General features: G+C 45.8%; 3 protein-coding genes and 1 long non-coding RNA gene across 7 annotated transcripts in view; 2 read left to right on the top strand and 2 right to left on the bottom strand.

Annotated features, from left to right (window-relative positions):
• The window catches only part of epas1b (endothelial PAS domain protein 1b), a 29,314-nt gene extending 200 nt beyond the window's left edge, over positions 1-29,114 (top strand). Inside the window, exons 1-16 of the mRNA XM_084709471.1 lie at positions 1-246; positions 11,305-11,495; positions 14,532-14,677; positions 14,906-14,993; positions 16,056-16,174; positions 16,294-16,496; positions 17,863-17,969; positions 20,356-20,503; positions 20,754-20,959; positions 21,206-21,384; positions 22,724-22,837; positions 23,110-23,588; positions 23,815-23,911; positions 24,098-24,200; positions 24,425-24,586; positions 24,928-29,114. The exon at positions 1-246 is cut by the window's left edge and continues 200 nt beyond it. Of these exons, the coding sequence (XP_084565597.1) occupies positions 221-246; positions 11,305-11,495; positions 14,532-14,677; positions 14,906-14,993; positions 16,056-16,174; positions 16,294-16,496; positions 17,863-17,969; positions 20,356-20,503; positions 20,754-20,959; positions 21,206-21,384; positions 22,724-22,837; positions 23,110-23,588; positions 23,815-23,911; positions 24,098-24,200; positions 24,425-24,586; positions 24,928-25,076 (2,517 nt within the window). The 5' untranslated portion in view covers positions 1-220 and the 3' untranslated portion in view covers positions 25,077-29,114. The remainder of the gene's footprint in view (positions 247-11,304; positions 11,496-14,531; positions 14,678-14,905; positions 14,994-16,055; positions 16,175-16,293; positions 16,497-17,862; positions 17,970-20,355; positions 20,504-20,753; positions 20,960-21,205; positions 21,385-22,723; positions 22,838-23,109; positions 23,589-23,814; positions 23,912-24,097; positions 24,201-24,424; positions 24,587-24,927) is intronic.
• Positions 29,115-34,802: 5,688 nt separating this feature from the next.
• LOC146268549 (uncharacterized) lies at positions 34,803-37,511 on the bottom strand. The gene is made up of 3 exons (XR_014768777.1): positions 37,119-37,511; positions 36,373-36,477; positions 34,803-34,946 (listed from the first exon to the last, which is right to left on the bottom strand). It is a non-coding gene; the product is annotated as an uncharacterized LOC146268549 (long non-coding RNA).
• A 370-nt stretch (positions 37,512-37,881) lies between these two features.
• tspan14 (tetraspanin 14) lies at positions 37,882-45,175 on the top strand. 2 transcript variants are annotated; one of them, XM_084667067.1, is made up of 9 exons: positions 37,882-38,028; positions 38,570-38,659; positions 40,102-40,152; positions 40,460-40,606; positions 42,113-42,283; positions 42,626-42,751; positions 43,351-43,401; positions 44,552-44,665; positions 44,927-45,175. In XM_084667067.1, the coding sequence occupies exons 2-9, from the start codon at positions 38,570-38,572 to the stop codon at positions 44,990-44,992; spliced, it is 816 nt and encodes a 271-aa protein (XP_084523193.1). In that variant the 5' UTR covers positions 37,882-38,028; the 3' UTR covers positions 44,993-45,175. The 2 variants fall into 2 exon arrangements, with proteins under 2 accessions (XP_084523193.1, XP_084523194.1); XM_084667068.1 differs by lacking the exon at positions 37,882-38,028 and adding an exon at positions 38,144-38,214.
• A 3,450-nt stretch (positions 45,176-48,625) lies between these two features.
• Positions 48,626-56,669, bottom strand: LOC146268547 (SH2 domain-containing protein 4B-like). 3 transcript variants are annotated; one of them, XM_084710072.1, is made up of 8 exons: positions 55,987-56,666; positions 55,537-55,696; positions 55,195-55,342; positions 52,037-52,175; positions 51,417-51,747; positions 50,892-51,019; positions 50,060-50,280; positions 48,626-49,454 (listed from the first exon to the last, which is right to left on the bottom strand). In XM_084710072.1, the coding sequence occupies exons 1-8, from the start codon at positions 56,192-56,194 to the stop codon at positions 49,362-49,364; spliced, it is 1,428 nt and encodes a 475-aa protein (XP_084566198.1). In that variant the 5' UTR covers positions 56,195-56,666; the 3' UTR covers positions 48,626-49,361. The 3 variants fall into 3 exon arrangements, with proteins under 3 accessions (XP_084566198.1, XP_084566199.1, XP_084566200.1); XM_084710073.1 differs by having other exon boundaries at positions 55,537-55,693; XM_084710074.1 differs by lacking the exon at positions 48,626-49,454 and having other exon boundaries at positions 50,083-50,341; positions 55,987-56,669.
• Between the last annotated feature and the right edge of the window lie 13,654 nt (positions 56,670-70,323).

Below are 70,323 nucleotides of genomic sequence, written 5' to 3'. Positions count from 1 at the left end.
CATTTATAAGTGGAACACAACCCGCTTCTGAAATGGACTGAACCCGACAATATTTAAATACATATTTTGGCTTTTTATTATAGTCAAATACAAATTGGACTTTAGTTCCTTTGCATTTAAATTGAACGTAGTTTGGCTTGTTTGGAACTTCTTCCTCGAGTGGACTTGGACTTTCGGGAATTTACGACGCTCAGTCAGATTGAACTTTGCATAAGAAAACATGACGGCCGATAAGGACAAGAAAAGGTAGGCTACTGTACCTTTCGATATTTCCGATCGCTTGATTATTTAATATAGACACGTTTTATAACGTTAATTCAAAAGTTAAATAACTTTATTCTTAACTAACCTATTTTAAGACCACATGTAGAATAAATTGTCCAACTGCCTGAGTATCAGTCCACAAAATGATTTGCATTAAATTGCAAATCCATTAACCTGTTGCGCTGCTTTGACGCCAGCTTCAGTTAAGCTACATTGCGGAGATTTTCCCAGTTTTTTGGATGTTTACCACATGAGCAAAGCGGCACGTTGTTATTTTATTAATATTGGTTAAATGTTTAACGTTTTCCCAATGTCTGTGTTCTGAATTAACCTGAACTTTGCATAATTCATTTGACGTGCTTGAGTTTTTCAGTAGACTTTTTGTGTCTTTTGGGAACTGATCTATATCAATAAATTATAACAACATGAATTGCCTAATTTTATAATAATGAATTGTGCGGTAGCCTACTTTTGAGTACCCATTAGAGATATAGGCCTACTCCACTAATCAGGGGAGCTTAGGCCTACGATATGTGCGGAATCAAATCAATAACCGACACCAACGTCCTAAAAAATAAGAAACAAAAAACATGTCATGCTTGTTGAATTCTTGTGAATTAATGTGTGTCAAGCACAGACTCAGAAACCCGTGAAGATCTGATTTAAAGAGACATTTGATGAATTAACTTGTTCGTAAAACAGATGCATCATTGTTAAGCGCCAGTATACCAAAACTCTATTCAAATAGTTAGACTGCAGGTTGAAGAAGGACGCGACAAGAAGGTAGAGAATGCTTTGAGGTCGCTGTGCCTGTAGCAGTCGGCCTACTACCCTCAAGTGTGGGTGTGGTGGTACTTTAAAGATTCAGAAAGAAACGAAAACAATTAAAATCAAATGCCAATCACAATTAGGAATGTTAATAAGATCATGTATATGTAAATGTGTAAATGGCCTAATTGAATTTGCAAGTCAACAGTACGGTGTACATTCAATGGGGTTTCTTGGACATGTTCTCATGGACGATGGGTCTCTTAGAGGTATGTAGGCCTACTGTACTGGTGCCAAAAATCTCCCCCCTCAAATCTTAGCACATAAACCCACAAAACGCAACATAAATGTATATCCTCGTTAACTTTTATATGTTTATTATAAATTAATAACATTTTGTAAAGACTACATGACCAATACATTGACTGACGTAGATTGGGGTACTTTCAAACTAACTTTGAACTCTTTCCTCTTACAAAAACTAGTGTAACATCTGTGTGTGTGTGTGTGTGTGAGGGTGTGCGTGTGTGTGTGTGTGTGTGTGTGTGTGTGTGTGTGAGGGTGTGCGTGTGTGTCTGTATGAGAGAGACAGAGGGTGTGAGGGTTAAAGGATGCCCTAGGAGGATCTCTCAGAGTGTGTGTGTGTGTGTGTGTGTGTGTGAGAGTGTAAGGGTCTTGTTGTAGCGTCTCCCTGTCTGGTCCTTCAGACCTCGTGACTGCAGTCCCGCTCCCTTCCTAACGAGGCTACGCTAACACTATCAGATTTTTTTGCCCTATAGCACTCTGCAATAAACAAGGTTAGGTATTGAACCTGGATGGTCACAGCTGGTCATGAAAACATCTTGGACAGTAGGGGACGACAGTGGAGACATTTGATCTGAAGGGTCTTTTCAGCTTATGCAACAGACACGTTGAAATGTTAAATGTTAAATCGAGCTGAGTGATGTAGGCTCATGGTTTATATGGGAAAGCCCTCAGGGGTGTGTGTGTGTGTGTGTGTGTATGCTTGTGTGAGCCTGTGTGTGTGTCCACTGGAGTGTGTGCATGTGATTATTCCTGTAAGGAAGAAAATGATGTAATTTTATGAGAAACAAATGTAGTTCACCTCGTATGTGTGCTTGACTATGTTGGCGTGTCTCTTATTGGTTGGGACTTGACTGGTCCTATGAGCAGGCAGTAAGGTGAGTCCCTGTCTCGACCCTGTCTACTGGAGCTCTGTTTATTTGAGAAGTGAAACTTCACACCAGTTTTATAGAGCATGTGTTATTCTAAAAGGTTCCTCTTACAGGAGATTGTAATGAGTTTATTTTCTTGCCTGCTCTCATATGGCTTTGTGATCACTGTGAGAACACTGTCCGAGGATTACTGTGGCCCTGGATGTCCACGAGCTCACTCATCCTTCCTGTTCGTCTGGTCACATGTCAGACGGGGGGGATGTCAGGTTTCCATCATGCATGTGGTTCCTTGTCATCTTGACCGCTGGCCTTTGGCAGCATTGGATACAGTTATGGATCTCCAACAGACCGTGTAGAAGTATATGTTATCTTGGTGTTGGTGTTGATCAGTTACGTAATATTGTAATAGTGGGATCTGTTGTGTTCTTATTTCATTGCTTGGCCTCTCATAGTCAATGGGTGTGATAGAGAGTTATTGATGGATAGAGAGAGGGAGAAAGAGACAGAGAGGGAGAAAGAGAGAGAGAGGGAGAAAAAGAGAGGCAGAAAGAGAGAGAGATAGAGAAATAGAGATAGAGAGAGAAGAGCCCCAGCTCTCAGCCAGGCGTTGTGAACTCAGGCGTTGTGAACTCAGGCGTTGTGAACCCGGGGGTTCACACCAGTGGCCTGTAGAGGCCCAGCTGGCTCCATGCCCACCGGCCTCACCACGCCAACCCTGTCAGGCTGCTGGCCAGACATTACCCCAACACCCCGCGGCCCTCGCATGACACCTCCACCTAGAAGAAGACTGGGCGGACGACCTGGGCCGGGACAGAGAGATCAACGTTGGACCATTTGAGAACTTTCTCTTCCTACACTCCAACACTTTTGATGGGTCTTTGGTGGTACGCTTGAAGTGAGCTTCCACAAAAAAAGTGTTTTGGTTTTGGATGTGTCAAGATGACAGATGACTTGATGAAGGGTTGAGCAGCTCAGTTAATTTTGCATTGACACCCACACACTCTCTCACACATACCAACCCCCCCCCCCCCCCCACACACACACACACGGCCATGATCAGCCCAGGCCTTATACACTCCCAGATAATGAGCCACTTCAGTCAGGCTTGAGTCTCTGTTGTGTTTCTCTTTCCCAGCCAGTTTGACTGGCCCTTGTAAAAGGTTGGTTAGTGCCATTGAAAGCACAGCCTTTGTGCTGGAACTCTGGGCTGGATTGTGTGACGAGGTTATGGACTCCGCTGGGGTTTGGCTGTGTGGTTAAAGAGACAGGAAAGGATATGAGAAGAGGTGGAGAGGATAAGAGGTGGTGAGGAGAGATGGAGAGGAGGGGATAGGAGGTGAGGAGAGGTGTAGAGGGCAGTATAGGAGGAGAGGAGATGTGGAGAGGATGAGATGGTATAGGAGGAGAGGAAATGTGAAGAGGACGGGCTAGTGTAGGAGGAGGAGAAGAGAGGAGACTTTCCCAGCTGTATGGTTCCTCTGGTATAGGGTTTATTGTGACTAGCCCTCTGGAGGGGTGTAGAACGTAGGCTTCTAAACTCCCGGCCTCCACCCCCGACAGCCACACAGCAGGTGGCAGAGGCAGGGGTCCGAGCCTCAGAGCCAGTGGTCCAAGCCTGCTCTGGGAACCAGCCTCTCCTTTCTCCTTCCTCCCTTTACATCTGCCTCTCTCCTCCCCTCTTCTAGTCTCCATAGAGCTTCCTTAGCCAATCTCTCTTTCTCCGCCTCTCACGCTCTCTCTGTCTCTCTCACTCTTTCCTTCTCTCTTTTCTCTTTCTCTCATATAGTCTGTAGAGCTTCCATCGTCAATTTCTCTCTTTCTCTCTCTTTCTCCCTCTCTCCCTCTGTCTCTCTCTTAGCATCTTTCTATCTTTAGTATTTATTTTAATATTCTCTATTCTTCCTTTCCTCAGGATTCCGACTCTCTCTCTCCCTCCCTCCTTCACTCCCTCTTTTAGTTACTTGACTTCTCTCTCTCTCTCTCTCTCTCTCTCTCTCTCTCTCTCTCTCTCTCTCTCGCTCTCTTTCTATGGTTAAAGGGGATGTTGTTGCCGACTTAAGGTCTTCCTCACCTCCTTCAGAACTCTGTCTCCTGGTCCTTCCTGTCGAGCGGTCCCCAGCTTCCTGTTGCTCTGGTGAGGTCGAGCAGCGATGCCCTTCCTCAAGGTACCTGGACGCGCTCCAAGGTTGTCTGACACACTGTAGTCATTAGAATGTATGGATTCAAATAACCCCCATGTTCAAAGATATCGAGTGGATGTTCGTTAGCTGCTTAAATACCCCATCCTCCTATTCCTCTGCCTGTTATTGACAGATCTCATGTTTTTCTTGTTGAGACTAACATCGTGGGTGAGTTAGAGATTCAAGTTTCCAGATACACTAGCTATTCCGCATGCCCATTCTGCAGACCTTGCACACACAACCACAACCTGACCTTTCATAACCACCTTTCTTTTGGGCATTACCTACTTTGTAAAGGTAATGTTTAATATTATTTATAATGCCATTACAATGTTGATTACAACAACACATTATAGAATATTCGGACACAATCTAGAATGTCACATCGTGGCTGAGATAATGATGCCTGCGGGGGCATAACAGGAGACACGCCCACGGGGTCGGCTCCTCCCACAGTGTACTGGATCCACTGACAGTTCATCAACTAGAGCACGATCAGAATGTGTAGAAGCTGGAGATTATAACAGTCTGAAGTCACACTCTCTTATCTGAAAGACACGGGGTATCTGACTGCCAGCTCCCTTCCACCTCATTCACCCTCCTCTGGAACATTCTTTTTTTCTTTTCATGCTGGGTTTTCTATCGTCTCCGTGTCTCAGTGTCCCTGTGTGTCTCTCTCTCTCTCTCTCTCTCTCTCTCTCTCTCTCTCTCTCTCTCTCTCTCTCTCTCTCTCTCTCTCTCTCTCTCTCTCTCTCTCTCTCTCTCCAGCTGTATACTATATCATCCCCTCGCTCTTTCCTCCAACCTCTCTCTCCCTTTTCCTTTACTTCTCTTTCTCTCTCCAACTCTCGCTCCCCCCCTCAATCTCTGTTTCTCTCCGTGTCTGCCCCCATCTCTCTCTTTCTCTCCCTCTCTCTCTCTCTCTCCCTCTCTCTCTCTCTCTCTCTCCTCTCTCTCTCTCTCTCTCTCTCTCTCTCTCCCTCTCTCTCCCTCTCTCTCTCTCTCTCTCTCTCTCTCTCCCTCTCTCTCCCTCTCTCTCTCTCTCTCCTAAATCATGCTTCTGCCAAGTGGTGCCTGTTTTGTATGCCACGATGCTGGAGCATCGAGCCACCACCTGTGGCTTCACATCCACAGTTCTACACAATGCGTCCCTTCTTCATGCGTCTGCTTATCAATGGGATTTACAGTTGTTTGCTCATGTATCTTTATTTGTGTCGGTGTTTGTGTTTGTGGCATGATGAAATAGAAAGGTGGTTTAGGAGAGGGTGGGGGGAGGGTGGGTTTGGAGGAATGGGTGTGATCCCATCATGCTTTTCACCAGGCGTGTCAGGAATATCAGCCATCTCCTCCATCTCTCTCTGGGCAGGCAGTCTGCGCAGCGCTGTGCTGGCGGTTGTTTGTTTGGCAATGTTCTAGAACTTTCAGTTCCTCTCAATCACAGAGTGGCCAGGAGATGGTATTGTTCCCTGCTTGTGTTTAACTGGCTCGCCAAAACGACAGGAAGACCGACTGTAAGCAAGGGAAAGGTGTGTGTGCGTCCGTGTGTGTGTGCGTCCGTGTGTGTATGAAGCCCTACACCAGGAACCATGGTAAAGCCGGGGCCGGGCTGGACTGAACCAGACTGGATTAAGCTGAAATCTCAATCTCAATAGCTCTTAAAGGCACTCGTACTGTACATCATTACACCGTTTGATTCTCTGAACCACTCAATGGCAATTAGTAAATTCCTGGAGGCACGTCAATACCATTTTACATCTCTGCCTGCGACTTAAGTCCACGGAACACAATTTTAATCGTAGCTGATGGTGTTCAGTACTTTTTATTAGTTTTCAGTCTTGCTTCACAATGCGCTTCGGGCCTTGGGACATGCGTTAGCGGGCCTTAGAGTTTAAGCAGCACAATGTCAGGTGATGTACTGAATTCCAGATATGCATTCCCTGCCAACGTGCCCTAAACCCATCAGAATGCCGACCTGACGGCTCACTCTCCTCTCTCCGCACGCACCTAGCCCTGCCTGTCTGTCTGCCTGTCTGTCTACCCTTCGACCGTCTACCTGACTGCCTGCCTGTCTGTCTGCCTGTCTGTCTACCCTTTGACCGTCTACCTGACTGCCTGCCTGTCTGTCTGCCTGTCTGTCTACCCTTCGACCGTCTACCTGACTGTCTGCCTGTCTGTCTGCCTGTCTGTCTACCCTTCGACCGTCTACCTGACTGACTGCCTGCCTGTCTGTCTGCCTGTCTGTCTACCCTTCGACCGTCTACCTAACAACCTGTCTGTCTGACTGCCTGACTGTCTGCCCTTCGCCCGTCTACCTAACTACCTGTCTGTCTGTCTGACTGTCTGTCTACCCTTCGACCGTCTACCTCACTGCCTGTCTGTCTGACGATTGGTTGGCCTGTCTGTCTGAGGGCTCCTGTCAGCTTGAGTGTCATCGAATGCCACACCTCCATGGGTCTGTCTCTGTCCGCACTGTCCGCACTGTCTGCTGTATGCTGTCCGCTGTCTGCTGTCTGCTGTCTGCTGTCTGCTCGTCAGATTCATGACAGCTCATGAATGTCCCTGATTAGCAAACACACAAACGGCTTTCCTCATATATCTAGAGGCCTACCTCGTAAAAATAGAGGTTTTTCTTACTTAGATATAGATGATGTCAATATAAGTGATTAAGCAATGAGCAAATGAGCTGATATGTACCCTAAGGAGAAGAAGCTGATTTTGTGTGTTTGTGTGTATGTGTAAAGTGTGTGTGTGTGTATATAAATGTGTGTGTGTGTGTGTGTGTGGGAAGTGTCTGCCTGGAAAGTTCCTCGTTCTCCTCAACTGAGTTCCTTGAAGCATCGTCTCCTTCCACCTTCAATGGTCCCTTTGTTTTTGACTGGATCTTAAAGAAGCTCAGACCTGCATACTGCAAATAGATTTGTGTTTTCCATAGATCTAATCTTCACGTGTCATTTGGAGGCCAACATGTGTGCAGATTGTGTCTGTTAAAAGCAACCTGTCTTATTGGTGTTTCCCATGAAGGATGACCAACACTAATATCAGGCTTCGAGTGCTGAATATGGACAGCATGTCTCACAACTGGTGACAGGAGATTTTTTTTACAATTTCAACAAAATGGGCGTGTAAACAAATCCGACCAGGTGTATGTCGTCTTTGGTCGTTGTGTTCTGGTCAAGGACAGGCCTGCTCCAGGGGGGATGCCTGCCAGGTCTGCTCTCAGATTGTAGTTGGGCCATGCTGGTCATGCTGGTTATTTTGGTGAGCTTCATGCCGCAAGCCCACCCTGGCCTTTCTGCTAATCACAAGGTGTTGTTGTTTGTCAGAGTCCGCACGCAAACACCCAAGCATGCACCGCTGTGCGCGTACACACACACACACACACATTCACACACACACACACACACACACACACAGTTATCACACACCACTCTTGCATTCAGCTGAACTGCTGAGTCAGAAACCTGTCAGCCTCATGTCTGTGTGTGTGTGTGTGTGTGTGTGTCTGTGCGTGTGTGTGTGTGTGCCATCAAAATCCACAGAGGTGACATTTCAACCTGCCTCACTTCTTTGTGGTATGCTGGTTATGACCTAGATAGTTCTTCAGGATTGTGATCCAGGTCATGGGGCTCACTACAAGCCTGCAGATCCTCTGCCTGTCTGAGCGTCCTATCTGGGCGTTCTGTCTGGGCACCAGGAGTTGAGTAACACAGACTGATCAATAACACTGGACCAAGGTTCGACCACACACTCTTTAGACACCTCTGGTAACTCCCAACTCCAAACCAGGGCTGCCCTTCTGACCTGCACAAACACATTGCATGCTCGATCTCCAATAATCATCTCTGAGATTAGGGAGTCTTTGGGACGTCTGCTAGTAAGCTCCTTCTGAGACAGCGTGGTGGACTGAGCAGTGCAGGCAGGGCACCATGTGTTCTCTGAGATACTATGGGGAACTTTTCAGGGACTCTGGCTGGCTGCAGTGCAGTGGAGCCTTGTGACAGCTGACAGATACTGACTTCTTGAACATGTTGGCTGGACGATAGCGCCTACTGACTCCTGTCACGCCTTTGTGCGTGTGTGTGTGTGTGTGTGTGCGCGATTGTGTGTTTGTCTGGGAGAGAGGGGTCGATGAGTACATTCAGAGGCTTTGTGCCATCATGAAGACCTGCAACTCCATTGTTAAATATCCTGAAACTTCCACTGGGAAATAAACTTGGAACAATGAGGCCGACTATCAAAGTGAGACACACACACACACACACAGTGATAGATAGAACATATATGTGTGCACTCTGAGCGGCTGGCACACAAACAAACCCCAGATTGACTTAAGAGATAATGGATTTAGCACACCAGGTGGGCTGATTGAGTGGAAATAACGGCATGCAGTGCGGTAGCTACACAAACGTGTAAAAGGTTTGCAGGGGTGATATCAAGGGTGTTGAATGCAACATACCCAAACCAACTACACCAACGAGGGGGACATTGGCGTCAAGATGACAGAACGTCTAGGGACACCGAACTATTCTAGAACAGTGTCTTCCAAACCTGATCCAGGCTGCGGTGGTCTCCAGGGAAACCAGCCCTAATGGCTTCTGTGAAATAGAACAAGAGGAAGGAATGAGGGGGAGGAGGGGCTGGGGTTTTGGGAAAAGGGCCAGGGGGGGGGGACCACTTGAATGTCCGCGCTGGTACACTGGCACCACTGGCACCAAACCAAAACCACTCAATATAACTGGACCTCCTCCCCGAACACAACACGGTCATTTAGGGATGGTGGCCTTCTAGCGGGACCTACAGCACACACACACACACACACAATACCTACTGTACACACACCCACGCAATACCTACTGTACACACACACACGCAATACCTACTGTACACACACACATATATAATAACTTTTGTACTCAAACACTCACACACACACTTTCCTTACCTTATGAAAGTAGTTGTTGGTAAAATCAACTCTGTCTGAAAAGCAAATCCTTTTTTACCAGGTAACTTCTGAAGGACAAACGAAATAAAGGACTTTTAATGGTTTTGTGCTGCTTTCGCTTTGCTGCTGGCTCTTTCCCTCTCTGTTTGCTTTGGCCCTCTTTGCTTTCTCTTATCTCTGTGACTTCGAGCAAGCAAAGAGAGCGACACACAAATGATCTCTCTTTTTTGCGTGCAGCCATGCGTGTGTGTGTAAAATACACCCGTATGAGTGGTTGAAAGTGGGACTGACTTACCACCCTGAAAGGGCATGGAGAGTTCACCAAATCTAGGCTGGTGAGCCACGCGCCGCAACACCATCATTGCCCACAAACCACTATCCTAAGCACACACACCAAGATTCTGCCTTGACGATAGGGTTAGAAACACAGAAATCGTTGTTGCCCTATCAACATCAATCACACAGGCCTTGAAGTTGTTGGTGACTTTCCAACAGTTGCATTCCCATTTGGGACCTGTCAGTGTCACAGTGTGTCTAAATCAAAATACTTCCGAACGATTTATGATTCCAGTGGTATTCCCAGGGCCTGTGAAGTAAAGGACGCGTGATGCTTCATTAAGTGTAACAAGTCCCAGTGGGTTTGATACTAAAACCTCCTGTGTTCCAGGAACCCCCAGAACTAGCACAAATACGACCCAGGGAAAGGTCAGGGGTCAGGGTCGACCATGTTGTTTTTTATGAACGGAGGAAGGAGGTGCGGTCTCTTATACCTCGTAATTACCCCGCTGGATGGGTTTTTTTGCTGAGGATATAATAAGCCTGTTGTGGTTCTGTCTGGACGCAGAACAACCTTCTCTGAAGCCTTTTAATCTCCAGTTTAAAAGCTTATGGTGATGACCTAGTATATCTGACTGAAAGTTTGCTCAGCAGAATAGGATGTGTGTGTGTGTGTGTGTGTGTGAGAGAGAGAGAGAGAGAGAGAGAGAGAGAGAGAGAGAGAGAGAGAGAGAGAGAGAGAGAGAGAGAGAGAGAGAGAGAGAGAGAGAGAGAGAGAGAGAGAGAGAGAGAGAGAGAGAGAGAGAGAGAGAGAGAGAGAGAGAGAGAGAAGGGAGAGAGTGAGAGAAGGGGAAATGTTATCACAATCTGCAGGATTGCAGTTATGTCTCTACCTTAACTAGTTACGTTTTCTCTCTGTGTCTCTCACTATCTCTCTCTCTCTGTATCTTTCCCTCTGTTTTACATTTTTTCTCTCTTTCGCTCTCTCTCAGTGCCTGTGAGAGTTCTGTTCTAAGGGACACTAATCCACCATGTGACAGACTGTGTAAAGTCCCTTTACTCCCTTAACCTCTCCAAAACGTTTGTACGATGCGAGCGTACGATTCCTTTTGTGTGCGTACCGAGAAGTGCACACGAATGGGCAATGACCTGCTTTCAGAGAAGGAAACTTGTGAGACGCACAGGAAGTGGGTTCAGTGATAGGACTCATTTGTAGCACACGATGGTTACCCAGGTCTGCTTTCTGTCTGTTTTCAACCTTTTTTTTCATTTCTCATTTTCTTGCCGTGTTTCATGTTGACTCACAGCAGTAGTGTCAACTTAAGAACTTTTCTCACCAGAGAAAAACTGGAGTGTTGGGATCTATACCTGCATACACAAGCCTGTTCCTACCCCCAGGCCATTGCACCGCTACCCTAACACAAACAAGTTTCTTTACTTTTTTCTTTATTTACAAATGACTGGAGATTATCAATTTAATATTGATCTTACCATTATTATCATAATATTATTTTACATACAGCACCAGTCAAAAGTTTGGGAAAATGTGTTCAAACTTTTGACTGGTACTGTATTTATAGACTGAATGCATTCTCCCTTATATGACAGTAAACTAACTGACTCATGAACCTTGCTCTGTGTGTGTGTGTGTGTGTGTGCGTGCGTGTGCGTGTGTGTGTGTGTGTGTGTGTGTGTGTAGAAGCAGTTCGGACCGTCGGAAGGAGAAGTCCCGTGACGCGGCACGCTGCAGACGCAGCAAGGAGACGGAGGTGTTCTATGAGCTGGCTCACCAGCTGCCTCTCCCACACAGCGTGACCTCTCACCTGGACAAGGCCTCCATCATGAGGCTGGCCATCAGCTTCCTCCGCACACGCAAGCTCCTCGCTGCAGGTCCGCACACACACACACACACACACACATGCACACACACACACCCATGCACACACACACACACCCACACACACACACTGTAAACTGATAAAGTACACACAGACACAGATATAGACACAGGTCATTTGATTTTCCTCCCAATTAGCAGCTATGGTTTGGTCTAATGTGTTATTGCATTGGCTAACACAAAACAAGAACATCAGAACAAGTATTTGACAGTATTTCTTAAATGAAATTACACAACCACCCTACATCCCCCCACACACAGTCGCACATAGTTGAAGTAGATCTAATTTCCCGAGAGAAGGGGAGAAGAATCTGGCAAGCATTATACTGGAATCATTCTTAGATGCAAAGCGGATGTGTGTTTGAGTGTGTGTCTATGGGTGTGTACGTATGCACACATTTAGGGAGGAGGGGGTGTAGAAGACTGACCAGATCTTACTCTGATCCACCTTCCTGTTCTTTTATAAAATTAGAATCTCCGGAAGACTCTATTGTTCTCAAATATTCCACTGTGTCTGCAGTCTGCTTTCGTTCTGGACTTACAGTCCACTCAGCCTTCACGATCAGTGCCGAATTCCTCCTCAGTGGACTGGTAGCAATTCATGATTCTGTCTTGAGTCTTGCAGCAGGACCATTTTTGTTCTGCAGAGGATGTCAACATGACACCGCAGGCAACCATAGGAAGCTGCTGGACTTTTAGATATCGTCCCGTTCGGAGGGAGGAGAGACGACAGCTACGGCCTGTACAAGTTCTGGGTTTTAAAACAGTTGGAGAGACGGGAGAGGCAGGATTCAAATTACGGGGGTGACTGGGGGGGTTTGACCCCCCTAATTAAGACTCCCCCCCCCCACCCCAAAAAGAGTTAAAAACAACAGGTCGGGGGGGTCGACACATTCATATATCATTCTTATCTGTAATCGTAACTCCCGCGATTGTCATTGTATAATTCGCCCTCTGGGGAGAGGAATAGAGGATGAGGAGTGGTAGAGAAAGAAGGAGAAAAAGGAAAGAAAGAAAGAACGAGAAGAAGAAGGGGGGAGGGAGAGGAGGGTAGGAAACAGGAGGAAAGAGGGGGCGAGGGGGCGGATCTTTCGGCGGAGGAGAGATGGTCCAGGTGATTGCCTTATCAGCCCTGCTGTGATTTGACTGTGATGGGGAGAGTGACGAGGAGGAGTGCAGGAGAAGACCCCGCAGCTGCTCTCCCGTTCCCTGCCCTCCAGCCAGCCATAACACAAGCCGTCTTGGCGCCATGCGCACACACACACAGGCACACACGCACAGCCTCATCCACACACATACACACATACAATATGGAAGGGGAAACACCTATAGTTATACAAGAGAGACTCCTGAGGAAGGCCTATTGACTCACTGACCCTGCACATGTATGATAGAGTTCAACCAACAAGACTGAACAGCCACCTTAAAGTTTGTTCAATTCAATTGTTTGAAATTGGCGGGAAATCGTGGTCATTGTAAACCCTTGCGTTGATCTCTACTTTTCACCCGTGAGACGGTTCACATACAATGGACTGGATCTTTCTGCTCATGTATGTGTTTTGGTACTTTTCCCTGAAAGGGTTTTTATCTACAACTCTATAGACTGGAATCAGGGCTCACTGAACGTTAGAAGTTGGAGCTATAAGGTCGTTGTTGTTGTTGAGTACCCTTTTTAAAGCACACTGTCGTTTTTAGACTTGATAGATCGAGTCGTCCTGTTCTCCTTCTCCATCTGTGCTTTCCTCCTGTCTAACTGTCAGTAATGTGACGATCAGTGACTCAGATGTAGGATACCAGACATAAAAGAACACCAGCTCCCTTCTTGGGATCAAGAGTTTACACCACAACAGGATATGATGCAACTTCCTTTGACCCTCTGAAAGTCTACTCCTTTGTCGCGGCTTTTTGAGGTTCCAGGGACCTGGCGCACCATTTTCCCACTGAAACCCCTTTTCTCCCAAAGCCGTTTTATGGCCAGTCCGGAGCCAGTACCCAATCTCAAACCGGTTCTTTGCGTTTTGATAGCAAAAGAACCAGCTCCCAGCCAGGAAAACTGGTTCCAGAGCAACATCAACAGTTGGCTGGTAAAGAACCGTTTCACTTAGGTCACAGAACAGAGATTCTGAGTTGTATTCGGCGGGGAATCGATCCGGCAACCTTCTGATTACTAGCCCGACTCCCTCACCGCTCAGCCATCTGACTCCCCTTGAGAAGGGCTCTTATCAAGCGGAAGCACGCTGGAGGAATGGCAGGCGTCTTGCACCCTGGAGAGGCTTTGTTGGGTCAGTGGTGTCCCTTGGCCTGCCTCTGCCTCCCTTTTGAACCTCTGCCAGATCAACTCTCTCTCTGTTGCCTCGACGGTGCGTCAATTAGCTCCGGGAAAAGGCTGGGGATTGGAACCCGCCTTCCGTATTTTTCAACATCTCGGACAAACTGTTCTGTGAGGCCGGGTTGCTCAATAACTCTTAATGTTCTCTACACAACGGGAGTTTTTCTTGAAGGTTGAACTCGTTAGTGTGAGAGGACTCCTTTGACGGCCGTCTTAAAGAGCAATAGAGAGCGCAAGAGAGAGAGAGAGAGAGCGCGAGAGAGAGAGAGAGAGAGAGAGAGAGAGAGAGAGAGAGAGAGAGAGAGAGAGAGAGAGAGAGAGAGAGAGAGAGAGAGAGAGAGAGAGAGAGAGAGAGAGAGAGAGAGAGAGGCAACCGAGGCACATTAAGAAGTATTTGGGAGTGTTCAGAGATGCAGGATGAAGTGGTTCTGGTTTGCTTTGGATCCTTGCCAAGTCTTCAAGAGGGGAAACAAGCTTGGATGCACACACACACACACGTGCACATACACACAAATGTGCGATACAAAACAGTATACACATGTATTGCAATGACTTCAATAAAGAAGCAGATACAGTGTTTCCAAGAACCATGTTTTCTCAGAATACATAGATAAACATGATTCAAGTGCTAATCTGAATTATACATCATTATAACAAAAAATGGTGAGACATTAACATGTGTGTGTGTGTGCGCCCCCAGGCGCCAACAGCAGGGAGACACTGGAGGACAGACAAATGGACAGCATGTATCAGAAAACACTGGAGGGCTTTGTTACTGTTGTGACATCGGACGGTGACATCATCTTCCTGTCAGAGAACATCAACAAGTTCATGGGCTTGACGCAGGTGAGCACCACCAACCAATCACGGTCGCTCAGCAGTGTCCAGTCTGTCTCAGTGGGGTTGAGGCAGACCATGTCTCCCCACCACTGGTGTCCAGGTCTGCTGAAGACTTCCTGTTGAACTGTTCCTTCCTGTTCCTGTGTTTGACAGCAGGTGAGTCGAGTGATGATCTAAGCTTCCTCTCTGTGTGTGTGTGTGTGTGTGTGTGTGTTTGTGTGTGTGTGTGTGTAGGTGGAGCTGACAGGACACAGCATCTTTGACTTCACCCATCCTTGCGACCATGAGGAGATCAGAGAGAACCTCAGTCTGAAGACTTCTGGTAAGACCGTATTCAGAGGGATATAAAAAAGTGATTGTGGCAAGTGTACAGTACCTGACAGGGATGTATAGAATGGAAGAGAAGAGAAAGTGGAAGAAGAACAGAACCTTATCTGTGATAAATAAGCTGGATGGCTCACTGTAACACTCTGGATTCACGCACACAGACACACACACACACACACTCACACACTCCTCCGCACTCTGAACATTTTTGCTGTAAACCCCTGGCTAATATTGAGCAGTATGCTAAAATAACAGCTATCTTGGCAGAGACTTGTGTGCTGTGCAGAGAGAAAATAATGATAGTAAGAATAACAGTCTCTGCGTTCACATGCCCTGCTCTCACTCTCTCTCTCTCTGTTCTCTCTCCCTATGCTCTCTCCCCTCGCTCGCCCCTAATCTCTCCCCTGCATATGTTCTGGTGTTTTGTTCCTGTCCAAAGTTTAATCAGTCTTCTCTTTGCTCTCTCTCCATCTCTCTTTCTCCCCCTGTTCCTTCTCTCCTCCCCTCCCAGTCCTTATCCTGAACCTATAGAGGGGTGGTCAACGTGCGGTTAATGCTATTGTGTTCATAGATCAGTATAGCCCAGTGCACCACTTCCCCACCCTCACCTCGACACACAAGTCCCACACACACACACTGAATTCCCTCTTTCCTTCCAGATACTCAGTCATTACCTATACCGACAGCCCTATTATCAGTGTCTGAGAAACCATGATTGGTGCCTTGCTGCGTGGTAGTGACTGAACTCTGACTTTGTGATGATGTCACTCCTTCGCGTTGGCTGCCAAGGCGTTACATTGTAGTAATGATGTCACCCCCAACCTTCGTTCCTGAGTTCATGCACCAGAGCATTCCAGAGCAATGGGGACAGGGTCACATTGCTGCGTGTGTGTGCGCGCGTGTGTGTGTGTATGCTATCCTTTAAAGAGAGTTTAAAATGAATGAAAGATACCTGCATCCACAGAACACAACCGTTATTTTGGTTTAGTGGAGTGCATCATGCTAATGTGCCGTACAGCACAGTACTAAGTGTGTGTATTTGCATGTGTGTTTGCAGGCACCGGCTTTGGCAGGAAGGGCAAAGAGCTGAGCACGGAGAGAGATTTCTTCATGAGGATGAAATGCACAGTGACCAACCGTGGAAGAACAGTCAACCTCAAGTCAGCCAGCTGGAAGGTGAGAGTGAGACTCCCTCTTCAGCCTGAGAAATCTCCTCCCGCCTGGCTACAAGTGACCCTCCAGGCAGAATATCTTTGAATAGTCAGTGTTAATAGTTCATCTTGTCATTCCTCCAGGTTCTGCACTGTACAGGCCACCTGAAGGTGTACAACAGCAGCCCGCCTCGCGTGGTGTGCGGCTTCAAGGAGGCCCCCCTCACCTGCCTGGTGATGATGTGTGAGCCCATCCCCCACCCCTCCAACATAGACACGCCCCTGGACAGCAAGACCTTCCTCAGCCGACACAGCATGGACATGAAGTTCACCTACTGCGATGACAGGTACCACACGCTCTGACGGCCGGGGGTAGGAAACGCCTTAGGGAGTCAGATGGCTGAGCGGTGAGGGAGTAATCAGAAAGTTGCCGGATTGATTCCCCGCCATGCCAAATGACGTTGTGTCCTTGGGCAAGGCACTTCACCCTACTTGCCTCGGGGGGAATGTCCCTGTACTCACTGTAAGTCGCTTTGGATAAGAGCGTCTGCTAAATGACTAAATGTAGGGGGTGCAAGTGGATGTTGCCACGGTGCAGCTGCGGGCTGTGTCGCCGAAACAAGATTAATCTGAACATCCACCCAACCTCTGTTACTACCCAACCTCCACCACACCAAGTTTCATTTATGTTTTAACTGACTGTCACACACACACTTGCACGCAAAGAAGGCAGGTCTTATCTGTGCCCCTCTCTATCTGACGCCACACTTCTGGGACTCGTTGTACTGTAAATGATAGTAAAGTGTCACGGTTAAAGTCCACATCTTCGGTCCTCCTCCTAGGAGCCTGCCCAGGGTGCCATTGTCCAGTGGGCCAGATGTGCCGCCATATTCTGTCTTTCACACACACACTCAAACACATGCACAGTATACACACACAAAACACACACAGTTTCAAAACTCCAGTCATTTGACAGGCATCGCCTTATGATAAGGTACCTGCTAGGATTACTTTATCATGATCTAAACCGAAAAGCATTCATAGGAAATACCGCAAATTACAAGAAGTCAGAGTGGATCAACTTTATGACTTCCTCAAGGGATCACTGACGGTCAAATATCTAAATGTGTATTCCCTGTGGGTTTCACTCAATTTTCCAGAGAGAGAGAGAGAGAGGGAGAGGGAGAGGGAGAGGGAGAGGGAGAGGGAGAGGGAGGGAGGGAGAGAGAGAGAGAGAGAGAGAGAGAGAGAGGGAGAGAGAGAGAGAGAGGGAGAGGGAGAGGGAGAGGGAGAGGGAGAGGGAAAGAAACCGACAGTATATGGGCTAAGGGTGATATGGTCTTCTTTCTACAGGGATAAAAGTACAGCCATATCTATGGTTACGGTCTTGTCATTAATATTATACTAGGACTGGTGATGAGAGGTAAATGCTTCCCAGAGAAATTGGGAAATAAGAGTAGGGAGAGGAACATGTTCCGACCATTACACTGAAATCAAGACCTACATGTCTTATTTGACAAACAACACTGAAAGAGTAGAACTATGTCTTGGCCCACCCTCGGTAAAAGATATAGCTATAGCTTACGTAATTCACACACCATCCAAAGTTTGTTGTGGTCCGAAAACAACTGTTTCCACATCTGGGTTTTGTGAATATAACTGTATTTTTTCAGAAAGTGTGCATGAACAGCAGTCGCTTCCTGTGTGTTGTAGAGTCTCTGAGCTGTTGGGCTATAGTCCGGAGAACCTAATAGGCCGTTCTGTCTACGAGTTCTACCATGCCCTGGATTCGGACAGTGTCACCAAGAGCCACCAGAACTGTGAGTACACACGCACACACACACCACACACACACCACACACACCACACACACACCACACACACCACACACACACACACCACACACACGCACACAAACAGTCATTTAACAGTGAACAAACAGGCTCTTAGCTGTCACAGACTCAGCTCTCTACTCAATTAATGACCCCCACACTGGCCTCTAATGGGCTCTCTCAAGAACATGTGAGCATGCTCTGTACAGAGAAGCAACAGAGAAAGAGAGATGGAGAGAAGGAGAAGAGAACAAAGTAGGGAAAGAGAGAGAGAGGAAAAAAGTACAAGAGAGAGAAAAAAACGTTGTGATCCGATTAGAGGCACGGACCAGACGATCTGTTTCTCAAGTTCTCCAGTGTCAACCCTGGTGGCACCCAGGACAAGGAACAAGGCCCGGAGCCGGAGCCAGAACCTGGGTCCAGAACCCAGATCAGCCTTCTGACTCAGGCCTCCGGACAGTAGGCTGCCTCTGAAGGGTTCAAGCCCTCGTGAAAGAGAAGCAATCCTTTTCTCTCCATTCCTGTCATTCTCCACCGTTGCCCACCTCAGGCATTTCTTCCTCATGAGTTGGTATAAGTGGAGCATTCCCCCTGTGAGACTAACTGTGGATGACAGGTGGAGTGGAGCTTGATAATCGGTGCTTGTATTAGCAAGTCCTGTTCAGACACCTGGTGGGTAATCCCCCCTGTTTGTCTATTCCTGTACTTTTTCCTCTCTGTCTATGTTTTCCCTGTGGGTGTGTGTTCATATTTCTGACATGGCAAACCTGCCGCTGACCTAAGCACTCTTTCTTTCTATCCCTCGCTTTCTCTCACTCTCACTCTCACTCTTTCTCTTTTTCTGTTCTCTCTCTCTCTCTCTCTCTTTCTCTCTCTTTCTCTCTCTCTCTTTCTCTCTCTCTCTCTCTCTCTCTCTCTCTCTCTATCTCTCTCTATCTCTCTCTATCTCTCTCTGTCTCTGTGTCTTCTTTCCCTCTCTCTCCCTCTCTCTCTCTTTTCTCTCTGTCTTTCTTTCCCTCTCTCTTTCAGCTTTCCACTCTCGCTTTCAAATGACATTATAGATGCATTGCATGAGTTATGGTGGTAATTGAGAACAGACCCTATTAGATGAGGGTGGGTGTTTGTGTGTGTGTGTGATGCAGACCGGGGCCAGGCGAGTATTAAGATGTCTTCAATCCCATTAAGAGCGACCGGTGATGGTAGAGATAGCAGAACAACATCTGCCAGCCAATATGTGGGGAAAGGGGACCAGGTGTTCTAGATTACACTCTAATGAGTGTGTGTGTGTGTGGGGGGGGGGTGGGGGGGTGGGTGAGTGTTTGTAATATTCCCACATCCTTTTAGGTTGTCTGTAAGACAGTAGAAGGGGATAGAGAGAGAAAAAGCAGATTTTCTGGAGTATAGGGAATCCTGTGTGTGTGTTTTCCTTTGAATGCGTGTCTGTGTTTACATAATTATATTCAGCGTATGGTCGGCACCTCTGTGTATCACCGGCCGTCTCTGCTGGAGGGGGTCCCTTTCTGATTGGCTCGTCTCTGCTGGAGGGGGTCCCTTTCTGATTGGCTCGTCTCTGCTGGATGGGGTCCCTTTCTGATTGGCTCGTCTCTGCTGGATGGGGTCCCTCTCTGATTGGCTCCTCACATCTCTCAGAAGACCGGAGACACTCAAACACAGCATGTGCAGCCAGATCCTCAGTGAAAGACCTCTCTATTGGACACACACACACACACACAGTCTCTGGGGCGACGTGACCAGCATGTAAAGCAGCACATGCAGCGGCATTTACTCTTGCACTGAACCAACCTTTGAAGACACACTCCCTAACACCACCATACACACACCCCCCACACACACACACTTTTACACACAAACACACACACACATTCCCACATACTCAGACACTTACACACTCCCACAAACATATATACACACACACACACATATAGTCCTCATACTGGCCTTTTGGATCCCAGTTAATGTGGTTTCCCATGGTGGCCTGGCTCCAACACTGAAACTACATCCAAGAACTATGTATCCTCCTTCCCTTCGCCTCGCCTTCAGCACTCCTTTTCTCAGTCTGTGAAATCTGACCAAGCTGCTGGCATCTAGACTCTCTCTTCCCCCTCCTTGTTTCCAGACTCATCTAATAGGGCCTATCTCTCTCTCTCTCTCTGTCCCCCTCTCTCTCTCTCTCTCTCTCTCTCTCTCTCTCTCTCTCTCTCTCTCTCTCTCTCTCTCTCTCTCTCTCTCTCTCTCTCTCTCTCTCTCTCTCTCTCTCTCTCTCTCTCTCTCTCTCTCTCTCTCTCTCTCTCTCTCTCTCTCTCTCTCTCTCTCTCTCTCTCTCTCTCTCTCTCTCTCTCTCTCTGCCCTCCAGTGTGTACCAAGGGACAGGCGGTGAGCGGCCGCTATCGTATGCTTGCCAAACATGGAGGGTATGTGTGGGTGGAGACCCAAGGCACCGTCATCTACAACAGCCGCAACTCACAGCCTCAGTGCATTGTCTGCATCAACTACGTCCTCAGGTAGGTCACAGGGTCAATGGGGTCAGGGCTCAAGGGGTAAATGGTTAACACGTAGTCTTTAAAAGAAACACATCCAAAATCAACTATTATTGAACCTGGCAATCTGCCCTGCAATGTCTTACCTCTGTTTTCATCACACTCTCCCTCCTACCCTTTACTTCTCTTTCTCTCTCTTTTTTTTCATCTCTCCATCTCTCCCTCTCTCTCTCCCCCTCCACCACCATCTTCCCACCGCTCCCTCCCTCTGCAGTGACATTGAAGAGAAGTCCACAGTGTTCTCCATGGAGCAGACAGAGTCTCTGTTCAAGCCCCACCACATGTCCGGCCTCATCCAGCCGGGGGCAGGGCTGGGGCCCGACCCAGAGGAGAGCCTCTTCAGCAAGCTCAAGGAGGAACCCGAAGACCTCAATCTCCTGGCGCCTACCCCCGGAGACGCCATCATCGCCCTTGACTTTGGTCAGTACCAGACTTGGGTCCTGAACGGTTTTACCCAGTCAGACAAGAACAATCTACCACAGATGGATACTTGTGATGGATACGGGTGTTTCAGGGTCATATTTCTCGCTCCATAGGTAGAGGTGTCATGCAAACTGTTTGCGTATTTCCGTTAGTTACGTCTTAAATCGTTCTCACTTTGTATGAGCCGTCTCTGTGATGTCGGTCATGCTGACGTTGCTCTCTGTGTGGCGGCGCACCTGACAGGACGTCCCAAGTTTGAGGAGCCCAAGCTGCCCCTCATCTACCCTAAGATGGCCCCCATGGCCCCCCCGGGCCCCCAGGCCCACAAGCCGCCCCCCCCAGCGGAGATGGCTGCCACCTTCGCCGTGGCACAGAAACCTCCGCCGGGAAGTGCCACCCCCAGCCTGAGTAGCTGCTCCACGGTAGGGGGGTGGAGGGTTGGAGGGTTGGAGGGGGTGGAGGGATAGAGGGGTGGAGGGGTGGAGGGGATGGAAGGGTGGAGGGATAGAGGGTTGAAGGGGTGGATGGAGGGATGGAGCATGGGAGAGATGTATATCTTTGTGATTCTGTAGATGTACCTGTTGGTGTGTGTGTGAATGCGTTTGTGTGTGTGTCCTTCTTGAGGCCTCGTTGGGTGGTTTCAAGCGGCTGCTGATGAGGTGATCTCAGAGATTGTTGTTCCTTTTGTAGGCAGAGATTATTTCATAGTCTGGCAGTTGTCTGCGTGTTGCGTAAGGTCTCCTGAAATATATGGTAGAATGATCTATTTGCTACTGCACTACAGCTACAGGAGATAGTAATTGGAGGAATGATATGTCTGTTGTCCTTTTTGTTTCTCTTACTGAAAAGTAATTTTCATTAAAAACGAGCAGGGGTATCCTTAGGTTCTTAAAGCCTTAAATCATGTTTTAGATGCTATATTAAACTAAAAAGTTGTTTGCAAGTCCTATATAAGTGACAGAGTAGGGACTTTTTAACTGTCTTTTTGAAGGATTCTCTTTAAAGAAATCTTTGATGTCAGGTTTTGGCCTTTGTATGTGGTTGACTTCTAGAAAATGAATATGTGTTTTATGTGTTAATTGTAGGGTTGGGGTAAGGGTTGAGGTTAGGGTTACGGAAAACAGGATTTTGAATGGGATTGAATTGTGAGTCCCAAGAAGAATAGCAATACAAACTTGTGTGTGTGTGTGTTGTGGGCACCAATCCTGGGTGTTGGGCACAGTGGGCAGTGTGTTGTGAGAATGGAGGGGGTGGATAGTTGGAATAAGCAGTTATTCAGGACTGAATAGAGTCTTTGTCAACTCTCATCTCTCTTCTGCCCTCCCTCCCTCTGCATACCCCTCTCTCTCTCCCTTCATTTCTCCCTCCTTGTCTCTCTCTCCTTCCCTCCTTCTCACTCTTTCCTTTCCTTTCCTTCCCATGCCTCCCTCCCTCCCTCCCTCCCTCCCTCCCTCCCTCCCTCCCTCCCTCCCTACCTCCCTCCCTCCCTCCCTACCTACCTACCTACCTACCTCCCTCCCTCCCTCCCTCCCTACCTCCCTCCCTCCCTCCCTCCCTCCCTCCCTCCCTCCCTCCCTCCCTCCCTCCCTCCCTCCCTACCTCCCTCCCTCCCTCCCTACCTACCTCCCTCCCTCCCTCCCTCCCTCCCTCCCTCCCTACCTCCCTCCCTCCCTCCCTCCCTCCCTCCCTCCCTCCCTCCCTCCCTCCCTACCTACCTCCCTCCCTCCCTCCCTCCCTCCCTCTCCCCCTACCTACCTACAGCCCAGCAGCCCTGGGGACTACTACACCTCAGTGGAGAGTGATCTGAAGGTGGAGCTGACAGAGAAGCTGTTTGCGCTGGACACCGAGGGCACCAAGAGCCCTGACAGCACAGAGGTCAGTCAGTCCGTCCCCCCCCCCCAGCCACCACTGTCGCCTGGACGTCACTCTGTTGACTCGCAAAAGTAGCCCACCAAAAGCAGGGCCTTCTTTCTGCTCCTCAGCCATGCAAAAACATACTGGGACCTACCCCCAGGAACGCTCGTGTCTCTTTTGACCGGTCGACTGTACCGGCCCTGTACCGTCCATCCCTGTCTTTGTCGTTCACAAGTGTTTATGTATCCCTCCCCACCCCTCCACCACCACTCCCTCACCCTCCCCTTCGTCAGGCGGACCTGAGTGATCTGGACCTGGAGACGTTGGCCCCCTACATCCCCATGGACGGAGAAGACTTCCAGCTGAACCCCATCATCCCGGAGGACGCCACAGTGGAGGGCCAGGGCCTGGGCCACTCCTCCAGCCAGAACAGCTTCAGCAACATCGCCAGCCTCTTCCAGCCCCTAGCCTCCCCCCAGCCAGGCCTTTACCCCCACTCAGCCACTGCCAAGTGGGGCTCCGGAGACAAGAGAGGGCCTGGTGGCTGCCCCATAGACCCCAGACCCACCGTGGCATACGTGGGCCACTCTCAGATACCCCCCTACCACGCCCCAGCCAGCACCCCCCTTTCCTCCATGGGTGGCCGCCAGAACGTCCAGTGGCCCCCAGACCCCCCCATAAACTTCCAACGGATGTCCAAGCAGGGCCTGGTGGAGCCCAGGGGGTTGGGTCACTCGTGTCAGGTGAACGGGATGCTTCATCACAAACAGAGGTGAGGAGAATGCTCTCTTCTTACTTCTTTATCTTGGACGTTGTATTCACTAGACTAGCACCAGATGCCCTTTAGATGGTATAGCACTCGATAAGGCATAAGCAAGCAGGGGAGAAATGAACCTCATGCGCCTATTGACTTCTACTGTCCACAGAGGTGTGGTGCAGGAGTGTGATTGACTGGCAGGGCTCTGATCTTAGTGGTGTGTTGTGTGTTTGCTGCGTAGTTCCATGGAGAACTTTGTCCAGGCTTACAGAGGTATGAGCCCAGCCAGCCAGGCCATGGCCAACAACTTCAAACGTTCCTACACACAGATGGCTGTTGTGAGTTTCTTATTCCGACTTAATACTTCTTCCTTTTTTTGTTTTAGTTTTTTTTGTGTGCTAGATTTACATGTGATTTACTGATTTACTGCGCAGACCACTGTGACCGTCACTGTTGACAAACATAAGTTGTGTTTGTGTGTGTTTGTGTTCGGGTGTGTGTGTTTTGCCTTGTGTGTGTCTCAGACTGACGCGACCCCCGGCAGGAACTCAGAGATGACCTGGAAGAGGATGAGGAACGAGAGCTGTGCCATTCTGGATCGTTCTCTGAGCACCAGCTCACTGGCAGGTATGGCAGCACCTCCACAAAATATTCCTGAAAGAAGAAACGAAGAGAGAAAAAACACTCCTCAACATTTAAAACTTTGACAATCCTATTGTTTCCAGTGCGAGTGACAGGAATTAGAGATTCTGGCCTAGCCAGGGTTTTTTACACCTTTTATAGACATGGTGCAGACAGAATATATGATATATATTTCATTTTCTTCTCTCTTTTTGATCTCCTTCCATCAGAGCCAGGTATGTACAGGCAGGAAGGCCAGCGTCTTTGCCCCCTGCAGCAGCACGGAGGTTCCCAGTGTCTAGGAAGTTCTAATGGCGTGCCCAAGAAAAGCTTCACTGAACAGTGCTGCAACCACTCACAATTCAACAGAATGCCTTCTAACAAAACAGAAGGTATGTTTGAGAGCAGTTTGCGTGTTTGTGTGTGTGTGTGTGTGTGTGTGAGAGAGAGAGAGAGAGAGAGAGAGAGTGTGTGTGCGTGTGTGTGTGTGTGTGCGTGTGTGTGTGTGTGTGTGTGTGTGAGAGAGAGAGTCTGTCCCTCCTCTTTTCTGTGATGTGGTTCACTGATCTTACTGAACAGGTCACAAACCTGTTGGCCAGGTTTGAAGGATTAAGACGTTTGACTTTGTCTTTGACATAGGCATTTTTGGAATTTAAAAAAGGAATTGCATGTGTATATATATATATAGCAAAGACCATTGTTGATTTGTGTTTTTGTTTGTGTATGTGTACAGGGGTTGCCAGTCGTCTGTTGGGCCCCTCGTTTGAGTCCTACCTGCCTGAGCTCACCCGCTACGACTGTGAGGTGAACGTGCCCCTGCAAGGCAACCTGCACCTTCTGCATGGACGTGACCTGCTGAGGGCCTTAGACCAGGCCTCCTAAACCCTGGCACTGTCCTCCCCCCAGACCCTGCCCCCAGACCCTGCCCCAGACCCTGTCCCCAGACCCTGCCCCCAGACCCTGCCCCCAGACCCTGCCCCCAGACCCTGTCCCCAGACCCTGTCCCCAGACCCTGCCCCCAGACCCTGCCCCAGACCCTGTCCCCAGACCCTGCCCCAAGACCCTGCCCCCAGACCCTGCCCCCAGATCCTGCCCCCAGACCCTGTCCCCAGACCCTGTCCCCAGACCCTGTCCCCAGACCCTGCCCCCAGACCCTGTCCCCAGACTCTGTCCCCAGATCCTGCTCTACCCAAAACCCTGGTCCCATACCCTGCCCTGTACCCACCCTGCCATGCCCCCTACACCATGCCATAGACCCATCTTATACCATGGCTAGGGTTATGGGTTTATCTCGCCTTAGATCTCCCTAGCCCTAGAAGTAGCCCAAGCCTTAGCCCCATCCTAAACCTCAACATCCAATCCCAGTTCTCTTCTTTGCTAGCCATGGCAACCAAAACTCCCTGTGTTTACCCTGTGTTAACCTACTATAGTCTGTCCCTTCTTACCAAAACCAGACCGTTTCTACTCCTCCGCCCCACCCTGCTGTATATTGTATCAGTAGATGACAGCAACCTTGATTTGAGTTGCTCATCTTTATCTCAAAAAGTATATACAATACATTATTACACTTAGTCTAAGTCTATTTTTGTTACTAAATGTGTCTGTGCTTTATTGAATCCCCATATTATGTAATCAGGGGAATATAATATTACCTGTATCTACCTTTCACCATCTCTGCCTTTGTCTCTGTCTGTTTGTCTGTCTGTCTGTCTGTCTGTCTGTCTGTCTGTCTGTCTGTCTGTCTGTCTGTCTGTCTGTCTGTCTGTCTGTCTGTCTGTCTGTCCGCCTACAGTAACTGCCTCCTGTTCTGTTCCTCATATCTACCTGCCGGTCTCCCTGCCTGTCTGTCCCCTTCATCTGTTTTGTATTTCTCTCTCTTTCTCCCTCTTTCTCTGTAAGTATAGAAACTACCGTAAGATAGAAACTACCGTAACATACATTTAGCTTAAAATTGAAATCCTTTTAGTTCAATATTTTGTTTTTTGGGGGTTTCTCATTTTGTTTTAATTTCTGATTTAATTGATACCTGTTTCCAATTCTCCCAATAACAATACTTAATTCGATTTTGAAAAGGTCATGTTTTTCACTGGCTTGGTGAAGTTGTTTTTGTTGGTTTAATCACCTTGTCAGGACATTGATATAAGTCAGACTCCTTGTGTCTTTTCATTAGATTGTTAGGCATGCACCTTCAGGGAGGTTTTTGTTTAATAGAGAGAAACTCAATATAGAATTTCAGATATATTATTTGTGTTATTATTATTATTATTATGTATTATTATATTGTATTTGTTATAATACTTTACAGTAGTATCTCTCTCTCTCTTTCTCTCCATTGTCTCAATCTCTCACTTTGTTTTTCAGTTATTGTCTTTGTGTGGTGACCACTTTTGAAGTTTGATTTGAGATATGTACACACATATGTATTTAAAGGCAGAGGCTCTACAGTTTCAACAATGTAATGTTGAAGATAGTGTTTGACTGTTTGTGTGCCTTGGTACTTTGTTGTATGGACCCAGTAGATGCAGACCAGATTCCTTCGTGTTTTAGACCTATTCCATAGTGCTGGTTTCTCTAGGTTTTGTGTGGCATTTATTTTTTATTTTTTCAGAGTTTATTCAAAGGTTTATCAAATGATATGGCAGGCCAGTAGTGTTCTGTTATCACTTTAAAGAAAACAAAGAAAACGATAAAAAGATAGATTAAAGACATTAAGAGTTTCACTTTTGACATGTAGCATTTTCAACATAGAAAACGAGTAAAATTACCACATTTAGTCACTTTTATTCGTATCTAATTCATCGCTGCATAATAGATATAACCGTCTTGCATGTGTAGAGGCAAAATGTGTATGTTTTTTTGATCCTCTTTCATTAACACTGTATTTTGGATATTGTTCATTTTCATGCTGAAATAATCTTTCAAGTTGATTTATAGCCATATTATGTGCCTTACAGTTTTTATACAATTTCAACCCTGTTTAAAGCCCTTCAAGATTGTGTCGTGTTCCATAGAACATCTTCATCTGAACACACATACCACTTGCCTTTACCGACTGTGTTCCCCTAGTTATATGATAGCCCTCAATGCAAACAGACCCCTAGACCAGATTCAGAAGTCTCTATTAAAGTGTTGGTGTGTAGCTACCCTGCATTAGAAAAACACAGATGGCAATTTGAGGAGTCTTAGAAGGTTTTGAGAGTAAAGGTTAAAGCACAACAGTGTGTTGATGTTGTAATGTCAAGGAATATTAGGATTTGTTATGATCTTTGTATACAGCTACTAGAGGGGAGTTACCATTGAGGTTGATTCACTGCAATGAATTAAAACCAACTATTGAATACTCAGGCACATCTAATGTTAGCTTGGTAGCACGTTATGTCAGAAAAAATAGCTGAATCTCAAAGGATCACAGGGTTGATCTGTGTTTTGTACAATGCCGCTGTATGTTTGACAGCTGCTCTAACATGCATGAACAGGATCAGATCAATGAAGCAGAGCAGAGGGAGAGAGGGATGTAAAGGTATAAATGGAGACTAATCTGGGAGAAAGGGAGAAAGAGCGAGAGCATTGCTGACCTGTCAGTGGCTGATACAGAGGGAGAGAGATTTTGCTCAGCCTGCCCACTGATGCACAACTCTCCCCAGCCTCTCCCCAGCCTCTCTCCAGCCTCTCCCCAGCCTCTCTCCAGCCTCTCCCCAGCCTCTCCACTCCACAGATGGCTGAGTTTAGCTCATATCTCTTCCTCTCTTTCTCTTGCTCTCCTTCTCTCTCCCTCTCTTTTTTTTATTTGTCTTTCTATTCCTCTTCCTCCTTTTATCAACTGCATAGCTCTCTCTCTTTCCCTGTCTCTTTCTCTCTCCATTCTCTCTCTCTCGCTCTCTCTTACTCCCTCTCTGTCTGAAACATGCCTGTTACGTCAACTTTAGTAACGGCTTTGGCCATGACTGTCAACGCCTGTCCATTTATACAGAGACAAAACACAACATCCAACTTTAATGGAGATGTCTGCAGGTCCTCCAAAGACATTAGGAAAAATGCTTCTTGTTTTCTTTGAGCCAAAGTGAATGGAATGTGGGGCATTTCCTTAAACTGCCCACAACCCAGATAACCTAAACACAAGGATAATATGAAAGGATGTATCATTTTATGTATGTATTTATTTATTTAATTGGTAGAACAATAGGGCCTGAATCTTTGCAAATAACTGCGAAAGAGAATTTCAGAATTCATTTGTATTTCTCCCAGTAATCTGGTGGGTTTTACAGACCAACTTAGGTAAGATGTATTAATTAAATAAACATCCTAGTTTAGAGCCACTCACACACCCTAACCCCCATGACTGATGGCCGTCCCAATATTTGCCTTCTTTATATCAAAGTTGGGTTTAAATGTTACATTATTACTTGAATTATAAACTATACGAACCAAAGTGAGATAGGTGGCCAGCTCAGGGCCTTACGAGACACACTGTAAGGCTTGGATGTCAGAAAGTCACAGAAATGAGATTTAAATTAAGTTGATCTTCTGTATGTGAATTCAGTACGCTGCGTGGATGTCAAGACATAAAACAAAATCAGATGGAAGCTGTGTTCCAGTACTGGCTTGGATGATGTCACACTTGAAGGGTTCAAACAAGCAAACAAACAAACAAACAAACATCGAATCACTAAATGGTCTTATTATGTTTCCTCTTTAAAGATAATTTCAGCATGAAAGGCTAGTAAATAATGAGTTTTTTCTTGGGATTATGTTCTCCTTGGATGTCTTTTAGTTATGTTAGCTGGCCCTATGATTTTATCATCTGCTAAATTCATATTGATTGATTATTATATTGTTATTATTATTATTACTGTATGGGGAATTTAACCGGTTAAAGTTTTATTTCTGCACTGATATCTTATTAAAGCATCCTGATCTTTACTCATGTAGTGTTTTCCTTGTTTTGATAGTAAAAAAAATACTTTCATTCCTGCCCCTCGAAGAACTGCAAACACTGTTATACATTATTTCACTATATCAATAAAATTCAAGGATGAAACAAGGATCAAGATAGATATTTCATTCGTAGTATAATTTTCTATTTCCTGTGTATGGCATTCTAACCTTAACCTTGATTGATTTTTACGAACCTACCTTCCAGTTCACCCAAAGTATTAAATGAAACATTACTTTACAACCATTGGCTGTTCAGCTGTTCAAAGTCTTCTGTATAAGCCAGATACTTCTTTCTTTACTCTGGCTCAACTATAATCTGGCATGTTATCCTTAAATTAACATAGTAACAGGTGCTGATGCATGGATTATTGATTGTCTCGGACAAGTCCTGCACAGTATAACGTGAGATGTCAAAGGAGATTCTTCAAAGAAGAAACTTGGACTTGAAATCTACCTCAAAGCTTCAGAAGTCTAACCAATCAAACTGGAGCATCTCTGCTCCTCACCTCCCCAGCACTCAGACATGCCAGAGGGCCCCTAGTGACGTTGTCTAACAGTTATCCCATTGCTGAAGGCCTGTAAGAGATCACCCTCAGTTCTGCATGCCACACTACACCTCAGACCCTGTGCTTGGTGTTGCTGCTGGTAATACAGCTGACACAAGGCTCCTGGACAGAGGTGGTGTTAACGCAGGATACAGCAGTCACAGAGGTGGTGTTAACGCAGGATACAGCAGTCACAGAGGTGGTGTTAACACAGGATACAGCAGTCACAGAGGTGGTGTTAACGCAGGATACAGCAGTCACAGAGGTGGTGTTAACACAGGGTACAGCAGTCACAGAGGTGGTGTTAACGCAGGATACAGCAGTCACAGAGGTGGTGTTAACGCAGGATACAGCAGTCACAGAGGTGGTGTTAACACAGGATACAGCAGTCACAGAGGTGGTGTTAACGCAGGATACAGCAGTCACAGAGGTGGTGTTAACGCAGGATACAGCAGTCACAGAGGTGGTGTTAACGCAGGATACAGCAGTCACAGAGGTGGTGTTAACGCAGGATACAGCAGTCACAGAGGTGGTGTTAACGCAGGATACAGCAGTCACAGAGGTGGTGTTAACGCAGGATACAGCAGTCACAGAGGTGGTGTTAACGCAGGATACAGCAGTCACAGAGGTGGTGTTAACGCAGGATACAGCAGTCACAGAGGTGGTGTTAACACAGGATACAGCAGTCACAGAGGTGGTGTTAACGCAGGATACAGCAGTCACAGAGGTGGTGTTAACACAGGGTACAGCAGTCACAGAGGTGGTGTTAACGCAGGATACAGCAGTCACAGAGGTGGTGTTAACGCAGGATACAGCAGTCACAGAGGTGGTGTTAACACAGGATACAGCAGTCACAGAGGTGGTGTTAACGCAGGATACAGCAGTCACAGAGGTGGTGTTAACGCAGGATACAGCAGTCACAGAGGTGGTGTTAACGCAGGATACAGCAGTCACAGAGGTGGTGTTAACGCAGGATACAGCAGTCACAGAGGTGGTGTTAACGCAGGATACAGCAGTCACAGAGGTGGTGTTAACGCAGGATACAGCAGTCACAGAGGTGGTGTTAACGCAGGATACAGCAGTCACAGAGGTGGTGTTAACACAGGATACAGCAGTCACAGAGGTGGTGTTAACGCAGGATACAGCAGTCACAGAGGTGGTGTTAACACAGGATACAGCAGTCACAGAGGTGGTGTTAACACAGGATACAGCAGTCACAGAGGTGGTGTTAACACAGGGTACAGCAGTCACAGAGGTGGTGTTAACACAGGGTACAGCAGTCACAGAGGTGGTGTTAACACAGGATACAGCAGTCACAGTGGTGGTGTTAACACAGGATACAGCAGTCACAGAGGTGGTGTTAACACAGGGTACAGCAGTCACAGAGGTGGTGTTAACGCAGGGTACAGCAAACACAGAGGTGGTGTTAACACAGGATACAGCAGTCACAGAGGTGGTGTTAACACAGGGTACAGCAAACACAGAGGTGGTGTTAACACAGGGTACAGCAGTCACAGAGGTGGTGTTAACACAGGGTACAGCAGTCACAGAGGTGGTGTTAACACAGGATACAGCAGTCACAGAGGTGGTGTTAACGCAGGGTACAGCAAACACAGAGGTGGTGTTAACGCAGGCAGGAGCAGATGGATGGCCCTCCGACCCTCATGGTTTATTTACCCATGTTTGGTCACTCATGAGAGTCAGCGACACTTCTGGGTCACAGACAGCACCACATCCTGGTAAACTTAATCATTCTGTCTCCCAGAATTATTTTTGTGTGTGGTGCCAACTGAATGGGTTTGAAAACAGACATATGTTGGCGCTTTGTATGATGTTGAGTTTTGAATGACTCTAATCTTTTAAAGTAAAGAGTGGTTAAAACTATGCTGTCAGAGGTTTCCAAAACATAATTCCTTTCAACTCTCTGGAGTGTCGAGCCCTCATTTTAGTCTGACGGCATCCCAATTACAGAGCAATGAGAACAAGACGTCTCAATGTTTTGTATTTATTCTGGAACCAATCTGTCACCATAGACGAGCACTGATATGAGGGATTAATATAAAATGTATATGAAATAACCATTTACAATAACAGTTTGGCTATGAAAAGCCCTCTTCCTTTCAAAATGTTCCTGGGGTTATTATTGTAGCTGTTGAGGTCAGCTATGCCACTGTAGCCAGCAGAGAGAGAGCTAAAGAGAGAGCTAGAGAGAGAGCGAAAGAGAAAGAGAGAGCGAGAGAGGGGGGGGGGGGAGAGAGCTAAAGAGAGAGAGAGACAGCTAAAGAGAGAGAAAGAGCTAAAGAGAGAGAGAGCTAAAGAGAGAGAGAGAGAAAGAAAGAAAGATAGAGAGAGAGAGAGAGAGAGAGAGAGAGAGAGAGAGAGAGAGAGAGAGAGAGAGAGAAGGGAAAGAGAGAGAGAGCTAAAGAGAGAGAGAGAGCTAAAGAGAGAGAGGGGGGGGGGAAAGAGAGAGAGCTAAAGAGAGAGAGAGAGAGACAGCTAAAGAGAGAGAAAAAGCTAAAGAGAGAGAGAGAGAGAGAGGGCCAGAGAGAGAGAGAGCTAAAGAGAGAGAGAGAGAGAGAGAGAGAGAGAGAGAGAGAGAGAGAGAGAGGGGGGGGGGGGGAGAGAGAGAGAGAAAGGGCCAGAGAGAGAGAGAGAGCTAAAGAGAGAGAGAGAGAGAGAGAGAGAGAGAGAGAGAGAGAGAGAGAGAGAGAGAGAGAGAGAGAGAGGCCCTGATGGGTCTGGAACACAAACACAGATTTGTGACTCTTTGTGTGTCTTCCTTTCTTGACCAAGCGGCTGGGAAACCAAACTTTGTCCAGAATTCCATTCTTGTTCTCACTACAAGATTTCTCCCTTTGTCTCGGTAGACTCAAACACTTGTATCCTTTTTCTTGCAGTGAGTAAACCAAACAGGGGAGCGGCCGGGGTATAGACCTCAGCAACATCCCCTCACTGTTTCATAACACTGCATTCAGTCTCTGCTGTCAGAGAAGTCGGTACTTGGCAGTACAACCAAAGACATTCACTTGCACACAAACATTTAGCCTTTCAGCTGTTTTCAATCATGTTACGATTATCAATACATTAGCAAAATCATCACGAAGCTCTCTACATTAATCAGATCATCCATTATTATGTCCTTGCACAGAGCAGTTACATGTGCTTTCACTCCAGTTACTTGTATGAGAATAGTTTCAAAAGTTGTTTCATGATCAGGGGCATCGACTGAGTTCAAATGGAGGGTTCCCTGCTGGGTCGATTCATCATGGCTAGTACCAAGACGTCCGTATGTTGTTTTCATGTTGAACAGAAGCAAGGAACTTGGTTCTTGCACGGAGGCATTTGAGGTTTTTGTCACTTTGTCACAATTTAGACAAACATTTACAAAAGTTAGACAAACTTTGTCGGGTTAACAAACTGAGTTCTGGGAATTTGCTTGTGTGTCTTTTCTTTAACTGGCAAATAAAAACTCCCGACTGGCTTCTGACAATGAAAGAATTATTGTGACCAGGCCAGACCAGGCCTATGAGTTCAACTGTAATTCAATATAATGAGGTATAATGAGGATTGTTTTGAATGCGAAGTGTTCTTTCTCTTCATGAGTTAGCCACTCCTTGTTAAAGACCATCTTTACCCCATTTTGGGAACACTTTGTGAATTCAGTTTGTGTTGCCCACCGTTCTGGTCCAAAAAACAGACACTGTCTCATGGATCATTAGTTAAAGAGAGCCCAAGCAGAGACTACACTGAAAAGAACCTTCCATCATCAAGAGCTCTACTTTTGGCCAGCGTTCTTAGGGATTAACTGCTTCGGGCCAATCCAGGCCAGGACTGTAAAGAAGTCCTCTCAGGCACAATACAGACATTCTCTTTGGACACAACTGTTTAACTTGGATGTTTTGATATTCTGTGATCATTAGTATTCTACTTATAGTATCCACTTTTACAGCACTGGCTAATGACATATTTCACTGGAGATACTCATATCTCTGTTTGTGAACCCACTGTACAGTACTTACACCCTCATACTCCAGCAAATAGCCATTGAGCACTTTGTCCCAGCAGGGGGCAATGTAACGAAACTGGGGTTAATGCCGACCACCAGGTCTCCTCTAGGCTTCAACCAGCCTGTCTTATTGGCCTCACCCCTATCCTCCATTCCATAACACTGTCCGGTTTTCTGAAACTGGATTAATACCGCTCTGTTGGGCCAGAATCATTGGAAGTGATTATCCGTGCGTACATAACGAGCAACCCCATTCGATCCCAGAGGACTGGGGACAGGGCCTGGCATGGGGCTTTTCCACTGTAGCAGGGACTCTCTGCCCCAGGACAGTGTGCTCCGTCACTGGAGTCCCCTCCCCCCCCTTGTCCTCCCCCCACCAACCACCAGAACCTCCAGAAGGCAGACGTGGCTGCGGACTGTGGTAGCAGCCAGGGAGAATGAGTTACAGTTAGAATGGAGTAGGAAGAAAGTCGATGTTGCTTAAAGTTCACAAATTGGATTGGGTCAAAAGACAGGCTGAATTGACTTCTATGATGTCGCCATTTACATAAGTGACTGCACAATATTTTGGTAAGAACGGTATTTCTTTGATTTGAAATCCAACCATCCATCCATCAGGTCAAAATGAACTGATGCTGGCTGAGTGTCACTTAGAGCCGACAGGTTCAGAATGAGTTTGTGTGTACAGGGGGAGCCAAAACCCAATGTTTTCGTTGCAGGCGGAAACTAATGATTGTCTGAGAGAGAAGTAAAGAGAGAGCAGAGGATGGGTCCTAGATCAGACGTCACTCATTTACGCACACAGCTTTCAAACAAGGACAGCTTCTGTAGTACCCAACGTTGAAGTCTCCGATCTGACCTTAACTAACCAACTTTGTTTGAAAGAAACAAAGTGAATAGTGATCATTGGAACTCGATTGGATCTTGATAGTAAGAAATTGGAGCTCACGCAGTGCAAACAGAAACCTAACCCAACAAATAACGGTCAGAGAAAAAAAGTTGCTCATATTTTATGAAAAGCAAGTTGTAGCATGATGCTGTTACAGGTTTTTACCTTTGTACTCAAGAGGACCACCCCATCCGAGTCATAAATAGGAATGGAAAAATCACTCTTCAATCTCATCCTGTGTGTTGACCCCTGTTCCTCCTGTGGGAGGCCGTAAGGTCCCAGGACAGTGGTCCGCTGGGCTGATCCAGATACTCAGGGTCCAATCCCAGAGCAGTGCTTTTTTCTGATAGTCGGATCCCCACGCCGCCTCTATCTCACTGTAAACAACAAGCCCAGTTTCTCATGGTAGCAGTGGATTAAAGCCAACACAGCAACCAAACACAGCCGTTAAGATCCTAATGTCGATTCTTTGTTCTTTCCCTAATGCTTCTATTTGTTTTATATTATGGTATAAATAATGTGGACACCCAGTCAAGGTAAATAACATCCTAATGCAAAATACACAAAAATATCACAGATGTCTAAATTCTCTGTGAGTGAGTGTTGCCAAAATAATCAGAAACCACGATAAGAGCAAGAGAAAGCTGTATTGTAACTTTTCATTCAAAGATTAAGATAAAATCAAACCAACAGTTAAAAAGGTTCTGAGAATGTTTTAAAGGTTGCTATCAGTACCTTGTCTGTAGAGAAATTCCTAAGAACTTCACATGTGGCAAGATTGTTCTACACTAATTCAAAGAAATTACACTCTAAAAACGAAGAAATATAGAATGCTTTGTAACTATAATACCCTCTTACTGATAACAAAAAGGTCACATAAAGCTCTAAGGCTTGAATGTTGTATTATAACCCTATTTGTTTCTATATGGAACACCAAATTAATCCAAGGTTCTACACTGGGCAGATTGTTCCATTGTTCTGATTTGTTACGTGAAGCATCCTTTGAGTATGAGGAAGACAAACCCATTGCATAATCTCTGGGTCTTGTTCTACAATTAAGAACTCACTTCCAGGTCAGGAAAAGGTCCAAAATATGCACTGAGAAGACATCAAGTGATTATATTCTGTCAATATATAAAATAAATACAGCTCATGGAGGCAGGATATCCTTTAGAAATTAAACATAAACAAATTCCTTCAGCCATAAAAAAAAGTTGCCTTGCGTTTTTTCTAGTCTTTCTCCTTGGTTATTTAAACCCTGGTGGATGTGAGGTGGATTATGAGAACGTACGGACATGTCGCCTAAAACCTTCCATTTCACACATTTACATGTTGAAACTGACTGTGGCTTCCGTTTTATAACATTTACAATATCCACACAGAGGCAGAAATAATCCTTATCTTGTACTAGGGATTTGTGGGTTTAAAAAAAAGAAGAAAAAAAAAGCAGTAAGGGGAAAGTTGAAATCTTATTCAATACAGATATTATCTGAGAATTAGAGGAAATGGTACTTGCCAATCATTGGAAGGGGGCTTATTGAAACAAAAAAAGTGAGAGGCAGTTTTTATCTTACTCCACTCCCTGCCTTATCTTTTAATCCCTGTCATATCTGACATAATTTACCTCAATCTTCCCAAACTGCATAAGACGTACAAAACTTTACACAACCTGCGATGTCGTTAGTTAAGTTTCCACTCTCTTGTGTATCCTATCTCTTCCAGACATCTTTGTGCCTTGAGCCTATCCTGTGGTGACCTTCTGACCTTTTGTCTGTCTGGTTCACCCTGTGACAACCTACGTACCACAGGGTTGTGAGGCTTCCTGTGGAGAGCACTATGACACAAGGGCCCGGCAGCAGGAGAAGAAGACAGCACCAACTATACAGCAACCACAGGGCCCACAGTTTCCTGGTAAGTATCACAAGCACTGAGTTTTCTCATGAGAAACTTGGCTTACAGACAATGCACATCACTTTCGGTCTATAAACAGTCGGCCTATAAATTACAGTACAGTATGTCTTTATGTGTGTGTGTGTGTGTGATGTACTTTGAGAAGCGTGAAGTGTGCTTTGGAAGTAATTGTAAACAATATACTTCAGACTCTACACAAGCATAAACTAAACAAATCTTATATTAACATTCTGAAACTGAAATATGACCCCTTTCCGGTCAACAGAGGGCTTGATATGTGAGTTTCTGTTTGTTGAGGACTCCATCGTTATCTGGTATGAAGCCATTTTAAACTGTGGACTGTTGTGCCATCTAGTGGCATATAATTTTCCCTGCACGAACAGACTTGATGTACTATATAAATACTGTAGCCTTTAAGTACCCATATTTCCTATGGTGAATAGAATGTTTCATATTTAACTCTAGCCGCCATGCTACTAATATATCAGTGTCAACGAATGGTTCATAAATGTATTTCCTTTTTCTATCTAACAAGAAATTAATTCAAGGCAGCTTCTCTATCAACTGCCATCGTATTTGTGAACAAGCAACAATAGTGTGAAAAGTATATAAAATGCAATTCAGGAAATAGAACTCACCCCCAACTTGCAAAACGACCACATTCCAGACACAAAGCTATTCTGATGCTAATCCTTTGCCACAGTCAGTTGTGCTTTTGAGGCAGGATGATAATAAATCACCTTAATCAATTGTGATTTATTCTTGCATTTCAACTAGCCTATTCAGTGACAACAAAGTTAGAATTCATCAATGGGATAGTGGACAGTGGACACCAAGGTCTAAGGGACACAGGTTCACGTTGGTGAAGTTTGGGGTGGAGCCTGAGGACAGTCATAATTCTCTTTAGACATGCCTGTCTTTTTAAACAGATTGTGAAGGAAAGGGTCTTAAAAGCTTATTTGATTTGGTCACGTTATCTGCGCCATCTGCGAGAGTTTACTTTTGTTTTGGCTGAATATGAATGTGTCCACTTTAACAGAGGCAGCAACAATAACCTCATATCGACTATTGAAAAGTAATTGTCCAGTTTTAAATGTATTAAATGGAGAGTGTTATCGCAACCGTATTCTATTTCTTGATTTTCAAAATAAAATGTAACTATGTTCAAAACTTGCCTAAAAATACCAAATGTTGTATGTGTTTAGTTCAAAAAACGTCCGTCCTGTATACAAATGTATGTCATATATTGACATGCAATGTCCATGTTATTGATTGGTCTACAACAGTATCGTATCACTTATACAGTATATGCAAAATCGTGGTAGAAAAGACGAGGTGAACGTTCATTACGATTTAGCCAGAGTTTTAAAATGACCTTTATTTTGAAGGGCCGTAGGCTTCGCGCTGCACAACTTTCGTCGAGCCAGTGCCACTCACTTGCCTGCCTGTGGACAAGTTTAACAAAGCAGTGTCTATCGGGGGGAAATTAACAGAAGACTTTCTGGAATTTATGGGAATCCTTTAACTTTTGGAAACATCAATAACACGGTATGTAGTTAAATCAATGGTAGAAGTTGACCGGGTATTTAATTAGCTTGTTCTGAACGTAACGTGCCGTCAACGTAAGGGGGGTATCGCTCGAGGCAACATAGCTGAAGTGAAAGCGGCATTCTGTTGTGCTAGTTAGCCAGCTAGCTGTGTAGTGCTAGATAATGTGCAGATCATTTTGAAAATGTGAGTTACTGGTTTGTTTGCCTAACTGTACAGTTCAGTGTAGATTGTAAAGTCATACCCATATCATTTACACTCAGGTTTTGAGAACTTGGCTGTTCTAGCACAAAATATTAACTCCGCACCAGTAAGAATAACTTCGGGTGTGTAAAGTGAGCACCCGACTCGATGCAATACAGTACTTGACTGTCGTGTACCTGCCTATTATAAGCTGTCTAACGTGAAAGCTAAAGTAGATAGTTAACACTAGCTGAAATGGCCAAAATAGGATTTGTATACAGTCAGGTGATACCTTTTAGGTTTTGTTATACATGTTCCATAGTTTCTTGAATTACTCCTTTTCCTGTCTGTATTTCAGATGCACTACTACCGCTATCAGAATGCAGCTACACGCGAGGTCAGCTGCTGCTACAAATACCTTATGTTCAGCTACAACATCATATTTTGGGTAAGTGGTATCTGACATAAAGAAAGTTGTAAATGTAGACGTATGTTTTATTCCCACAACAACTAAACTGTTACATTTTAGGCGAAACGAAAGAATGATTCAGAGGTGGTACGTTGTTACATCCGGTGACAGATACAGAGGCCATTGCAATATGAGGGCGAGGTTTAAAAGTTTTCTTCATGGGCAGTTATCCAAAGCGCTTTAATGTTGGAAGTACAGAGTTTACTCAGCCATCTCTGCAACCTCTCTGCTAGCTGACCCGCCGCCCCGCTGCTGCAATCTTTACCCCACAGAGTACTATTTCCATTGCCTCTCTCTGATAACATTCGCCAATGGCAGACGTTATGTTTGTGTACTCTGTTAAACTGGGCTGAGAATAAATGGGCTTTTCCTTCCAACCTCTACCTCTCTCTTTCTAACTTCTCCAGCGGCATTTGTTTTTGTGTTGTTTTCTTTCTGGGTTTTTTAACTGTTTGACAGAATGCTAATCAAGTCTGTGTATTAAGGCCCTCCCAGTGGTGAAGTTGAACACTTTGTATCAACTTCCTGTTTAAGTCATCACACAGATTTTTTGGTGAATCTACAAAGTCAGTTGTATTTGTTGCACTTCCTTGGTTGTTATTCTGGACACTTGGGAGTAGAATTTGTGAGGTTCCTTCCTTCCTATTTTATCATCTGCTACCGTCTGCCTACGAGGCATGGTGTGTGGAGATTTTTTTTTACGTCAGACAGAAGTTTTTGTCAACAGGAAGTGTAAAACCTTCTGGGGTAATGGTGTCACTATGTGCAAAGCTTGAAGATTGACATGACAACTGTTTGCTTTTTCCCCCCATTTTAAAGATAATTTTAATTCCCTTTTTGTGGGCTTGTTGATAAAATATGTCTTCCTTTCACATAGATATCCAACCATTATCCACATTTCCTCAGTTGGTAGTAGCCGGTATCAGATAGTTTTAACAATTTCAATCCTTGATGTTCTCCTTGATTTAGACTAAGTGAACATATTTGGCTTGTTTGCCATTCACTACAAATCATTTGTGGGGTTACATTTACATTTTACATTTAGTCATTTAGCAAACACTCTTATCCAGAGCGACTTACAGTAAGTACAGGGACATTCCCCTGAGGCAAGTAGGGTAAAGTGCCTTGCCCAAGGACACAACGTCATTTGGCACAGCCGGGAATCGAACTGTTAACCTTCTGATTACTAGCCCGATTCCTTAACTGCTCAGCCACCTGACTCCCTGTTAGTATCCATTTGATATATATTGTGGTTAGTCGAGGTAAACGCCCATGAATCATTGTAGAGGTGAAACGATGTCATAAGATGCTATGAGGCTTAGGCTGCTGGGACGAGGAACACAACATGAAGCCTCAGTAAAGTCAGTGTCTTTCCTAACATGTAGTCTTCTGTGTGTGTGTGGGTGTGCTTCCCTCCACAGCTGGCCGGAGCAGCGTTTATTGCTATCGGTTTCTGGGCCTGGAGCGAAAAGGTAAACAGCTACGATTACATTGGCTATCAACTTGTAAATATATCTAATCTATCTTGCCTACACCGGCGATTCCCAGCCTGTGGGCTGCGGCCCATTAAGTGAACGGATGTGTTTGGGGTTGGAAAAAAATATTTGAGCTATGCAAGTGGTGATGCAAAGTAGAAAAGGTGGGGAATGGCTGCGTTACACTGTCCTACTAACGTGGGCCCGACAGGTTATAGACCTCATCCGTTAGTGCCAGGATACGATGTCCAGCGAATCAGGCGGAGGGCTGTGTTGGTGATGTCATCATTGCTCTGACCTATAGGGAGTGCTCCTGGACCTGACCCAGGTGACACGACTGCATGGTTTCGACCCCGTGTGGTTGGTTCTCGTGGTGGGGGCCGTCACCTTCATCCTGGGCTTCGCTGGCTGTGTGGGCGCGCTCAGGGAGAACATCTGCCTGCTCAAGTTTGTGAGTAGCTCGGGCCTTCGTCGTCAGGACAACAGCTGTTTTGCCCTCCCTCTTCAATTCTGTGTCAGAGAAATCGAGAATCTAACGTTTTATACTGAACCATACTACATTTAACCATTTAGCAGACGCTCTTATCCAGAACGACTTACAGTAAGTACAGGGACATTCCCCCTGAGGCAAGTAGGGTGAAGTGCCTTGCCCAAGGACACAACGTCGTTTGGCATGTCAACCTTCTGATTAATAGCCCGACTCCCTAACCGCTCACCCATCTGACCCCCTACTGGTGCTTAGCATTCTTTGTCAGCAGATAAGAGAGCCCTCCCAGACGTACTGTAGGCTTTCCTTATTACCCTGGGGGAAGGGTGAGCATTTGTTAAGACTAGAAGTTGTTGTAGTCACCCACAGTCACTTCCTCTGCCACAATGACTCCTTCTGTCTTTTTTTTGGCTGTCTGGGTAACAACTTCTCAAAACGTCTCAATTTTTATCTCTATTTACTTCTTCTCTCACCCAATGTCGTCCTCCTTTTGTCTCTCTCCTTGTCTCATTCTCTCTCTCTCTTTCTCTCCCTTCCTCCTATCCCTCCATCATTCCCTCACCATATCCCTCTGAATGCCACCCTTGCCCAGTATTCAAGTGGTGATTCCGACCGAGCCTTCTGTTGATGCCTCAGGCCACTGGCTCACCCATCTGACTTTGACAAGGTGTGGCTTGGCATCCCAGATGAGGAGGAAACCTTCTATGAACAACAGATTTGTTCAGTCCCAGCAGCGGGCCTCCTCACACATGGTGTCCTACACACGTGTGGACTTTCAACATGCCGGGGAAAGGACACAACTGTCTGCAATGATCTTGTTTATTGATCATGCTCTAATCCTTACCTTCTCCACTCCACACCCTGTGCCCAGTCCACCTCTGCGTCCTTGTCCATATGCACAATTGCTCTCCCTTATGTCAAGTAATCAGACGTTGTTTACGTTTCTTAGGTTGTTGGAAATTTTGTTTGGCACTATTATAATTATTTGATATGGGCCCTGTGCCCCACTCAGAAATTGTACACAAACCGGCTTTTTAATAAGAAGTCTGTGTTTTGATGACCTTGTTCTTATCGTCAAGCCAGCACCCTGCCACAGTCTAACCAGCTGCAGGAACTGCCGTTACGGAGTACATTTAGTTTTTTTTGAAACTCTATTTCATCTCTCTGAGTTACGTACCAGTTTCTAGTATCCATGTTCCACAGTTCTGAGAATAAATCATGTTTATATGTTTAGCCTGTATCTTGTTTATAATGTTGTTTTGTGTGTGTGTCATATGTTTGTCTTCATAGTGTCATATGTTCAAATGTGTTTATTTTTTTTGCTTGTCTCTCTGCTGCTGTAAAACCCAAAATGTTCGTGCCTGGGGATTTTACAAAGTCTTATCTTATCTTGTGTGGACCTGGTGTTCCCGGGTCTGGTCGTGTAGCTCCAGGATTTAGTCTGATTCAGAGCCCCTGTGTCCCCACCAGTTCTCGGGTGTGATAGGCTTCATCTTCTTCCTGGAGCTGACGGCGGCGGTGCTGGCTGTGGTGTTCCAGGACCCCCTGAGGGATTGGATCAGCGACTTCTTCCTGGCCAACGTCAAGGCCTACCGAGAGGACATCGATCTGCAGAACCTCATAGACTCCCTGCAGAGGCTGGTGAGACAGTACGTGTGTGTGTGTGTGTGTTTATCTGTTTTGTGGTGTGCTTTGTAGGCCAGCTGGCAGGAAGGGAGACATGCTGGTTTCTGACCCTGAGAGACTATCCTGTCTGGTTTTTAACCTTTTCTTATTTATTTTTTGTATTTTTTATTTTTTTGCTAGCTGTTATCTCCCTTGTCTTTTCATCAGTAGCACTGTCTGCTTTTCTCAAGCTTCACAACAGTAGCCTGTGTGTCAGTGGGCATGTGGGGCTAATTATCGCTCTCACTCTCCCCCCATTTCGATGTGTCCTCGAGTGCTCATGTTTGACTGATTCCGTGTCCCCTCCCCCTCTCCTAGAACCACTGCTGTGGAGCCAAAGACCCAGATGACTGGAACCTGAACGTGTACTTCAACTGCAGCCAGAGCAACATCAGCCGGGAGAAGTGTGGAGTCCCTTTCTCCTGCTGCCTCAGCGACCCTGCTGTAAGCCTGTCTGTCTGTCAGCATGTCTGTCTGTCAGCATGTCTGTCTGTCAGCCTGTCTGTCTGTCAGCCTGTCTGTCAGCCTGTCTGTCTGTCAGCCTGTCTGTCTGTCAGCATGTCTGTCTGTCAGCCTGTCTTTCTGTCAGCCTGTCTGTCAGCCTGTCTGTCTGTCAGCATGTCTGTCTGTCAGCCTGTCGGTCTCTCAGCCTGTCTGTCTGGAGTGGTGGATGTGTGTTTGGTTGTTCCTGTAGTTTCTCCATCTGTGTCCAGAACCCTTTGTGTTTGTTCACTTGTTGTTTTGTTTGTCTTCTTTGCTCTCTTTGCACCTGAAGCATCTGTCGTTCCCTTCTCACAACAAGTGGAGTTTTCCTTTAGCCAGCTTAATTGTCACACTGAAGCAACGGTCTTCTCCTAGTTACTGTCACCCTGACTGTTCAAACAGACACATACTAGGGTACTAAGTTACTTACTTGCTTACTTTGTTTTTGCATTCTTATGGCCCATTGATAAATGTTTAGAGCACTGTGGGTAATGAGGACTGTCAGGTGTGTGTGATTAGGTATCAGGTGTGTGTGTTTAACTTGATCTCTGTTCTCACAGGACACCGTGGTGAACACCCAATGTGGCTATGATGTCAGAGCTGGTCAGAAGGTGAGACCGCGAACACAGACCGGACACGTGTTAAACACATCAAAATAAGTGGTGAAAAGGTCAAATGCAGATTCTAGAATCAGAAAGGAATGATCTTGGGAGCTGTGCAGACATACTTTGAGGCCAATCTATGTCCAGTCATTTAGTTGTCATGTAACATCTTTAACACGAATAAGGTTGAAGCTGCTTTGATATTTGTTTTGTTTCAACATATTTTCCATTTCCAAACAGCGCTGTTGGAGAAGGAAAAACCTAGCTGTTGGTCTTTAGACCAAAGCATTGTAGTAATATTAGGTTTCCAGATGTTTCCCCTTGAGAGGAGACAAGTCAAGGCCCAGCTGGTACATATTGAACTCTCATATCGACAGCTCCCTCTCTCTCCATTACTCAACCTGGAAGAAATCAAAATATCCTGTTATCACAGCTGAGAGCAGGAGGTAGGGTGGCGTTCAGCCAATCTCCCCCCCTCCCCCCACCCCTTGCGTCCCTCTGTCCGCATCTAGAAACACAGGCCGACAAGAACAGATTCTCCAGCACAGTTCTGCTAGCCAGTGTTCCAGCAGTTGCTCTCCAAGCTGGGCTGCTTACATTGATCCGTGTGTGTTTTGTGCTTGATTGTGTGTGCGGTTGGTGTGTGACCCTTATTTAGCACTTATTTTTGTTGTTGTTGTTTGTTTTTTAAAGCCCTGTGTTCAAACTTCGACCCTTATTTAGCAGTGGTTTCAGTTCCCTGCTTGACAGGGCTTGCCTGCTCAGAGGATTGATTGTGTGAAGGGAGAGACTCGAGGCCAGTATAGACAGAGATGTGCAAGCTTCAGTCTTGGATAGATTCATCATAATCACGTATAAACGGCCCACTGATGGTGACCTCGGCTGTCCAATTATGAAGGCCCATACTTAACTTAAGGATCAAATTCTCTCAAGGTCTTGCCCTTGAGTTGAGGATTTTTTAAATAGATGCTCGCGTGATTCTTTCATATTGCCAACACGCATTCAGCCAATTCCTGTGTGCTTTTTCTCCAACGTGCAGCCCGAATCGATGTCTCAAATCTTGAATTCTCGAGGTGCCTCGTTTCAGACGGGTCACGCCACACTTAACGCCGGTCTCTTCCTGTCTGTTGTTTCTGTGCCTCTCCTCCCTGTCTCCCAGGGCGACTGGGGTAACTACATCTACACTCAGGGCTGCATCCCAGCCCTGGAGGCCTGGCTGCCTCGAAACATCTACATCGTGGCCGGAGCCTTCATCGTCATATCTCTGCTGCAGGTACCAGGGAAACTACTGTGTGTGTGTGTGTGTGTGTGTGTGTGTGTGTGTGTGTGTGTGTGTGTGTGTGTGTGTGTGTGTGTGTGTGTGTGTGTGTGTGTGTGTGTGTGTGTGTGTGTGTGTGTGTGTGTGTGTGTGTGTGTGTGTGTGTGTGTGTGTGTGTGTGTGTGGGGGGGGGGGGGGGGGATGATTCTGAGCTCCCTGTGATGTGTTGATACAGTGGCAGCACCATGGTAACGTGCTGCTGTGTTGTCTCCACAGATGATGGGTATATTCCTGGCTCGGACGTTAATTGGAGACATTGAGCAGGTCAAGTTGAGCTACTAAGGCCCTGGCATCAACCAACAAGGGATGGCACTGGATGACAGGAGGACCGTCTCTATCCTCCTCTCCATTCATCCATGTCTCAGAGAGACAGCCAGGACACGCCCTCCACCCCGCCCTCATTCCCTCCCTCCATCTCTTGAGCCAGAGGGGAAACGGATGTATCTGTCGAGTGCTCCCCTCCCTCCCTCCCTCCCTCCCTCCCTCCCTCCCTCCCTCCCTCCCTCCCTCCCTCCCTCCCTCCCTCCCTCCCTCCCTCCCTCCCTCCCTCCCTCCCTCCCTCCCTCCCTCTCTCTCTCTCTCTCTCTCTCTCTCTCTCTCTCTCTCTCTCTCTCTCTCTCTCTCTCTCTCTCTCTCTCTCTCTCTCTCAGAGAAGAGCTCGGATGCACTGAAGACACCGACTCCCTCCAACCCACTTCCAATCCATCCCTTCATCCCTCTCTTCACGGGATTGGAGGAGAGAGAGAAGGAAGGAGGAATCTTTCCTCAGCTCCTGCTGTGTGCATTAGGTTTCTCCTCTTCCACGACCGCCTCTAGTCATGCCCTGTCCTCGGAAAGCGCAAAAACCAGACTTAGTGTTTGGAACCTCTCCAGCAATCTCATTGTATTTCGGTTTACTTTTTGTTGTTGTTGATTGGGTCACAAGAAGTCTTTTATTTTCAACCGGGACATCAACCTTTGCCGAAGGGAGAACATGTTTACCCATTCACCCCTCGGGCATTCTCCAAAGCTGCAGTGAATTGTGCCTCCAACAGCCTGTAAAAACTGTCTGAACAAGAAGACTACAGACGGCATAATTCCAAAGAAATGCAACTTCGTATGCTATGGATTTGACAGGGCTTGATATGACAATAGGTGACGGGAGGGGAAAGGATTCGGATGCAGATCACCTTGTGTTTTTACACCCCATTGGCCAACAGAATCAGTGCTATGGTATCGTCATAAAGCATGTTGTCTGTATAGTAGCCACTGTTGCCTTGTGGCCTTATGTTACAAGTGCATGCAAAACACGTAAGAGACAGGAGTATTTCCCCTCCAGTCAAGCCTTGGGTGACGCCCAGCAACGGCATCCCAATCTGGGTCAACACCAAACATCCACTGCCGCGATAACATGTCTTTTCATCCTTGTGAATCACTCTTTGGACTCAACAGGATTTCGTACCACACCGTGCTAGTTATCACGCTGCCTTAAGGGAAAAGGGAAAGATTGAATGTTTATATTTGTGGAGATATAGCCTTATAGATAGATATAGCTCAGCCTTTATGATGTTTGATTCATGTTTGAAGTAGCGAGGCTGTGTTTGTTTTAGTTAACCAAGCTGTTGAGCATGGGAGTGGCTGACGGTAATGAAGCTGTTGTGTGGAGTCCAGGGGGGGTGGGTGCTGATCAGGTCAGGAGCGGGCCCCGTAGATCGTACCCAGGGGGCAGAGACAGGAGAGGAGGGGGGCCAGTACCGCCTCCAGGGGGGCAGGTGAGTGCCATTTAGACCCCAGAACCAGGATTTTGTGTTAAAGTGTGACGCACAGAATGTAACCTGACAACTTAGAGGACGTCATGAATAGAAAATTGTGGATTGAGTTAGTGTCTTCACCAAATGCTTCTTTGTTTTCCTTCTCTTTTTTTTCCCAAACAGCCCCAGCCCTCCTCAGACAGTGCCTTGTCATTGTGTGTAGTTTATTAGGGCTGTGCTGCACTGTTCGCTGTTAGACGTGGAATGCAACATGATCCGACAAGAAGCTAAAGCAGGCTGAAGAGAAACAGTTTACACTGACTGATAGCACCCCTCAACATGGCCCCTGGTTGTTTGACTAACGCACACCAGAGACATTTCAGATCAAAATGGACTCGCTAGACCTGTTGAGTGAAATGTACTGCTTCCAAGTTACTGCCAGTGCTTCTGCATATTGAGCTTGCCTTACTTAGTCCAAAGATTCTACCGTAGGCCAACGTGGTCACTCGTTTAGAAACGTACAGTCAGTTCTATGGGGTTTCCTCATAATCATTTGTTGTATGGTTAAGCACATCAAGCAATAAGGAACAATATTGTCAGTGTTTGGAAACTGTTTTTATAACCCTGTGAAGGATATTAAGTGTTTAGTTTGACGTGTTTGATTTGTTTGTTCATGGGACACTTTTTGTTTGTGTTGCTGTGGAAGGAATTAAATCGTATACATAGATGTTTTTTTACAAAAGGGACCTCTATATTTGTAGATATGTTCTGTCTCACATAACATTTTGTAATTGTACATTTTGTAATTCTTGCTTTTTATGCAATAAATTGTAAAAAAAGAAAGAAAATGTAGTTCAGCTTTTTCATTTGAGAATAGTTTTAGATCCCTTTTAATTTGTGTGCTAAATGGACATGAGCATGATGGGGAACAGGGCCCTAAGATTGGGAAATTGCACTGCCCCTTTTACCGTAAATGGTACAACCTACTACTAATGACCTGTTGTCTGGTTACGACTTGAAATGTGAGGTTAGCGGTTCCCATCATATAACTTCCACTCTCTAACTTCTCATTTCAAGCTGTGATGACCTGGCACAAAACTATCTTTCTTTGGCCACACAATGGACCTTTTGTGGTCATTCTGTGAGGAGTTTACTGTAATTCACTTTAAGGCAGAGCCAATTTACAGGACTGTACATCCCATCTCTTAGATTCTGATGGTATCTGTCTCCTGCTGACAATCCTTGAAAACATCTTGTATTTATTTTATCTTTAGACTACTAGAGACACAGCAAGCAACATGTTTGCGCTGGCAGCATTCACACAACTCCCTGGAGACAGCTCTCCACATTCTACAATAGCAACATTTGATCAACAACGGTCTGAGCTAGCTACAGCGAACTGGACACTTGACTAATACTGGACGGGACGTGTCGTGGTCACTGGAGTGCAGTTGTCTGCCAGGAAAAGGAGTGGTCAGATAAGAAGGCCGCTCATCCTGGACTGAGATCAGCCATTTCCGTCCCAAACACTCTAAACTCAACATGTTAGCCTTTATCGGACATCCATTATGTCTTGTCTCAACAAGCCTATTTCACTGTGGGAAGAGTCTGATACACACATTTATCCATTATGCTCTGCAGTCCATCTCTTGTGATAGTGTTACACGCCAGACGAGGCGTTTGTGCTATCCTGGTGGTGTGGAAAATGTAGAAACCTAACCCTGATGGTCACAAGACAATGTCCTGTGGTGGTGGGGGGGCACCTGGATGTGCATGTCTGTCAGTGCCTAAGAACTGGCATGTCTCTGACAGGATGCTAGAGGGTTCAGGGAGTAGAAATAGTGTTGTTTACTATTGGTTGTTCTCCCTGTTTAAGGGATGATACCCGCTGTAGGAAAGGGGAATCTCCGGTTACTTGCTCCGGAGCAGAGAGGCTATCACTTGCATGGAAAAATCTGTCAGTGGGACAACCAATACACTGGCCAGCCATGTGCAGTGAAGGTGGAACCCACGGCTTAGTCTTCAGCTTTTTACTCGATAAATAACCCTCTTCTTCCTGCCTGAGGGAAGTGTGTATTCAAACACCGTAGTTTGCACATCAGGGACTTAACACTCTCAATTTCAGAACAAAGTGGTGTCGGAATGACAACACGAGCGACTTCCCAACAGATTTGATGACACCATAACAAGCCCAAAGTCACCTCCCTGACTCCACTTTGAAGATTTAATAGACGGCCCAGAAGCAGAACATCTTAAGGCAACTGTGTGTGTGTGTGTGTCATCCTAATGTGTTCTGCATCTCAGATGTGGAAGTTGCACAGTTCGAGGAGGAGGTTTACTTGAGGCACAAAGTGAGTAGTCTGAATTCTCAACTTAGCTGTAAAGTGACAGCGTGGGTGTTTGTCTGAGCCAAAACCACACTTTACAAGCGTCCCCGCCCCCCCCCCAAAAAATATAAATAAAAAGTCTAAATGCTTCAGCGCTGTCTCAGTTCACCTCAGGTTCTTACATCCTCTGTGTTGGTCATGTCTCCACATCACCGTTGGCCTTGCATCCATGCACCCCCCTGGCAGACTCGGTGGATGAGATGAACATTGTAATGCATCGTCAGTCTTAGCTCAGAGCCGGTTTAAGCTCCCAAATAACTGGCAGCAAGTACTTTGTTCACTTGAGATTCGACCCTGCCGTTGGCGCGTGGAGGCCTTGCAGTTGGACACTGGAGAGTTCATCTGAGAGGACAGTCCAGTGGTATGATTTAGGGCTGGTAGAAATGAGCTTCACAGTTGAACAGATTCCTGAGAGCTGAGTTTCAGTTACGTTTTTTGTGTTAGTGTTTTTTTTTTTTTTCTCCTTCCAAATAAACCCTGAGAGGTTTTGAACACAGGTTCTGTACAGCATGAGAAGGAGCTGAAGGAGATCCGTCACTTAAATAGTTCCCCGTAGTCTGTGGAAGAAGCTGTTCTTCTGCAAGGTTCCAGTAGAAGCTCCCCTCCTGATGTGGTGATCACCTCTTCCTGAAGACACACACACAGATAACATATCTGACATGGTTATATTACACTAAATAGCTTTCATGCCATGATGGATTTTTCCAAGACTGATATGAATTTTCAAGATGAATCATGTTCAAGTGATTGTGTAGTTTGTGTGTGTGTGTGTGTGTGTGTACATGTGAGGGAGTACAGAGTGTTGATTCTATCAAGCTGCACCATTCCAACAACATTAGCATACAATGAATGTCACAGATTTCACAGTTCACACTTTCCAATCCTGTCTGCCTGTTTTTACTTCAGGGAAAAATGTTTCCATGGTTACGCCATTTCTCTGAAGAAAGTCAGGGTATTAGGTCAGACATGCAGGATATTTGTTGCTATATTTAAGATAAGATAAGATAAGATAAAAAATAAGTCGATTGTAGTTGAGGGGTGTAGTTAAGAGTTAACAAGTACATTTTATAGAAGGATGACTACCATGTAATGCAACATGGATTTGGTTTGACACAAACTGCCATCCACATGCATATTTGAATGTAACTGAAACGCTGTACTGAGGCATTTGATACTAAAATCTCTTCCTTCCTGACAGCTGAGCAGAGCCCCACCCTGGACCCCCAGCCGACCTTGTGGAAGTCGACGAGGTCGGCCAGTGTGGCGTGGCGGTTCTGGTCCACGCCCAGGAAACTGTAATAGTCGGCGGAGGCGTCAATGAGGAAGTGCTTGAAGCCGTGGGGCGTGCGGCAGGAGAGGGTGTAGCCCCAGATCATGTCACTGAGGCGAACCAGGAAGGAGCCCGCGCTGGCATTCATCAGCAGCATTTCCGAGTCCTGTCTTGAGATCAGGCCTGGCGATGGAGAGAAGGGGGTCAGGTGCCTCGTCTGAAACGGATCTCAACCAGATTGTCACTGTTAAACAGTGCGAGAAACAAAAAAAAAAGGCTGAAAACCATTTAAACCGGGCTGGACTCTTCTCAGTGTCAAGCGGGAGTTTGTGCCTACTTCACTGCCGGCCTCATACAGCGTGTTGGCATTGAGAGGGCCCTGTGAAGCCTCCTCTGCTCTCATGGCTCCATTCATCTGGCCTTGTGTCATTTTACTCAAGCAGGAGCCACACACTGTGACCCATTACGGAGGCACAAAGCTTAGGGCCTCTCGCCTGTAATTAGTGTAGGTGGCCCATGAATTATTGAGGAGATCCATCCCTCTGGCTACTAACAACTCTGTGTGTGGTGCAAGTGAAAGAGATCTACCAGGAGGCTGAATTTATGCCTACACTAAAACAGAAACATTTCGGGCTAAATAACTTGTTGTGTGGCACATTAATACGACACAAAAGGACATTATCGTCTTTCTCATTTGAAAGGTTGGTGATTTTTTTTTCACACCGGAAACTTATTAAAGGACATTACACTGGCCCTGTGGATATGGCAGTCATTCGTTCAAACGCAGTACTCACCATGAAACCAGGGGGCGATAGTGGTGCTGTTGCGCTCGTAGCCAGCCTGTTTGGGCCCCTGCTCCTCTTTGAACCACAGAAGAACACACTCCTTTGAGCTCGGCCTTGGTCCCCTCACCCACGCAGGACTAGAGAGATGAGGAGAACAGCACAGGAGCAAAGAAAGACGAAGACAGAAGCATGGTGAGGGAAAGACAATCCTGAGAATCCCAAAGAACAGGTATTAAAGACCCTGACAGCAAAACGCGTCAAGCTAGTCTTTAAACCCGCCCAAAGCAGAGATCCCCTGACCCAAAGCACTTATTGAAGAGCAGACAGCATTTGTCAAGTCAATAATGTTTGAAACTCCTTTATGTGTTCATTACATTCTGCATTCATTTCCACCTAGTCTCACCAGCCCGATCGTTTAAGACTATAAACTAAATATGAATAGCATACTTACAGTAAAAACCTACACGAGCTGCAGCTCTGTACCATCCTAAACCACCATGTTGTACTGCAGTCCCTAGTGTCTTTGAGATGTACCTGTCCAGAGGCTGGGAGATCATGTGGCTGTGTCGGCGGCTGTGCCTGCGCCGGTAAAACAAAGTGGCTGGTGTCTGTGGACCTGACCGGCTGTGCTCCGAGCCGTGAGCTCCAGGGCCCTGGCGGGCAGGAGACGACGACGACTCCAGGTCGCTGCTGTGTCTGCGGCTCATGGTGGGCCCGGGGCCGTGAGCAGGGGGCGTCTGGAAGAGGCCGCTGAGCCCCGCCACGCGGCCCTTCCCCAGGGCCCGGACGGACTGCCGCTGGGACTCGTCCCTGGCCCGGCGGGCCCTGCTCTGCCTCTCCTCATCTGCCTTCTTGGAGCGACGCACTGGGGAAGAGGAGAGGAGAGGAGAAAAGAGGAGGTATTTGTTTGGGTGTCTGCATCTGTTATTTTCGGTTGTGATACAGTGTATGGCTCATTACACACACATTCTATTTTACCCAAATTCATCTTATGTCCTCTAGGAGAGTTTGAATTTTAAACTTTAGAGAAAAACAGTCGCTAGAGAAAATGCTGTCAGAATTTAGAGGTTAGAGGATAGCAGGGTTTATGGATGAGAGGGTAGAGATAGATGGAGGGGTGGAGAAGGAAAAGACTGGGTAAAGAGCTGACTCACACTGCTCCTCCCAATCCTTGTCCTCCTTTTCACTTCTTCGCTGCTCCCGCTCCAGGGAGAGATACAACTCCTTCGCTCTCTTCTCCTCTGCTCGCTTGATCTCCTCTTCTCCTCGCTGCCTCTCCTCCTCCTCCCTCCTCTGTGGAAGCAGAAAAGTGTAAGGTACGTAAACACACACACAGTGAGCGACACAAACTCAAGTATGCAGGCACACAAAACTACAGAGGTATTCCATTCAAAAATGACATATTATGGGATGTCATAACTTGGCAGGCCTTGCCTCAGCCTTGCTAATGATCTAATTCTCCACTATCATACACTCCTGTACACCAGAGATGAACACTAGTGTTCAGCTCATCATTTGGACTGAAGTGGAAATAATTGAGTGAATAATTCATTCCCGAGGACAAACACATGGCATTGTGGTAATCTGAACCACTAAGGCATCGTAATTCATCACATTAAAAATAATTACCACATCATTATAGAAACAAAAACGACAGTCGGCTGTTGTTGACCGGTGTGCTCTCAGTGAGCGGCACAGGATATTCTGCTTGCAGGGTTGGACTGAGAGAGTTGATGCAGTTGTTGACGGGAAGGTAGGCTAATTGGCAAAGGGAGTGTGTCGAGTATGGAGGCCAGCAGGGGACATGAACAGCCAGAAAAGGACGGGGCTGCTGTGTGCAGAGTTAGCGCTCGTCTCGTGTTCACTTATTCTGTAAGAGGTCATCTGACATTCTGTTCTGGAATGTTTCTCAGCTCAGTCAGAAACATGTTGTGTAGAGTCTGACATTTGGCTGTGAGTGTATGAGTAAATTATTCTGCAAATAGTTGGGTAAGTGAGTAAATGGATGGAATTAATATGTGAATGTGAATGAACAGATTAGTGTGTGAGGCAGAGAATGGAGTAATGAAAAATAAAAAAGAATCCCTTCAGGGTAGATAGGTACCCTGGTAGAAATTCAGCGGTTATCTGAGACATCGCTCTTTTATCATCTCTTTCTCTCTCCTCCCTCTCTTTCTCAGCTTCGGAGAGAGTGAGAGGGAAATGTTTAATGACTCAGCACTTCTCCTCCAAGCCAGCAGAGCGTCGAGGGAGGGAATGATGAACGAGCTGTTTAATATTTGACGAGTTTCTTAAGAAGGTCTCATTCATGTGGGTGCTAAATCACCCGAGACTGTCAATGTTCTCCAGAGCTGTTACAGAGTTTTGAGCCACAACAGCGTGACCACCTTCTCAACAACATCCCACCTCTCCAGACTCCCAACTCTCTTAATCCCTCCTCTCGTTCTAACACAACTTCCTGTGTCTTTAATCATTTCTGATATGTATGATGCACACACACTTTTACAGATGCATCGGCTACCTTTGAGTCCGTAATATTATTCACTTCCATTTAAAATCCCGCACAACAATTGGTAGGCTAATATTTCCGCCATATCACAACCTATCGCAAAACTGTTTGGCTCATCAACTCACCTTGTAAATATCCCGCTAATGTCAAAATATATTATATATAATATATATACACACCTGTTCGCTAGTGTTTAAACTCGACATCCCTTATGACATTTAACGTTCTGTCTAACTCTGTTTTTGCGCAGGACAACAGCCAATTCTGTCAGGACATCAAAGGATTAGCCGTAGGGAGTCTAATGCAGCAGTTAGTTTGGATGTTTTACTTTTCTTATTATTCATTTCAAGTTATCCCACGTCGACAGATAAAACCGATGGAACCATTTAATATGAGTCCGCGATTATTTATTCATCGTGAGATACGGTCCTGATGCTAGCCTATTACAGTTCTGTTGTTTTTGGTATTAATTTTTAGCAAGACATTGTAGAACAAGACAACCATTAAAAAATCATGGAAACAAGAAACTAGGCACGTTTCTTATCAACAAAAACAAAAGGAAATGCAAACCACCACAACCCTGACTCCACCGATGCACAACAAGGTTACACCTCTTACAGCACAAGCTTCTCTTATACCTTTTACTGCACTGTAACCTATGTGTGTCTACTGTTCTTCAAACATCACAAAACACATTGTTTGTGCATGATTTAGATTGGTGATCATTTGAATTCACTTTTTGGGGCTTTTCAGAAACCATAACTCATACACTACATTAGCATGAGCATACACACACACACACACACACACACACACACACACACACACACACACACACACTGAACCAGTGTTTCTGTGTCCTCTATAAGGGAGATCCAGTTGCTCTCTACCCACAGATCCCTCTTATCTGCTTGATTTTCCCCTGCTGGGGAACTTGCCAAATTGACTATCGACCGCCAGAGCCTACACTCATATTTCAACTCACCGCCAAATAAAGCATGCTGGGAGCTATATCGAGAAGATGTTCTGACTCTAACAGGTCGCTCTGTGAGTAGCTGCGAGCTTAAAGACTTTAATATTTAAGAGGACTGCTCTCACAAGCCGGTTTGGCAAATAAAATGCCTAGCCCTAGAGGCGGGCTTCGCTTGGATTGTATAGGAAAAGAAATCACGCTCGCTTTTCCCAAAGTGCAACATAAGATCCCCCATCATTCACGTCACAATCAGACCTGGGGGGCCACATTCCAGCTGACTAGCCTAGTGCATACTATGTACCGTGGCTTTTATGAACTGCTTTGTTGTGTAGATATATATCCGTAACTCTACTCCACACTCTATTTATATTTTAAAATACACTGAAATGCCAAAATAATTCACTCAGCTATCCAAATCATTGAATTCAGGTGCACAAAGTAAGGGCCATAAAGACATGGCTGAGCGAGTTTGGTGTGGAAGAACTTGACTGGCCTGCACAGAGTCCTGACCTCTATGGATTAGAGAGGAGACTGCCAGCCAGGCCCTCTTGTCCAACATCTGTCTGGCCTCACAAATGCACTTCTGGAAGAATGGTCCAAAATTCCCATAAACACACTCCTAAACCTTGTGAAAAGCCTTCCTAGAAGACTTGATGATGTTATAGCTGTAAAAGCTGGGCCGACATCATATCAAATCCTATGGTTTAAGAATGGGATGTTATTGACGTTCATTAGCGTGTGGAGCCAGACGAGTGAATACTTTCGGCAGTATAGTGTAGATCTGGGATTTACCCCATTACCAAGAAGTCACGCGATGGTCACTTCCTGACCTTGAGTTCTTCCTGGATGCGTTCCTCTTCCTGCTTGGCAGCCCTGCGATCCTCCGTCTCCTCCTTCCACTTCCCGGCCACAAACCTGGCCTTCTCCTTCGCCATGGCGTCCCGAAACTTCTTCTCGATCTCTGCCTCCTTGGCACGCCTGCGGCATTAGAGAGGAGGGTTAAGGCTGCCCTCCCTCCCTCCCTCCCTCCCTCCCTCCCTCCCTCCCTCCCTCCCTCCCTCCCTCCCTCCCTCCCTCCCTCCCTCCCTCCCTCCCTCCCTCCCTCCCTCCCTCCCTCCCTCCTCCCCTCCCCTCCCCTCCCCTCCCCTCCCTCCCTCCCTCCCTCTCCTCACCAGTGCTCCTGGGCCTCCTGCTGTGCCTGCCGTCTGGCCCTCTCCTCCATCAGCTCCCTGATGATGTCATTGTAGGACTTATCCCCTGGGGCTTCGCCCATTACCCACACCCACACGTCTCCATCACTGCCCACCATCCACTGGATGCTCCTCTCACCTGCTGAGGGAGCAGGCACAGCCCGGTTAGCAACATCGAGCAGTCTTAAGAGCTGTAGTGAGTCAGCAGCTGATGTGCCGACCGATTAAGCATGAGATAAAAAACTGAAATCAAAAATCTGTTATTCTGTCATTATTAGTTGTTTTAAAATGTAATTTACTCTATTTGGCTACAGAATACTGTGGGAACATTTGGGGAATGTTGGCATGGAACGCAGAGAAACTTGGCATCGGGAAAACAGACACCACAATCAACACTCCCAGACACAGTTGGCTTCACTGTTTAAGACTTACCCTTCTTATCTTTGTCCTGTGTCTGATGTTCCAATTTCTGGTTCTGATCTGGTTCCTGGTCCTGGTCCTTTTTTGGGTTCTCCCTCTCATTCCAGCGTCGGACCTGTTCCTGGCGGATCTTGTAGAACAGAATCTGTTTCTGCTCCTCGTTCAGCTCAGCCAACAGGTCTGGCTCAATGTACATGTCCCTCAGAATCTGCTGCATCATCTTGGCTACACTGGCTTGGGTCTGGTCTGATCAGAGCTCAGGGGAAAATGTCAGTTACCTCATTGTTTCGTGTCTCTCATGGTTTCGTTCTCAGCTGGATTTTCAGATATTTGATTGGTTGACTAGGATCTAAAAAAGGTTCCTGTAGACAGTTCTTCATGCCTTTAGAAAGCGTCTAGTTTCCGGTCTCTCCTGTGGAGATGGTCTGTTTCCTTCTCCTTATCCTACACCTCCTATCTTTCTACCTCTTTTCTTTTATCTGTGTCTTTTAACTGTTTCTCTAGTCCATTTCCAGGCTCCGCTGTAAGTAAGATTTCATTCTATTTCTTGAATGTTCTTTTGGAATTGGAGATTCCGTAGATTAATCCAGCCCTGCGTTACTTCTCTGGGCCTTTCAGTCTGTGGAAGATAAGCCGTTAGCACACTCAAGAAACTAACGCAGTCCTTCCTCTTGCAACAGGGTATCTGATGCAAACAGTTTGAACCTGATCTCTGGGTAGTGTGTGTGTGTGGGTGTGTGGGTGTGTGTGTGTGTGTGTGTGAGCAGACTACCTCTTTACCTAATGTGTCATGTGATATGTCTTCAACGGTAGCAGACAGTGAGGAAACAATGGTCCTTAGGCTTCTGCAGTTTTTTTATTTGTCCTTCTTTCACTGTGAAACAGCTTGTGGCAAGGTTTGCCCTTGTGCTTTTGCATAATGTCAATGAGGAACGATATTTGCATGCTAATTGTCCCGCTGGTCAGCACTGGAAACAAGGAAATTATTTGAGAGTAGAAGGGCTAACATTTATGTAGGTAATGTATTCTGACTTGCCTAATCATAAGAGCACATTTCTGTTGAAGAAGGACAATCAAAGTAAGACATACTGGGTTTAAAAAATCATCCATATATACCCTATTTTTCACATTTATATGTAGTCGTTTGTCAATGCCTATCACTCCCAATGAGATCCAGTAGAATGTCAAAATGCCCTGCACTACAGGAGTCACAAAAACAGTTGTGTTCTTTTTTTAAAATTCTCAATATGCAATGAACAATCATAAATCGAAATAAATTCAGTTTTTTTTAATTAACACATTTATTTTTCATCATAAAACGATTTTGAGGGCTCAAAACTTATTTGACATGAAATTTTTTCCCAAATCCCTCACCTCTCCCTGGAGAATGTTTGAGTGTTTCAGTCACTGCAGCTTTCATTTCATGCTCTGCGGCCATTCTGCTCCAGTTCAGGGCTACTGCTGCTGCAACACGCAAAAATATACTTCTAAAGCCTTGCATTATTAACATCAGATCCATTTACAATTTAGCACAATTCGGATACAGTGGCAAAGATAACTGTATAGAGAAATAATGATTTGTTGTGTACATGTATATAGTAAAGGTGAAAACATAATTTTCTTCATACCTTTTGCACAGAATGGTAAATGATGTCCTGAGATACAATCATATTGCTTTTTCCACATTCATGTATGTTAAGTTTTTCATGAGTCTGTTCAAGTCACCTCTCCAAACACTCACACTTTTCCAAGGAAAAAAAGAGCTGTGCAACCTCTGAATAGAAGAGAATGTACAGTAGGTTCTATGACTATAGGTTGACTACCAAATCATCTGGTCCAGCCAGCCTATTCCAATTGCCTGTGATTTGAAGGAATCACATTCAAACATTTTAAGATCTGCGCATGTGTGTCTGTGTGCTTCCTGGCTCCTGATCTAGAGTCTCTTCAGGGTGTTTTATCTAATGGAGTCGTTTTGATAAACATGTATACGGTACATTGCGCATGCTCAATTTAATGAGCCTGTCGGTTCATCGTTAGTGTGGCAACACTCTTTGTTAGTCTTCTGGGTATATTGCTTTGCCTCCGCTGACAGTCACTGCCTCTCTTCTGGCAAGCATACAGATTGTGCAGTTACACTGCAACCTTGGATCAAATTTCAAAAGAGATGTCAGTTGGTGCAGTCATTCTTAGTGTGTACAGCAGGCACTCTGTGAACTGTGTCTCCGAGGCAGGTTTGAACACTTTCTCTCAGTGCCTGCAATTGGTGTTTATCTGGATTATCGACTCAAGAAGACTTTTGCTTAAACCCTTCCATGTTTTGGGGTTGGGGTCAGACATAAGAGACATAAGACTTTTGATGAACCTTTAGAAACCCTCAAGGTGTTTCAAGAGTTTACTTACATTCTCTATTTGCGGAGTCAAGTATTTCTTTAACCCCACAACAGTTACACTTATTTTATTTACAGCCTTCCTTTAGGACAGCATATCTCCCAGCTAGATAACATTAATCTGCCACTTTCTTTTTTACTTTGTCATTTGTGTAAATCCAAGATTACATGCTAGAAATATAATTATATTATAATAGAATTATGTGCTTTGGTATTTATCTTCGACTTTATTGACTGAATTTTTATCATGAACTATAAGATGATAACTTTGAATGCAGAATACCTAGCTAGTGTTCAGACTTTTTTCTTCTTCCATATTTTACAGGGGAGACTCATACTATATAAACATCCAAACATGCATGCAGTAAAACAGCCGGACACAAGCAGAAGATGGTGACAGTGTTCGGGGACATGTCTGAGCCGTCTTACCTTCACAGTCTGACAGGAGGCAAATGCTGCTGGAAACACCTCCTGTGGCCATGGCTCTCAGCTGTGTGTGTGTGTGTGTGTGTGTGTGTGTGTGTGTGTGTGTGTGGGTGTGTGCGTGTGTGTGTATTTACTGATTTTAGTATTCAGCACGTGGACCAACATAATGTTCTCTGTTGGGGACTAGTCATCCACACGTTCCTATGAGACAGATTTTTCGATCCTTTCTACCGCTCTCTTTTTATCTCTCTCCTTCAAACAAACAACAATTCATCTGTTCCGTGTCAAATCACAAGCCTTTTTTGTTCACTGATTTGGAGCCAAGAATAGCTTAGAGCGATTTGGAAGGATGTATGGAAGGGATAAACTAGAAAAAATGTTTTGCTTTAAAATGCATTTAGGAAAACTTTCTTATGCAATTGTAATATTTATGTAATAATCATAACACTAAACAAGTCTGCCGCTTACCCAACCATCTCTCACCTTATTTCCACAGCAAAGGCCACTCATACACTGATAAAACTGACAGAAAAATGAAACCATTAATCAATATTAATCTCTACAGTTTAATCCAGTACTCAAAGGGTGTTTTACAATACATTGAACAATAAAGAAAAGCAAATCTCTTAACATGCAGCTTAGACAGTATTGTTGACTAAATGCAAATATGATTCTCACTGGAGAGGCAATTACCCTAACAAACGATTCACATCAAGCTAATTCATGTTTGCATTGCGCTCATCACGCTGTAATTATAGGTTAGTTGTATAGTCACAATGTATTCATCCCTTCCAGAGTCTTCTCTCCTCTCAGTATCTGGTAAAATGCTGTCAAATAGACAACATTGTGCACATGCACTTCAATACACCTCTGACACACTCTGTAAGTGGAGGAACACTTCCATATTTTGCTGTCTAATTAAAATACAGTGTCAACTAACAGGCAATGCAAATATGAAACGTTCAGGCATCGAAAAGACATCGAGGAGTGTTTTTCATCATTTGTTTTCACGACATGAGCCTTGTCCGTGTGCGAGAGAGATGGTACCATGTCTAATCTATCTCTCAAAGCCCCTGGCCCTAGACTCCTTCTTCCTCCTGCATGGATGGATGAGGTATTATTGGTCTGGTGGACCGCCACGGTCCACATCAAGCCCAGTTCTTAACACAAAGAACTGCGAGCCAAGCCCCTCGTTTGCAGGGATAGATCTCAAGCGGCGTTCCCATCTCTCCCTTTCATCCGTCCTCCCGAAGCCCATGGCACAGGGACCATTAGGCGGGTCTGATTTATGGCAGAGCATGGGCCTGTGTGTGTGGAGTCCTCTCCCCTAGTGGAAGACATCTGGCGGTTCATTCCACAGTAGGGTCATGAATCAAATCCATTGTTCTACCTGCCAGTGTGTGTGTGTGTGTGTGTGTGTGTGTGGCTGAAAAGACGCTTCTCTGCATTTGACAAACACACACTTACAGATGCTTGTTGTGACCGTAAAGCTGTGCTTTCGCTCCTTGTCTCAAAAGAACACATCCTTAGGGTGAACATCGGATTTAGACGACACCCCATACAGCCGTAGATTGTGTGTCTCCTCGTTTCAGAGTCTGGGGCGGTATTGTTAATTTTCTACGCAGCACTGCAGTATTGGTAAGCGACGAGCCCTGAGTCTGCCGTAGTGAGGGTGTCCCCACAATAGGGGGCATTGTTGAGCCGGCTGCTGAGAAGCCAGTCAGCCAAGTTTTTCACTTGACTGGGACCAATTAGGACCAAGGCTGAGACAGAGAGCTCCTTGGCAGCCGTGGTTGGTCACAGTCTGGTGCCAGGGGTTTGAGTAATGATATCTGTCTCTCATCCTTCTCATCCTCCTCTTGATTTTTTCTCTCTGCTTCTGACTGCCTTGAAATGCCTCTCTCTATCTCTCTCTCCACTCCTTCTTGGTCTGACTCTTTCACTTCTGCTTTTCTCTCACCCTGAACTATTGCTGTGCCTCTGCCGGTATCTGTAGTTTTTTTCTTTTCTTCTGCCTTTTGATTGTGAGATTGCCCATTTCTCAGTTGTTGTAGAATTAAATCAAGCAAACGGTTGAGATGTGACAATGAGTCGAATAGAGGTAAAGGGAGTTCTGTCAAGAGACTCAAATTTTGATTTAACCATTTATTGCTATGGAAATAGGTGTGTCTTTGGCGGTGTGGTTATGTCTTAAGAGGAGCTCCCTGCCTTAGAGCATAGCTAGCATAGCACAAGTACATACAATAACAAGGCAGATAGCATAGGATATAAAATCCCCCCAGTGGACAGGAATAATTCCAAACTTGAAGCAAACCTTTAAAGTCAAAAGGCTTCACAGAGCATAACAACATCTCGTAGTGACAAGACAGAAGACAGTGCAGGTACTTAGCAACGCATGATGTGTAAGCATGTGTGTCCTGCTGGTCTGTGAATGAATATTATTCTCATTGAAATCCTCTGAAGGGGAAGGCCTGGAGCTTCAATTAGCACACCTGCATTTGATGACGTGACGCGCCGTCTGCCAGAATTAGCCCCGCCCTTGTAAACACTTGTCAGTTTGGCCAATGGATGGAAGAGACAGAGGCATGTGGACAGTTGAAGTGGGCAAAGGGGGGAAGCAGAGAGCAGTGGAGGAGGAGTAGGCGGAGGAAATCAATAACCAGCAGAGCTCCTTGGATGGATGTCCTCCTATCTGAAGGGCCCTTTCCGATTGGCTGAGCCGGTCCTCGCAGCATTATCGCCCTATTATGGAGGCTTAAGTGGGGGGGTGGGATGTATGGATTGGTTTTCCCTCGACCACACACTGTCGCCATCCAGGCCCAAGATTTGTGCGCTCATCAAAAAGATGCATGGCTCTCAGTGGGAAAGCACTGAAACGGTATGGTACGTTGCCTGTGAACATGCACACACACAGAACGCAGGACCACATACATACAATCTAACCACTAACACGATGAAACCATGGCCTCCACGCTTGTTCCCTGTGCTGATAAGGATGTCTGAATGACTTTATCTTTATGGCGGCTGTCATAGCAGCGGACCTCTTGGTGAGATGACACAGCAAAGGAGAACCACAGCTCAGTGGGAGGGTGGCAGGCGGATAGAGGGTTCGCTTCAGAGGCCCCACCCGCTACCACACACCCCTGCAGAGGAGACCCGCACAAACATAATTCGGAACAGCATGCTGAATGGCCTGTGGCTCAAACCGTATCTCTCTCCCCCCCCCCCCTCCACACACACACACACACTACCCAGAAGAAAACACTGAGTGACACTGAATAAATAGCCACCATTTTCCCAATGTGCCTCTTATTGTAAGTTGGGGATCTGAACGGACACCTCAGAAGACTGACGGCCCCCTCGCATCAGACGGCCAGCAGCGAGCCCTGAGCCGGGGCACCAGCCTGATCAGACGGAGCCTGCAGCTCTCTCTCTCTGCCCTCTCGCTCGCTTCATCCTCCTCGCTGGTGGCTGTATGTCATGGTGCAGTATGTAAACCAGGTGACTAAGCCAGGCAGGGGGACTCAGGGGAGTGCTGTTTGATTGGGCGCTGTAATGGGCAGCCCTGAGGAAAAACGGCGAAAAAGCTACAAAATGTCACGGGTGTAAAATGAAAGGGCAGGGCTGCATCACTTTGTAGTCCATGCAGCCATCTCTACTGCTACCCATGCCTGTGATGTGGCCCTATCAAACAGACACACACTATCAAGTCGAACTGTCAAACTGACTTTGGGAAGGTTGATTTTCAATGAAGCTTTGAACAACCATTTAGGCCTACCCTTCCTTGTATTGCAGCATTTAAAATGGTTGGTCTACGTAATTAACAATCTGACTACATGGCTTAGGAAACAAAAGGATGATAAGGAGTCAGGTGGCTGAGCGGTGGGGAATCGGGCCGGTAATCTGAAAGTCGCCATTTCGATTCCCGGCTGTGCCAAATGACGTTGTGTCCTTGGGCAAGGCACTTCACCCTACTTGCCTCTGAAGAATGTCCCTGTACTTACTGTAAGTCGCTCTAGATAAGAGCGTCTGCTAAATGACTAAATGTAAATGTAAATAAGGAAAACAACAAGTATGGAGAGAGATATGGAGAGATCTGTGACTGGAGGAGAAGACACTAAAAGCCTTGAACAAATGGAGGGAAGAGTTCAATCAGCAGAGGGGTGAGATGGAGGAGAAATCTGGTAGAGAAGGATGGTTTGAGAACGTACGGTCATGAGAGAGAAAACAGACAGCTCTTGAGGACTGAGGAGAAAGTGAGGAACAGACGATGAGGAGAGAGACTTTCATGTTGGCAGGGTCTCCCTGCGCTCAGACCTGCACGTGTCAATGTAGGGGAGATTAAACTTCCTGTGGAGTGATCTCAAATCCTACACAGGCAGGAAACATCACCCAGACAGGGAGAGAGGTCGTTTAGGCTATGGCACTGTAATGCTACCCTCCAGGGTCTAAGAAACGGATCAACCCCTGATATTGTTAAAAGCTTTTGAATTAATGGCCTTTTTAGGAGAGAAAAGTTGTAAAAGTATGACTTTAATCTTTGTTTGAATTGTGATTTCCCTGGTTGCTTCAACCAGTTGATCATGACACACCCACTAGAAGAAGAAACGTGTGCAGGGAGTGATGACACCAGAACACACATGCACACACACGTATACACACAAGCACACATATACACACAAGCACACATATACACACAAACACACATATACACACAAACACACATATACACACAAACACACATATACACACACACACATATACACACAAACACACATATACACACACACACACACACATATACACACACACACACACACACATAGGGAAGAAATTCTTTCTCTGCATCTTCCCATCCGGCAGGAGCAGTCGGCAGCAATATCAACGTGACCAGGGGCCATGATGACCAAGTGCTCACCCATGTCCCGGCCAGCGACTCGAGCAGGAGAGCAGTCTAGAGGAAAGCTCGGGGAGAACTTGCAAACTCCACAAAAGGTCTGGAAGATAGCCCACCTGAACAAAGAACAGGGCCCCATACGGAAATCGAACCCAGGACCTTCTTGTTGCACCAATAAACATCTTCTGCAGTCTGGGAGAGGTGGGAGGGGTGAGTGTGGCGGTGAGAACCTTCACGTATGGGTGAGGGTGTGGTGGTAAGTGAGGGGAGCAGTACACGGAGAGGGGGGTGAGTGTGGAGTCAGTGTGCAGGTGAAAAGAAAGGTGTAAAACAGCCCAGTAGAATAGCCTACTAACAAGGGTCATTACCCACACATCAACCACACTGTCTGAACACACACACACACACACACATACACAGCGCCCAGTAATGGCCTGTTTGCTGGGGATAGTGATGGATGAGTGTATTAATCCTCTCCAATTAGAAGAACATTTCCACTTTGGGAAGAGTTACTGAGAGAGACACACAGTTAAAGTTGTTTATTTTTTATTCGGCGTGGAGGTTAATGTGATTTGATCATTTAACTCTGCTTCTTAGGTAAGGGGCCTAACACCAAGTCTTTGACTGAGTTACACTGTCTTTACACAGTGCAGTTAATAATGCAGTAGAAGAAAAAGGTCATTGGTCACATGTCATAGACAGAGTCATTTCAAATTCCTGTTCAAACAACCTCTCTTTCCTCTATGGAAGCAAATCAGTGACATAATGTTTTGAATTTTAAAAGGAATTGAATACTTAATATTGACATTTTTAACACCACCAAATTTGTTGATTTTGAATTCACCTCTTTAAAATTTAAATATTAATTTATTTCAATGTAAAAAATCTGATCCAAAAATTCAAGGTTCAAATATGCCTTTCAAAATTCAAAACATGTCACGGATTAGTTTCCATATTCCTCCCCCTTTATAACTGGCATGAGTGATATTTGACACGTGTCACTCAGTAGGCCTATAATGCAGATCTATTAAACGTATGCTCTTATTTGACTGTTTGGTCCCAAGCATCACTTTGTTGGCCCTTGACTCTTTCCACTGGCCGCATAATTTCCCAGCAGCCTTGGCAGGAACTGTTGGAGTGACCTAGCTCAGCTGAGCAGAGAGAGAGGGTGTTGTGTTGCTGTTATGCGTTTAATTTTGGAGTTTCGCTGCTCTTTACGTGTTCTCATGTGATCAATGTTCATCGGTTTTGGGCCTTGTTGAGTTGTGAGAAATCCTAGTACAGGCAACGTTTGGAATCTCTAACACAATACAGGGACCGTTTATTCTCTGGTGAATCAGAGACAAGCAGAGCAACAACCACAACAAAAGCAAGCACAGTGACTACTTACAAACAAACGCAGAACAGATTACAGAAGTGGAAAAGCGAGCCGCCGCAAGCTGCCCTCCAGGCATCCAGGAGGCGATGAGGAGCCGTAACCGCCGTTTTACCTTGGCCATGAATCGCTTGGCTTGGGTGACACTTTACAACTCTTATCTGCAAGTCCAGAGGCACAAGTGCCTCAAGTGTGTGTGTGTGTGTGTGTGTGTGTGTGTGCGCGCGAGAGAGAAAGAGAGAGAGAAAGAGAGAGAGAGAGAGAGAGAGAGAGAGAGAGAGAGAGAGAGAGAATGAGAATGAATGTTGGCAACACCTAATCAGCAACGTTTGTAATCGTTTGAAGACTAGTGTCTACACAGGGAATACAAGGTGATCTTCCTTTAAGGATTTGGACACACGCAGTGTTGTTTGAGCAGACCACACACCACTAGACTTGTAATTGATTCGGTGGGCTTTTGTGTAATTCCACGCTGCCGCGTGCTCATTATCAGATGCTGGCGGTCGCAAAATCAGGTAGCATAATCTAAGTGCAGATGCATCTTGTGGATGTTTGGCGGTGAGGCTTCGGCGTGCGTATTTTGTGTGCATGCAGTGGCGAAAATCTGATATCAATTTGGGGGGGGACAATTAGATAGTAATTCCTGAGGGGGACACCACAATTACTGCTGTAACACATACAACTACATTGTAATATGTTAAATGTATATTATTAATAGTATATACATTTCCTTGATTTATTGCCTATGTGTGCCTATGTTTCCGCCTATGTGTGCGTGCTCGTGTTTGCGCGTGGTCACAGCTCATCAGCCACCTTGTTGGGCCGTGCACACTCTGAGTGCTGTTAAACTTCTCCTCTCTCCTAAATAGCAACATGTTTTCATTTAACACCAGAAGCTGTCGCAGCACCGTGTTCTATTAGACAGGTCCTGGACTTACTGTTTCAGAGCAAGAGCGTGTTTTGCCGATTTAAGATCGTCCCAGCGGAATTTACACATTACACTTCTGATGCTCTCCGTCGCTGGCAGACAAATGAGATCCAAGTAAAGACAGTGAGAAACCCGCGAGAGCACAGACGCAGGCGCGCAGAACGCTCGCGGACGTTTTGGGGGGAAAAAAGAACGGGAGCACTCTCCGGAACGAATACCTGGGCACCCCCCTCCCCCTTTCCCCAGAACATTCTACCTAATTGGATTTTTTGCTCCAATCTGAAACCATTTGTGAGCGTGAAGGCTTTTAGCTGAGTAATTGTTTAAAGTAAAGCTGGGATCACCGCTCATTGGAATGAATTGATATTCATTTGAATCATTTCCACTTTCTGTCAGGTGCTGTGATTGACCAAGGGATTGCTGCTTAGCATGCAGGATTGCTTCATAATAAGGTCGAGGTGTGTGTGTGTGTCTATGGAGGACACAAAGCATGTCAAGATAGCTGTCAGCTTGACTTTCATTGCTGCAGTACCAAAGCCTCACGCACCTAATCAGACAGAAGAGAGGCTGGCTAGAGGCAGCTGATTTCAGGACTCCTCTGCAGCAAAAGGCTGCACCTACTGCAGATGAACATGTTATCTCTCTCTCTCTCTCTCTCTCTCTCTCTCTCTCTCTCTCTCTCTCTCTCTCTCTCTCTCTCTCTCTCTCTCTCTCTATGTCTCTCTCACTCACACAGTTATACACATTCTCACATACACATCTATGTACATACATTCAGAGTGGTGCCCACACACTCGTGTGTGGTCACACTTGCACATCCCTGCACGCTGAGGGGGAATGCGACTACCGGGAGATTTTAATTAAGATTATGTCAGGCACACTACTGTGTGTTAACAGCTGGGCTGTGTATTCTATATTCTGTACGCCTTTATCCCACCTCATGGCGCACGCGCTCACCAACCGACAGAAATGCTCTCGGGTTCACCGTCAGAGTAACCAGTGACCTACCTACCTGTGTGTTTCCATCCAGGCTTAGCCAGTCCACACAGGCAAACGCTTGGCTCAGTCTGCCCCTCTTCCCTTATCTTCTTTGGGCATGAGGCTTAGCCCTTTCTCTGGCAGAAGATCCTCCATGCCCTCCTGAACTCTTAAACCTCTCATTGGGAAGATACAGAGGAGATTTTAGGAGTTTACCAATGTTGCATCCTCATGCAGTACTTTATGATAAACTGCTCTAAAGTCTATGTCAATCAAGCTATCTTTTTTAATCTCTCAACTACACAGGGATGAAACCGTCATGCCAATAGTATTGGCATGGATTTGGGATATCCGATGGTACAAAAGAGCAAAAGAGGCCACAGGAAAGCATCGTTCGTTGGAGGGTTGGCAGGGAAGGGCATGGATCTATTGGTGAGGCCTGGGTGGTAGCCATCACTTGGCACAGGGTGGGACAGCGGATTCTGTTTCCTCCTCCCCAGGGCTCACTGCAGTAGGCTGGGTGTGGGAAGCTACTGGCTGTGATGGCTGTTTGTGTGTACTGTGTGTGTGTGTGTGTACTGTGTGTGTGTGTGTGTGTGTTGTTGGGTGTCAATTGTTTTGCTATTAAACAGAACATCACAAGTAGGGACTCGTGATGGAAGAGAAATATAGTTGTTAGAGAAAGTGACGGTAAAATGTTGTGGAGTGGAATCTTTTGAACGCACCTTTTGATTAAAAAATGATGTGCTGAATAATTCAGATCGAATCATTTTAATAGAAATTGTTTTTTTTCTTCTTCTTCCAAGGACAGTTCTTAAAAGGATGCTTCAGTGTTCAGGAGAATGTTTCAGTTGGCGTGTCCACTCTCCTCTTTCACAAAACACGACGGAAATCGAAATTCACTCAAGCCTAAGAGTTTATTCAGAGACAACATGAGTTCCGGAAGACCATTTCAAAAGTCTAGGATGGTTCGTTCTGGAACTCTTCTTCACTTTGTTCTCACACCCGCCCCTCCGTGTGTGTCCAGTCAGTCTGCAGTCCAGTCTAGAACCTTCTGTTCCTTTTGCCGTGGCCATCGTTACAAGTGAGAAGTCATCTGAGAATACAGAAACACCTGCATGGTGTCTGGAGACCATATTTTGAGAAAAAATGCACTTACAGGACACGGAAACACTTTGAAGGTGAATGCTGAAAAAGCACTTGGACAGTCGTATACACACTGTCTTCATAAGCTCAGTTCAGGGTCTTCAAGTTCAAGTTCAAGTCTTTTATTTGTCAGGTACACAGAACAACACAAGGTTAGACTGGGCACTGAAATTCTTAAGACAACGCAAGCACCTGGCATAACATAACATATAAGTACACTGAACACAATTTACATCAATGCTGAGCTTAAATAAGTGAAACTTCCTAAATATACAGATAGCAATAAATATAGACTATATTAACCCTAATACTAAAACTTCCTAAATTACAGATAACAATAAATAGTACACTATACTAACCCTAAATGCGAAAAAAAAAAACTGTTTAAACCCTATTACCTATTCTAACCTAAGTGGAGTACAGTACAATAGTGCAAATTTGCAGATCAGTGACTATGTCAATGACCATACAGGAGCCTGGTGGCGAGGTACAGTAGTGCAAAGTTACTGATAGTGCAACCAGTAGCTGAAAGTGACAGTGAATAAGTGACTAGTGTGCAGTAATCAATGTCCATCTTCGGTCTCTCTCCATCTTCGGTTAGTGTGGGCCGAGGTTGTCCTCTGAGATATGCCACACCGCGAACACTGTGCTTTAATGGCGAGTTTTTTCTTTGAGTTCTCAACCAAACACCATCTGTGGAGCGTCTCGTCATTTTCAGCTAAAGTCACGTGTTGCGCAATGAGCATCGCTATCTAAGACTTGTCACATTTCCTCAGCATATCGTCTAGCACCTTATTTATAGCACCGCAAAGCAACAATAGAAGTCCGTCTGAATACTAGAGATGGAATGACACGATCCAGCCTGGCTGCTTTAAGACTGAATTATTTTGTGTTTCTCTCTCATATTCCAAACAGGTCATCCATATCAACTGATGTAACAGATTCCATACTCACACAGTCACCCAGGAACAATTTTGAACACGAGAAAGGCAACATTGTCTTGCCCTGCATTAACAATGCAGAACCCGGACTGTACATTACGTTTGACTTCTTTATGTGAGAGACAAAATAAACGTTCCCTCAGGACACATCTCAAGGGGAAAATGACTTGAGAAGAGCTCAGCTTTGTGGAGACAGTGAGGGTATTTACATCCATCTCTAACTGGGGTCCATCTACTGTCCCAAAGGCTCCCCTAGTAGTCTGGGAAATGGAATCATGATGGGTTCTGATGATAGTGTTACTTTAGCTCTTGTAGGCTTCACAAAAACAACAGAAGCAACTCATTACTGGCACGCCTTGCCTGTTGGTTGGCTCACAGTGGTGATAAAGAGGTGGGTACAGATGAAAGGAGAGATTGGTGTTTCTCTCAGACAGAAAATGTCTGCAAAGCTACCTTGGTAGACTGTGTATGAGAAGAAGAGGGAGAACGAGAGGGAGGCAGAGAGTGAATTTTGAATGAATACAGACATGCTGATTGACTGGCTGTGTGGTGTGACAACTTTGGACAAGCCAACAGGAGCATGACTAGTTCTTTGGTAATTGGCTTCTTGGGCGCTTCTAACAGAGATCCACCATAATTACTGCTCTCGTGTTGTCACCACTTCAAAGAGGTTGGCATCCGAACTGCAGCAGATCGACAGCTGTCGACGACTGCTACCACAGATCCGAATCAGATATATATTTTTTAAAACAATCATTCAGTGGCTCTTGAGAAAATGTATAAGTGTTGAGCTAGCGAAAAATCAAGTGAGTCGCTAGCATCCACCGTCCGCTTTTTATTTGGCATTCAGACAGAAGCATCTAAAGTTGAGAAGCCCTGCTGACCCTATGGTAAGTTGAAGACCTCTCTCTTTCGCTCCGCTAATTACCTCCTATAAACACCTCATACATGCCACGCTCATTAACCAGGAAATATTCCCATGGCGAGGGAGATGCGTGCTAATCATTACTGCGGTGGAGCAACTCTGAGGTTAGTCATGGGAGACATCGAGGCAGGCATTAATGAACATGTGTTTGCTTGTGTGTTTTTGTTTGTGTATACAGTTCTTGTCTGTCAGTCCGTACTTACTCCAATACGCAATTGAATGTGTAGAAAATAAGACTAATCCTCCAATTAAAGAGACAGGTTATGGCGCTGTCTTGTTTCTTTCAACGTGTGCATACTTTTATTAATTCCTAATCATGACGTGCAAATCATGTACTTGATATACA

This window comes from Hypomesus nipponensis, chromosome 11, assembly GCF_054491055.1.
Source record: "Hypomesus nipponensis isolate SF chromosome 11, ASM5449105v1, whole genome shotgun sequence".
In the NCBI taxonomy this organism is placed as follows: domain Eukaryota; kingdom Metazoa; phylum Chordata; class Actinopteri; order Osmeriformes; family Osmeridae; genus Hypomesus; species Hypomesus nipponensis.
This window is presented reverse-complemented; position numbering and strand designations above follow the sequence as displayed.

Excerpts from the sequence above, each read along its gene's own strand:
- tspan14 (XM_084667067.1), top strand. The coding sequence starts at position 38,570 with ATGCACTACTACCGCTATCAGAATGCAGCTACACGCGAGGTCAGCTGC. Across the intron at positions 38,660-40,101 it reads GCTACAACATCATATTTTGG|CTGGCCGGAGCAGCGTTTAT; the intron begins GTAAGTGGTATC and ends TTCCCTCCACAG. Across the intron at positions 42,284-42,625 it reads TAGACTCCCTGCAGAGGCTG|AACCACTGCTGTGGAGCCAA; the intron begins GTGAGACAGTAC and ends CCCCTCTCCTAG.
- LOC146268547 (XM_084710072.1), bottom strand. The coding sequence starts at position 56,194 with ATGATGCAGCAGATTCTGAGGGACATGTACATTGAGCCAGACCTGTTG. Across the intron at positions 55,343-55,536 it reads CAGGAGGCCCAGGAGCACTG|GCGTGCCAAGGAGGCAGAGA; the intron begins GTGAGGAGAGGG and ends CTAATGCCGCAG. Across the intron at positions 51,020-51,416 it reads ATCTCCCAGCCTCTGGACAG|TCCTGCGTGGGTGAGGGGAC; the intron begins GTACATCTCAAA and ends TCATCTCTCTAG.